General features: G+C 38.4%; 1 long non-coding RNA gene across 1 annotated transcript; it reads right to left on the reverse strand.

Annotated features, from left to right (window-relative positions):
* Window positions 1-46,611: 46,611 nt before the first annotated feature.
* On the reverse strand, window positions 46,612-58,818 carry LOC128635897 (uncharacterized). The gene is made up of 3 exons (XR_008398615.1): window positions 58,763-58,818; window positions 49,737-49,840; window positions 46,612-46,814 (listed from the first exon to the last, which is right to left on the reverse strand). It is a non-coding gene; the product is annotated as an uncharacterized LOC128635897 (long non-coding RNA).
* Window positions 58,819-72,089: the final 13,271 nt, after the last annotated feature.

The raw sequence follows: 72,089 nt of genomic DNA on the forward strand, positions 1-72,089 counted from the left end.
CTTTTGAACAATAGAGTACAGGTATGGCATCGATTTTAGAAATCCGGAGATAATTTTTAGGAACTGGGAAATTGAAAAAAAAAACATGATTGGAAACCCAGTACACTTCGTTCTCCTTCAACCTTTTTATAAGAGGGTCCAGGACCCTCAACAGAAACAACAGCAGGACACACCACATATGCCATCCTTTTGCACAATAGATTACAGATATGGCATTGATTTTAGGAACCCGGAGATAATTTTTAGGAACCGGGAATATTGAACAAAAAACATGCTTGGACACCCAGTACAGGGTGTTCTCCTTCAGCCTTTTTATACGATGGCCCGCGACCCTCAACAGGCACAACAGCATGAAACACCACATATGCCATCCTTTTGCACAATAGATTACAGGTATGGCATTGATTTTAGGAACCCGGAGACAATTTTTAGGAACCGGGAAATTGAACAACAAACGTGCTTGGACACCCAGTACAGGTCGTTCTCCTTCAGCCTTTTTATACGATGGCCCACGACCCTCAACGGGCACAACAGCATGAAACACCACATATGCCATCCTTTTGCACAATAGATTACAGATATGGCATTGATTTTAGCAACCCAGAGATAATTTTTAGGAACCGTGAATATAGAAAAAAAAATGTGCTTGGACACCCAGTACAGGTCGTTCTCCTTCAGCCTTTTTATACGATGGCCCACGACCCTCAACAGGCACAACAGCATGAAACACCACATATGCCATCCTTTTGCACAATAGATTACAGGTATGGCATTGATTTTATGAACCCGGAGATAATTTTTAGGAACCGGGAATATGGAACAAAAAAACGTGCTTGGACACCCAGTACAGGTAGTTCTCCTTCAGCCTTTTTATACGATGGCCCATGACCCTCAACAGGCACAACAGCATGAAACACCACATATGCCAATCTTTTGCACAATAGATTACAGATATGTCATTGATTTTAGGAACCCAGAGATAATTTTTAGGAACCGGGAATATTGAACAAAAAACGTGCTTGGACACCCAGTACAGGTCGTTCTCCTTCAGCCTTTTTATACGATGGCCCACGACCCTCAACAGGCACAACAGTATGAAACACCACATATGCCATCCTTTTGCACAATAGATTACAGGTATGGCATTGATTTTAGGAACCCGGATATAATTTTTAGGAACCGGGAAATTGAACAAAAAACCATGCTTGGACACCCAGTACAGGTCGTTCTCCTTCAGCCTTTTTATACGATGGTCCATGACCCTCAACAGGCACAGCAGCATGAAACACCACATATGACATCCTTTAGCACAATTGAGTACAGGTATGGCATCGTTTTTAGGAAACCATAGCTAATTTTTTTGAACCGTGAGATGGAAAAAGATGCTTGGTCGGTCCTCCTACTTCAAATTTGGGGCACTGCGCGTGCAATCTACTGTGCCACCAGATATGAGTGGTGTGTTAATGACTAAGTACTATTCTTAACAGTGTCATCGCTGTTATGTGCCGTTTTTTGGTTTGGGTTTTGTAGCCACAGTGCAGCACCAGAGGCCAGAAAAATTGATGTTTTTAAAACAGTTAGAAAGTGCCCTAAAACCTTGCGGCTTGAACACTAGTTGTTGGCGGATAAGTCACGCAAGTCATTCTGCATTCTAAGAAAAAATACGCCAGCGTGTGTACCATTTGTAACCCAAGGCAGCTCATCTCATCATCAGGCCTTTTTTACTCAAATGTATCGCCCAATGTCAGTCCCTTCGGGATCCATCCCTCATTCATTTTAATAAAGGTGAGATAATCAAGACTTTTTTGACCTAGGCGACTTCTCTTCTCAGTGACAAAACCTCCTGCTGCACTGAAGGTCCTTTCTGACAGGACACTTGAAGTTCGATTGCAAATTGGGATAGCTCAGGCCACAGGTCAAGCCTGCACACCCAGTAGTCAAGGGGTCCATCGCTCCTCAGAGTGTCGAGATCCGCAGTTAATGCTAGGTAGTCTGCTACCTGTCGGTTGAGTCTTTCTCTGAGGCTGGATCCCGAAAGGCTCTGGCGATGCATAGGAGTTAAAAAGGTCTGCATGTCCTCCATCAACAACACGTCAGGAAAGCGTCCTGTCCTTGCTGCCGTGGTCGTGGGAGGAGGAGGATTACTTTCATCTCTTCCCCTGTTAGATTCCCGTTGTGCTGTGACATCACCCTTATACGCTGTGTAAAGCATAGTTTTTAATTTATTTTTGAACTGCTCCATCCTTTCCGACTTGCGGGAATTTGGTAACATTTCAGTCACTTTATGTTTATACCGGGGTCTAGTAGCGTGGACACCCAGTACAGGTCGTTCTCCTTCAGCTTTTTTATACGAGGGTCCTTCAGCAGGCACGACAGCATGAAAGACCCCATTTGCACAAGGTTGGATGCCGAGCTAATCATGTCCCGTTCCTCATCCTCACTGATGTCACTGAAGGTATCTTCTTCCCCCCAGCCACGTACAACACCACGGGTACCAGATAGGTGACAACAACGAGCACCCTGGGATGCCTGTTGTGCTTGGTCTTCCTCCTCCTCCTCCTCAAAGCCACATTCCTCCTCTGACTCCTCTTGCTCACAATCCTCTTCCTGCGTTGCCGCAGGTCCAGCAAGCGATGCTGATAAGGCTGTTTCTGGTGGTGATGGACACTACAACTCTTCCTCTTCACGCTCCTCTACGGCCTGATCCAGCACTCTTCGCAGGGAACGCTCCAGGAAGAAAACAAATGGTATGATGTTGCTGATGGTGCCTTCGGTGCAACTGACAAGGTTTGTCACCTCCTCAAAAGGACGCATGAGCCTACAGGCATTGCGCATGAGCATCCAGTAATTTGGCAAAAAAATCCCCAGCTCCCCAGAGGCTGTCCTAGCACCCCGGTCAGATTCACAGTCAAAAAAGTTTTTATTTTAAAATATTTTCAAAACTGTTCTAACAAATATGATTGGTGGCACTAGTTGGCTTGGCAAGTGGGCCTGGCACACACGCTGGGAGGAAGGCAAATGCAATTAGATTACACTAGATGACTGATGTTTCACAGTCAAAAAAGTTTTTATTTTAAATATTTACAATACTGTTAGAACAAATATGATTGGTGGCACTAGTTGGCTTGGCAAGTGGGCCTGACACACGCTGGGAGGAAGGCAACTGCAATTAGATTACACTAGATGACTGATGTTTCACAGTCAAAAAAGTTTTTATTTTAAATATTTACAATACTGTTAGAACAAATATGATTGGTGGCAGTAGTTGGCAGCAAGTGGGCCTGGCACACACGCTGGCAGCCAGGCAACTGCAATTCAATGGCACTAGCAGACTGATGATTCACAGTCAAAAAAGTTTTTATTTAAAATATTTACAATACTTTTACAACAAATATGATTGGTGGCACTAGTTGGCTAGTGGGCCTGGCACACATGCTGGCAGGCAGGCAACTGCAATTCAATGGCACTAGCAGACTGATGATTCACAGTCAAAAAAGTTTTATTTAAAATATTTACAATACTGTTACAACAAATATGATTGGTGGCACTAGTTGGCAAGTGGGCCTGGCACACACGCTGGCAGGCAGGCAAATGCAATTCAATGGCACTAGCAGACTGATGATTCACAGTCAAAAAGTTTTTATTTAAAATATTTACAATACTGTTACAACAAATATGATTGGTGGCACTAGTTGGCAAGTGGGCCTGGCACACACGCTGGCAGGCAGGCAGGCAAATGCAATTCAATTGCACTAGCAGACTGATGATTCACAGTCAAAAAAGTTTTGATTTTAAATATTTTCAAAACTGTTATAACAAATATGATTGGTGGCAATAGTTGGCAGCAAGTGGGCCTGACACACATGCTGGCAGGCAACTTCAATAAGATTACACTAGCAGACTGATCTTTCACAGTCAAAAAATATTTTTTTTAAATATTTACACTACTGTTATAACAAATATGATTGGTGGCACTAGTTGGCAAGTGGGCCTGGCACACACGCTGGGAGGAAGGCAACTGCAATTAGATTACACTAGATGACTGATGTTTCTCAGTCAAAAAAGTTTTTATTTAAAATATTTACAATACTGTTATAACAAATATGAATGGTGGCACTAGTTGGCAAGTGGGCCTGTTACACACGCTGGCAGGCAGGCAACTGCAATTCAATTGCACTAGCAGACTGATGATTCACAGTCAAAAAAGTTTTTATTTTAAATATTTACTCTACTGTTATAACAAATATGATTCGTGGCACTAGTTGGAAAGTGGGCCTGGCACACACGCTGGCAGACAGGCAACTGCAATTAAATAACAATAGCAGACTGATGTAAAAGTTTGTTTTTAAAAAAGTTACACTAATGTTACAACAGATAGAAGTGATGGCACTCAGAATAGAAGTAGGCACAGTATGTGCTGGCAGCCTGACACACAGGCTGGCACTAGTGGCAGGCTGGCCTGGCAACTAAAATTAAATAACACTAGAAGACTGATGTAAAAGTTTTTTTTTAAAAAATTTAAACTAATGTTACACCAGATAGGAGTGGTGGACTGGCACTGAGGATGGAAGTAGGCAGAGTATATGCTGGCAGCCTGACACACAGGCTGGCACTAATGGCAGCCAGGCTGGCCTGGCAACTAATATTAAATAACACTAGAAGAGGACTGATGTAAAAAAAATTTTTTTTAAATTTACACTAATGTTACACCAGATATAAGTGGTGGAAAGAAGAGCTATTAATCACACTATATGATGTGGGCCTGACACACAGGCCTGATGGAAAATGAAATTAGATTACACTAGCAAAATGATTTAAAAGTTTTTTTTTTTTAATTTACAATAATGTTTATGAGTGGTGGCTGGCACAGCAATTAACCTCAGTATATGCTGTGTGAGCCTCAGACACAGGCCTGATAGAAAATGAAATTAGATTACACTAGCAAAATGATTTAAAAGTTTGGTTGTTTAAATTTACACTAATGTTAAGCAGATATGAGTGGTTGCTGCCTGGCTGGCAGAGAGCAATTAACCACAGTATATGCTGTGTGAGCCTGAGACACAGGCCTGATAGAAAATTAAATTAGATTACACTAGCAAAATGATTTAAAGTTTTTTTTTAAAATTTACAATAATGTTAAGCAGATATGAGTGGTGGCTGCTGGCACAGCAATTAACCACAGAAGCCTGACACACAGGCCTGATAGAAAATGAAATTAGATTACACTAGCAAAATGATTTAAAAGTTTGGTTGTTTAAATTTACACTTATGTTAAGCAGATATGAGTGGTGGCTGCCTGACTGGCAGAGAGCAATTAACCACAGTATATGCTGTGTGAGTCTGAGACACAGGCCTGATAGAAAATGAAATTAGATTACACTAGCAAAATGATTTAAAAGTTGTTGTTTTATAAATTTACATTAATGTTAAGCAGATATGAGTGGTGGCTGCTGGCACAGCAATTAACCACAGTATATGCTGTGTAAGCCTGAAACACAGGCCTGATAGAAAATGAAATTAGATTACACTAGCAAAATGATTTAAAAGTTTGGTTGTTTAAATTTACACTAATGTTAAGCAGATATGAGTGGTGGCTGCTGGCACAGAGCAATTGACCACAGTATATGCTGTGTGAGCCTGAGACACAGGCCTGATAGAAAATTAAATTAGATTACACTAGCAAAATGATTTAAAATATTTTTTTAAAAATTTACAATAATGTTAAGCAGATATGAGTGGTGGCTGCTGGCACAGCTATTAACCACAGAAGCCTGACAAACAGGCCTGATAGGAAATGAAATTAGATTACACCAGCAAAATGATTTAAAAGTTTTGTTGTTTAAATTTACACTAATGTTAAGCAGATATGAGTGGTGGCTGCTGGCACAGAGCAATTAACCACAGTATATGCTGTGTGAGCCTGAGACACAGGCCTGATAGAAAATTAAATTAGATTACACTAGCAAAATGATTTAAAAGTTTTTTTTTAAAATTTACAATAATGTTAAGCAGATATGAGTGGTGGCTGCTGGCACAGCAATTAACCACAGTGTATGCTGTGTAAGCCTGACACACAGGCCTGATAGAAAATGAAATTAGATTACACTAGCAAAATGATTTAAAAGTTTGGTTGTTTCAATTTACACTAATGTTAAGCAGATATGAGTGGTGGCTGCTGGCACAGAGCAATTAACCACAGTATATGCTGTGTGCGCCTGAGACACAGGCCTGATAGAAAATTAAATTAGATTACACTAGCAAAGTGATTTACATTTTTTTTTTTAAATTTACAATAATGTTAAGCAGATATGAGTGGTGGCTGCTGGCACAGCAATTAACCACAGAAGCCTGACAAACAGGCCTGATAGAAAATGAAATTAGATTACACCAGCAAAATACATAGTACATAGTAACATAGTAACATAGTAGATAAGGTTGAAAAAAGACTGAAGTCCATCGAGTTCAACCTATACAAATCTAAAATACTTACAAAAAGCTCCAGTTAAGTTTAAATAACCCCATTAAAATGTGACCCATTTAATACTAGCAATCATATCCATAAATTTTGTTTATATACAGAAATTTATCCAGACTATTTTTAAATGTATCTATGGTATTGGCATTCACTACCTCCTTTGGTAATGAGTTCCACAATTTTATTGCTCTTACAGTGAAAAAACGTTTCCGTTGCAGGAGATTAAATCTCCTTTCCTCCAACCTTAAATTATGACCTCTTGTCAGAACCAATTTTCTTGGAATAAAAAGAGCTTCTGCCATCTCTGTATATGGGCCTTGAATATATTTATATAAAGTAATCATGTCACCTCTCAAGCGCCTTTTTTCTAAAGAGAACAGACCCAGTTTGGCTAGCCTCTCCTCATAGGTTAATTTCTCCAATCCCCTTATTAGCTTTGTGGCCCTTCTCTGAACTTTTTCTAGTTCTGCAATATCTTTTTTAGCAATCGGTCCCCAGAACTGCACTCCAAACTCAAGGTGAGGTCTTACCAGGGCTTTATATAATGACAGAATTATGCTTTCCTCCCTTGAATCAATGCCTCTTTTAATACATGCTAGTATCTTATTAGCCTTTGAAGCCGCTGCCCTGCATTGTGCACTCATCTTTAGCTTGTTATCTATTACTACTCCCAAATCCCTTTCCTCCTGTGTTTGGCTAAGTCTTGTCCCATTTAAAAAATACGTAGCCTGCTTATTTTTACTTCCAAAATGTAGAACCTTACATTTTTCCGTATTAAATCTCATTTTCCATTCACTTGCCCATAGTTCTAATTTTAGCAAATCCCTTTGCAAAGAGAGTTCATCCTGCTCTGACCTAATGACCTTACTTAACTTAGTATCATCTGCAAAAATAGAGATGTCGCTTGCTCCAAGTCATTTATAAAAATATTAAAAAGAACAGGGCCCAGTACTGATCCCTGGGGTACGCCACTGATTACCTTTGTCCAATCTGAGTATGATCCATTTACTGCTACTCGTTGCTCCCTATCTTTTATCCAGTTATTTATCCATGAGCTAACATTTTCAGCTATTCCCAGTCCCTTAATTTTGTGCATTAATCTCTCATGTGGCACTGTATCAAATGCCTTTGCAAAATCTAAGTATAAAGTGAAAAAGTTATGGAGATTAGGCGCTTAATCTGCAAAAGGGATAAAGGTGTGTATGGAGGTCGTTAGCTAAATATGTAGAAAAAACTGGACCTTGGACAGAATAAGTGAAAAATTCTTCTACAATTTATTTTCAAAATAAAAACATGATAATACCAAGATAAAATAAATCACAATCCCTAAGTGTTGCAACACTATATCGATCAATTCATAAAATTTCTAAAATTCAGATATACATTTGTTTCATACACAAATAAAAGGATTTATCTGCTCTTTTGTATCCTTTGTTCAAAGATTTTAGATAGAATGTATTCTTTTATTTCAACACAATTAATAATATTTGTCTCTATTTGATATTTTATATCTATATTTCATCAACTTTAAAATTACAAATATGTAGCAAAAACTAACAATTAGTTAAAACAATTTAAATGCAAGATTATAAATGGTGTCCCCACAATGGCTGTTTACTTATATTGGTTGTAATTTTGTGTATCTAAAAAGTTCATCAAAGCATTTGTAAGTAATTGGAGATAAATTACTGAGGGCTGTGTTCTTTATCCTTATATTTATGTTGTGATATATTACGGTTTCACAGTTACCTCTTTGTATCCTCAGTGAGCTTAATTTATAGAAAAGGAATGTTCCAAACAGTGTTTAGGGGTGATTTTCTTACCCTCTCTTGTGAGCTGTTACTACTCACGGCTTCCCAGCGGTTCCTATGTGTCCTCAGTTTGACTCTCAGACAAGGGGTTCCGGTAGGTAATTTTCTTTGTGTTACCTTGTCACTGGTCTTTGTAGAAGTGCTCTGATTACAGCACCAAACTGTAGACAATCCTTTTGTTTCTGTAACTTGCGCAAGTTAGCTTTTGTGTTTGTAGTTCCTCAATCTCCTGCACTTAAGTACTTCTGTACGCAGGAAAAAAACAGGCTTTTTCTTTCTTGGTGTTCACACAGATATCAACATGTTTCGCCAGCAACCCTGGCTTTATCAAGATCTCTTAAGCACTAGTTTATTTAACCCCCTTTTTTTGCTACAAAATCTAAGTATATCACATCAACTGATTCCCCTTTATCTATATTTTTACTTACTTCCTCGTAGAATCTAATTAGATTAGTTTGACATGATCTATTTTTCCTAAAGCCATGCTGATTAGAACTCATAATCTTGTTTACACGAATATGCTCATCAATATAATCCCTTATAATCCCTTCAAATATCTTCCCCACTATTGATGTCAGACTAACTGGTCTATAGCTTCCTGGATCATCCCTGCTTCCCTTTTTGAAGAGTGGCACCACATCAGCTTTACGCCAATCCTGGGGTACCATGCCTGAGGATAATGAGTCTTGAAAAATTAAGAGTAAAGGTTTGTCTATAACAGTGCTAAGTTCACTTAACACCCTTGGGTGTATTCCATTTGGGCCTGGAGTTTTATTTACCTTAATATTTTTTAGTTTTTTCCTGATATCCTCTAAACAAAACCCAGTTAGTGGTATGGACTGGCATGTTCTATTCTGTTCCAAAGTATCATTCAATGGTTCCTCTCTTGTGTATACTGAAGAAAAAAACTGGTTTAGTACCTCAGCCTTCTCCCTGTCATTATTTATCATGCTACCCTCAACACATTTTAATGTACCTATATTATCCTTCTTAGATTTTTTGCTATTTATGTACTTAAAGAACCTTTTAGGGTTAGACTTAGAATCCTTGGCAATTAATTTTTCATTTTCAATTTTGGCTAATTTGATTGCTTTTTTGCATGCTTTGTTACATTCCTTATAAATATTGTATGCTGAATCTGTAATATTTTCTTTTAATAATTTAAATGCCCTACGTTTTTTCCTAATTTCTTTTAACACATTTTTATTTAGCCATAACGGCTTAGTTTTTTTATTTTTATTTTTATAACCATATGGTATGTATTGATATGTATATTTATTTAACAAATTTTTAAATATTATCCATTTATCCTCTGTATTTTTATTAGAAAATACATTGTCCCAATTTATATTATTTAATGATTTCCTTAAATCGTTGAATTTTGCTTTCTTGAAATTAAAAGTCTTAGTTAAGCCTTTAAAACACTGCATATGAAAAGAGATTTCAAATGTGACCATGTTATGATCACTGTTACCCAAATGTTCTTTAACTTCTATGTTTGATATTATATCTGTATTGTTTGAAAGCACTAAATCCAATATAGCTTTACTCCTACTTGGCTCCTCTATTAATTGTGACAAGAAGTTATCCCTGAGAACATTTAAAAATCTATCCCCCTTAGCTGAATTACTAGTTTCATTGGCCCAGTTTATATCAGGGTAGTTAAAATCTCCCATAATTAAAGCACTGTTATTAGCAGCCTTACCTATTTGGATAAGTAGTTGAGTTTCCTCCGGGTCACTAATGTTGGGAGGCTTGTAGCATGTTCCTAGTAATATTTTTTTAGGATTTTTCCCCCCACTCTTTATTTCAACCCACAGGGTCTCTACATTGTCACTTGTATCATAAATATCTTCCCTTATTTTGTTGTTTAAATTTACACTTATGTTAAGCAGATATGAGTGGTGGCTGCCTGACTGGCAGAGAGCAATTAACCACAGTATATGCTGTGTGAGTCTGAGACACAGGCCTGATAGAAAATTAAATTAGATTACACTAGCAAAATGATTTAAAAGTTTTTTTTAAAAAATGTACAATAATGTTAAGCAGATATGAGTGGTGGCTGCTGGCACAGCAATTAACCACAGTGTATGCTGTGTAAGCCTGACACACAGGCCTGATAGAAAATGAAATCAGATTACACTAGCAAAATGATTTAAAAGTTTGGTTGTTTCAATTTACACTAATGTTAAGCAGATATGAGTGGTGGCTGCTGGCACAGAGCAATTAACCACAGTATATGCTGTGTGCGCCTGAGACACAGGCCTGATAGAAAATTAAATTAGATTACACTAGCAAAATGATTTACATTTTTTTTTTTAAAATTTACAATAATGTTAAGCAGATATGAGTGGTGACTGCTGGCACAGCAATTAACCACAGAAGCCTGACAAACAGGCCTGATAGAAAATGAAATTAGATTACACTAGCAAAATGATTTAAAAGTTTTGTTGTTTAAATTTACATTAATATTAAGCAGATATGAGTTGTGGCTGCCTGGCTGGCACAGAGCAATTAACCACAGTATATGCTATGTGAGCCTGAGACACAGGCCTGATAGAAAATGAAATTAGATTACACTAGCAAAATGATTTAAAAGTTGTTGTTTTTTTAAATTTACAATAATGTTAAACAGATATGAGTGGTGGCTGCTGGCGCAGCAATTAACCAAAGAAGCCTGACACACAGGCCTGATAGAAAATGAAATTAGATTACACTAGCAAAATGATTTAAAAGTTTGGTTGTTTAAATTTACACTTATGTTAAGCAGATATGAGTGGTGGCTGCCTGACTGGCAGAGAGCAATTAACCACAGTATATGCTGTGTGAGTCTGAGACACAGGCCTGATAGAAAATGAAATTAGATTACACTAGCAAAATGATTTAAAAGTTGTTGTTTTTTAAATTTACAATAATGTTAAGCAGATATGAGTGGTGGCTGCTGGCACATCAATTAACCACAGTATATGCTGTGTAAGCCTGACACACAGGCCTGATAGAAAATGAAATTAGATTACACTAGCAAAATGATTTAAAAGTTTTGTTGTTTAAATTTACACTAATGTTAAGTAGATATGAGTGGTGGCTGCTGGCACAGAGCAATTAACCACAGTATATGCTGTGTAAGCCTGACACACAGGCCTGATAGAAAATGAAATTAGATTACACTAGCAAAATGATTTAAAAGTATGGTTGTTTAAATTTACACTAATGTTAAGCAGATATGAGTGGTGGCTGCTGGCACAGAGCAATTAACCACAGTATGTGCTGTGTGCGCCTGAGACACAGGCGTGATAGAAAATTAAATTAGATTACACTAGCAAAATGATTTTCATTTTTTTTTTTTAAATTTACAATAATGTTAAGCAGATATGAGTGGTGACTGCTGGCACAGCAATTAACCACAGAAGCCTGACAAACAGGCCTGATAGAAAATGAAATTAGATTACACTAGCAAAATGATTTAAAAGTTTTGTTGTTTAAATTTACATTAATATTAAGCAGATATGAGTTGTGGCTGCCTGGCTGGCACAGAGCAATTAACCACAGTATATGCTGTGTGAGCCTGAGACACAGGCCTGATAGAAAATTAAATTAGATTACACTAGCAAAATGATTTAAATTTTTTTTTTTTTAAATTTACAATAATGTTAAGCAGATATGAGTGGTGGCTGCTGGCAGATGAAATTAGATTACACTAGCAAAATGATTTAAAAGTTTTGTTGTTTAAATTTACACTAATGTTAAGCAGATATGAGTTGTGGCTGCCTGGCTGGCACAGAGCAATTAACCACAGTATATGCTGTGTGAGCCTGAGACACAGGCCTGATAGAAAATGAAATTAGATTACACTAGCAAAATGATTTAAAAGTTTGTTTTTTTTAATTTACAATAATGTTAAACAGATATGAGTGGTGGCTGCTGGCACAGCAATTAACCACAGAAGCCTGACACACAGGCCTGATAGAAAATGAAATTAGATTACACTAGCAAAATGATTTAAAAGTTTGGTTGTTTAAATTTACACTAATGTTAAGCAGATATGAGTGGTGGCTGCCTGACTGGCAGAGAGCAATTAACCACAGTATATGTTGTGTGAGTCTGAGACACAGGCCTGATAGAAAATGAAATTAGATTACACTAGCAAATGATTTAAAAGTTGTTGTTTTTTAAATTTACAATAATGTTAAGCAGATATGAGTGGTGGCTGCTGGCACATCAATTAACCACAGTATATGCTGTGTAAGCCTGACACACAGGCCTGATAGAAAATGAAATTAGATTACACTAGCAAAATGATTTAAAAGTTTTGTTGTTTAAATTTACACTAATGTTAAGTAGATATGAGTGGTGGCTGCTGGCACAGAGCAATTAACCACAGTATATGCTGTGTAAGCCTGACACACAGGCCTGATAGAAAATGAAATTAGATTACACTAGCAAAATGATTTAAAAGTTTGGTTGTTTAAATTTACACTAATGTTAAGCAGATATGAGTGGTGGCTGCTGGCACAGAGCAATTAACCACAGTATATGCTGTGTGAGCCTGAGACACAGGCCTGATAGAAAATTAAATTAGATTACACTAGCAAAATGATTTAAAATTTTTTTTTTAAATTTACAATAATGTTAAGCAGATATGAGTGGTGGCTGCTGGCAGATGAAATTAGATTACACTAGCAAAATGATTTAAAAGTTTTGTTGTTTAAATTTACACTAATGTTAAGCAGATATGAGTTGTGGCTGCCTGGCTGGCACAGAGCAATTAACCACAGTATATGCTGTGTGAGCCTGAGACACAGGCCTGATAGAAAATGAAATTAGATTACACTAGCAAAATGATTTAAAAGTTTTTTTTAAAAATTTACAATAATGTTAAGCAGATATGAGTGGTGACTGCTGGCACAGCAATTAACCACAGAAGCCTGACAAACAGGCCTGATAGAAAATGAAATTAGATTACACTAGCAAAATGATTTAAAAGTTTGGTTGTTTAAATTTCCACTAATGTTAAGCAGATATGAGTGGTGGCTGCTGGCACATAGCAATTAACCACAGTATATGCTGTGTGAGCCTGAGACACAGGCCTGCTAGAAAATTAAATTAGATTACACTAGCAAAATGATTTAAAATATTTTTTTTAAAATTTACAATAATGTTAAGCAGATATGAGTGGTGGCTGCTGGCACAGCAATTAACCACAGAAGCCTGACAAACAGGCCTGATAGACAATGAAATTAGATTACACTAGCAAAATTATTTAAAAGTTTTGTTGTTTAAATTTACACTAATGTTAAGCAGATATAAGTGGTGGCTGCTGGCACAGAGCAATTAACCACAGTATATGCTGTGTAAGCCTGACACACAGGCCTGATAGAAAATGAAATTAGATTACACTAGCAAAATGATTTAAAAGTTTGGTTGTTTAAATTTACACTAATGTTAAGCAGATATGAGTGGTGGCTGCTGGCACAGAGCAATTAACCACAGTATATGCTGTGTGAGCCTGAGACACAGGCCTGATAGAAAATTAAATTAGATTACACTAATGTTAAGCAGATATGAGTGGTGGCTGCTGGCACAGCAATTAACCACATAAGCCTGACAAACAGGCCTGATAGAAAATGAAATTAGATTACACTAGCAAAATGATTTAAAAGTTTTGTTGTTTAAATTTACACTAATGTTAAGCAGATATGAGTTGTTGCTGCCTGGCTGGCACAGAGCAATTATCCACAGTATATGCTGTGTGAGCCTGAGACACAGGCCTGATAGAAAATGAAATTAGATTACACTAGCAAAATGATTTAAAAGTTTTTTTTTAATTTACAATAATGTTAAGCAGATATGAGTGGTTGCTGCTGTCACAGCAATTAACCACAGTGTATTCTGTGTAAGCCTGACACACAGGCCTGATAGAAAATGAACTTAGATTACACTAGCAAAATGATTTAAAAGTTTTTTTTTTAATTTAAAATAATGTTAAGCAGATATGAGTGGTGGCTGCTGGCACAGCAATTAACCACAGTGTATGCTGTGTAAGCCTGACACACAGGCCTGATAGAAAATGAAATTAGATTACACTAGCAAAATGATTGAAAAGTTTGGTTGTTTAAATTTATACTAATGTTAAGCAGATAACACTGCCTGACACACAGGCCTGATAGAAAATGAACTTAGATTACACTAGCAAAATGATTTAAAATATTTTTTTAAAAATTTACAATAATGTTAAGCAGATATGAGTGGTGACTGCTGGCACAGCAATTAACCACAGAAGCCTGACAAACAGGCCTGATAGAAAATGAAATTAGATTACACTAGCAAAATGATTTAAAAGTATGAGTTGTGGCTGCCTGGCTGGCACAGAGCAATTAACCACAGTATATGCTGTGTGAGCCTGAGACACAGGCCTGATAGAAAATGAAATTAGATTACACTAGCAAAATGATCTAAAAGTTTTTTTTTTAAAATTTAAAATGATGTTAACAGATATGAGTGGTGGCTGCTGGCACAGCAATTAACCACAGTGTATGCTGTGTAAGCCTGACACACAGGCCTGATAGAAAATGAAATTAGATTACACTAGCAAAATGATTTAAAAGGTTTTGTTTTTAATTTAAAATAATGTTAAGCATATATGAGTGGTGGCTGCTGGCACAGCAATTAACCACAGTGTATGCTGTGTAAGCCTGACACACAGGCCTGATAGAAAATGAAATTAGATTACACTAGCAAAATGATTTAAAAGTTTTGCTGTTTAAATTTACACTAATGTTAAGCAGATATGAGTGGTGGCACTAATCACAGTATATGCTGTGAGCCTCACACACAAGCTGAAAGCCAGGCAAATGCAAATAAAATTACAAATAAAAAAATTAAAAAAAACGACTGAAGTTCTAGCCCTAAAAAGGGCTTTTTGGGGTGCTGTCCTTACAGCAGAGATTAGATGAGTCCTTCAGTACTGTAGTGGACACTAAATACACTAGCTATCTATTTCCCTATAATGTCAGCAGCAGCAACACTAAAGCTCCTCTCACTAAGAAAGCAAGATCGTAATGAATCTAAAATGGCTGAAGCCCAGGAGCTGGGAGTGTCTGTGAGGGAGTGTCTGCTGCTGATTGGCTCAAATGTGTCAGAAGGCTGTGAGATACAGAGTCAAAGTTTCCTCAATGATGACTAATAGGGGGCAGATCGAACATCGCATATGTTCGCCCACAGCGGCGAACGCGAACAAGCTATGTTCGCCGGGAACTGTTCTCCGGCAAACTGTTCGCGACATCACTACTCCTAACGCAGCCCCATTGTTTCCTATGGGGAAACACTTTCTAAGTCTACACCTAACACCCTAACATGAACCCCGAGTCTAAACACCTCTAACCTTACACTTATTAACTTCTAATCTGCTGCCCCCAACATCGTCGCCACCTGCATTATACTATTAACCCCTATTCTGCCGCTCCGGACACCGCCGCCACCTACATTATACCTATGAACTCCTAATCTGCTGCCCCTAACATCACCTATATTATATTAATTAACCCCTAATCTTCCGCCCCCAACGTCGCCGCCACCTACCTACACTTATTAACCCCTAATCTGCCAACCAGACATCGCCGCCACTATAATAAATGTATTAACCCCTAAACCTGCCGCACTCCCGCCTTGCAAACACTATAATAAATTGTATTAATCCCTAATCTGCAATCCATAACATCGCCGCCATCTACCTACAATTATTAACCCCTAATCTGCCACCCCCAATGTCGTCGCTACTATAATAAAGTTATAAAAAAAGCCCCCCAAAATAAAAAAGGGCCTTTTGCGGGGCATTGCCCCAAAGTAATTAGCTCTTTTACCTGTAAAAAAAAAGTACAAATACCCCCCCAACATTAAAACCCACCACCCACACAACCAACCCTACTCTAAAACTCACCCAATCCCCCCTTAAAAAAAAAACCTAACACCTAACACCTAAAACCCTTGAAGATCACCCTACCGTGAGATGTCTTTACCCAACCAGGCAGAAGTGGTCCTCCAGACGGGCAGAAGTCTTCATCCAAGCCGGGCAGAAGAGGTCCTCCAGACGGGCAGAAGTCTTCATCCAGACGGCATCTTCTATCTTCATCCATCCAGCGCGGAGCGGGTCCATCTTCAAGACATCCGACGCGGAGCATCCTCTTCTGACGATGTCTTCTTACTAATTGACGGTACATTTAAATGACGTCATCCAAGATGGCGTCCCTTCAATTCCGAGTGGCTAATAGAATTCTATCAGCCACTAGGAATTAAGGTAGAAAAAATCCTATTGGCTAATGCTCCGCGCCAGATGGATGAAGATAGAAGATGCTGTCTGGATGAAGACTTCTGCCTGTCTGGAGGACCTCTTCTGCCCGGCTTGGATGAAGACTTCTGCCCGTCTGGAGGACCACTTCACGATAGGGTGATCTTCAAGGCGTTAGTGTTAGGTTTTTTTAAGGGGGGATTGGGTGGGTTTTAGAGTAGGGTTGGTTGTGTAGGTGGTGGGTTTTAATGATGGGGGGGTATTTGTACGTTTTTTTACAGGAAAAAGAGCTGATTACTTTGGGGCAATAACCCGCAAAAGGCCCTTTTAAGGGCTATTTGTAATTTAGTGTAGGGTAGGACTTTTTTTTTAATTTGCAGGGCTTTTTTATTTTGTTAGGGGGATTAGAGTAGGTGTAATTAGTTTAAAAATCTTGTAATTATTTTATTATTTTCTGTAATTTAGTGGGGGGGGGTTTCGTACTTTAGATAATTTTATTTAATTGTAATTAATTGTATTTAATTTAGTTAATTTATTTAATTATAGTGTAGTGTTAGGTGTTTGTGTAACTTAGGTTAGGTTTTATGTTACAGGTAAATTTGTCTTTATTTTAACTAGGTAGTTATTAAACAGTTAATAACTATTTAATAACTATTGTACCTAGTTAAAATAAATACAAAGTAGATACAATCGCCTAGATTTAGAGTTCTGCGTTAGCCATCAAAAGCAGTGTTAAGGGGTCCTAACGCTGCTTTTGGCCGCCCGCTGGTATTTAGAGTCAGCAAGGAAAGGGTCTAACGCTCACTTTCAAGCCGCGACTTTTCCATACCGCAGATCCCCTTACGCCAATTGCGTATCCTATCTTTTCAATGGGATCTTCCTAACGCCGGTATTTAGTCTTGGCTGAAGTGAGCAGAAGACCCTCTACCGACAAGACTCCAGCCACAGAAAAAAGTCAGTAGTTAAGAGCTTTCTGGGCTAACGCCGGTTTATAAAGCTCTTAACTACTGTGCTATAAAGTACACTAACACCCATAAACTACCTATGTACCCCTAAACCGAGGTCCCCCCACATCGCTGCCACTATAATAAAAATTTTTAACCCCTAATCTGCCGACCCCACACCGCCGCCACCTACATTATCAATATGAACCCCTAATCTGCTGCCCTAACATCGCCAACACCTACATAATATTTATTAACCCCTAATCTGCCCCCCCAACATCGCCGCTACCTACCTACACTTATTAACCCCTAATCTGCCGACCGGACCTCGCCGCTACTCTAATAAAGTTATTAACCCCTAAACCGCCGCACTCCTGCCTCACAAACCTTATAATAAATAGTATTAACCCCTAATCTGCCCTCCCTAACATTGCCGCCATCTAATTTCAAGTATTAACCCTTAATCTGCTGACTGGACCTCACCGCTACTCTAATAAATGTATTAACCCCTAAAGCTAAGTCTAACCCTAACCCTAACACCCCCCTAAATTAAATATAATTTGAATCTAACGAAATAAATTAACTCTTATTAACTAAAGTATTCCTATTTAAAACTAAATACCTGTAAAATAAACCCTAATATAGCTACAATATAAAGAATAAGTATATTGTAGCTATTTTAGGATTTATATTTATTTTACAGGCAACTTGTATTTATTTTAACTAGGTACAATAGCTATTAAATAGTTATTTACTATTTAATAGCTACCTAGTTAAAATAATTACAAAATTACCTGTCAAATAAATCCTAACCTAAGTTACAATTAAACCTAACACTACACTATCATTAAATAAATTAAATAAATTACCTACAAAAATTACATGCAATTAAATAAACTAAACTACAAAAACAAACAAACAAACACTAAATTACAAAAATAAAAAAAGATTACAAGAATTTAAAGCTAATTACACCTACTCTAAGCCCCCTAATAAAATAACAAAGCCCCCCAAAATAAAAAAAATTCCCTACCCTAATCTAAATTACAAGCCCTTAAAACGGCTTTTTGCGTGGCATGCCCCAAAGTAATCAGCTGTTTTGCCTGTAAAAAAACACAATACTACCCCCCAACATTACAACCCACCACCCAAATACCCCTACTCTAACCCAAACCCCCCTTAAATAAACCTAACACTACCCCCCTGAAGATCTCCCTACCTTGAGCCGTGTTCACCCAGCCGGGTACCGATGGACCAAAAGAGGACATCCGGAGCGGCAGAAGTCTTCATCCTATCCGGGCAGAAGAGGACATCCGGACCGGCAGACATCTTCATCCAAGCGGCATCTTCTATCTTCATCCATCCGACGAGGAGCGGCTCCATCTTCAAGACCTCCGGCATGGAACATCCTCCTTCCCCGATGACTAGACGACAAATGACGGTTCCTTTAAGTGACGTCATCCAAGATGGCGTCCCTCGAATTCCGATTGGCTGATAGGATTCTATCAGCCAATCGGAATTAAGGTAGGAAAAATCTGATTGGCTAATTGAATCAGACAATCAGATTCAAGTTCAATCCGATTGGCTGATCCAATCAGCCAATCAGATTGAGCTCGCATTCTACTGGCTGTTCCGATCAGCCAATAGAATGCGAGCTCAATCTGATTGGCTGATTGGATCAGCCAATCGGATTGAACTTGAATCTGATTTTTCCTACCTTAATTCCGATTGGCTGATAGAATCCTATCAGCCAATCGGAATTCGAGGGATGCCATCTTGGATGACGTCACTTAAAGGAACCGCCATTCGTCGTCTAGTCGTCAGGGAAGGAGGATGTTCCATGCCAGAGGTCTTGAAGATGGAGCCGCTCCTCGTCGGATGGATGAAGATAGAAGATGCTGCTTAGATGAAGATGTCTGCCGGTCCAGATGTCCTCTTCTGCCCGGATAGGATGAAGACTTCTGCCGCTCCAGATGTCCTCTTTTGGTCCATCTTGCCCGGCTGGGTGAATACGGCTCAAGGTAGGGAGATCTTCAGGGGGGTAGTGTTAGGTTTATTTAAGGGGGTTTGGGTTAGAGTAGGGGTATGTGGGTGGTGGGTTGTATGTTGGGGGGTGGTGTTGTGTTTTTTTACAGGCAAAAGAGCTGATTACTTTGGGGCATGCCCCGCAAAAAGCCCTTTTAAGGGCTGGTAATAGAGCTGTTAACTTTTGTAATTTAGATTAGGGTAGGGAAATTTTTTTATTTTGGGGGGCTTTGTTATTTTATTAGGGGGCTTAGAGTAGGTGTAATTAGCTTTAAATTAATAATTTAGTGTTTGTGTTTTTAATTTAGTTTAGTTTATTTAATTGTATGTAATTGTAGGTAATTTATTTATTTAATGATAGTGTAGTGTTAGGTTTAATTGTAACTTAGGTTAGGATTTATTTGACAGGTAATTTTGTAATTATTTTAACTTGGTAGCTATTAAATAGTAAATAACTATTTAATAGTTATTGTACCTATTTAAAATAAATACAAAGTTGCCTGTAAAATAAATATAAATCCTAAAATAGCTACAATATAATTATTCGTTATATTGTAGCTATATTAAGGTTTATTTTACAGGTAAGTATTTAGTTTTAAATAGGAATACTTTAGTTAATAAGATTTAATTTATTTAGTTAGATTAAAATTATATTTAATTTAGGGGGGTGTTAGGGTTAGGGTTAGACTTAGCTTTAGGGGTTAATACATTTATTAGAGTAGCGGCGAGGTCCGGTCAGCAGATTAGGGGTTAATACTTGAAGTTAGGTGGCGGCGATGTTAGGGAGGGCAGATTAGGGGTTAATACTATTTATTATAGGGTTTGCGAGGCGGGAGTGTGTCGGTTTAGGGGTTAATAACTTTATTAGAGTAGCGGCGATGTCCAGTCGGCAGATTAGGGGTTAATAAGTGTAGGTAAGGTAGCAGCGATATTGGGGGGGCAGTTAGGGGTTAATAAATATAATATAGGTGTCGGCGATGTTAGGGGCAGCAGATTAGGGGTCCATAGGTATAATGTAGGTTGCGGCGGTGTCTGGAGCGGCAGATTAGGGGTTAATAATATAATGCAGGTGTCAGCGATAGCGGGGGCAGCAGATTAGGGGTTATTAAGTGTAAGGTTAGGGGTGTTTAGACTCGGGGTTCATGTTAGGGTGTTAGGTGCAGACTTAGAAACTGTTTCTCCATAGGAAACAATGGGGCTGCGTTAGGAGCTTAACGCTGCTTTTTTGCAGGTATTAGGTTTTTTTCAGCCCAAACTGCCCCATTGTTTCCTATGGGGGAATCGTGCAAAAGCACGTTTTTCAAGCTAGCCGCTACCGTAAGCAACGATGGTATTCAGGGTTGAAGTGGCGGTAAATATGCCTTTACGCTCCCTTTTTGGAGCCTAACGCAGCCCTTCAGAGAACTCTAAATACCAGCGTTGTTTAGAAGCAGCGCTAGAAAAAAAACGCATAGCTAACGCACCCCTTCGGCCGCAAAACTCTAAATCTAGGTGAATGTAACTATTAGTTATATTGTAGCTATCTTAGGGTTTATTTTATAGGTAAGTATTTAGTTTTAAATAGGAATTATTTAGGTAATTGTAGTAATTTTATTTAGATTTATTTAAATTATATTTAAGTTAGGGGGTTAGGGTTAATAACTTTATTATAGTGGTGGCGAAGTTGTTGGCGGCAGATTAGGGGTTAATAAATGTAGTTAGGTTGCAGCGACATTGTGGACGGCAGATTAGGGGTTAATAAATATAATGTAGGGTTCGGCGATGTTGGGGGCAACAGATTAGGGGTTCATAAGTAGGTGGTGGCGGTGTCCGGAGCGACAGATTAGGGGTTAATAATATAATGTAGGTGTCAGCGATGTCGGGGGCGGCAGATTAGGGGTTAATAAGTGGGTGTTTAGACTCGGGTTCATGTTAGGGTGTTTATTTCCCCATAGGATTCAATGGGGCTGCGTTAGTAGTTTTATGCTGCTTTTTTGCAGGTGTTAGGTTTTTTTCAGCCGGCTCTTCCCCATTGATTCCTATGGGGAAATCGTGCACGAGCACGTTTTAGCAGCTCACCGCTAACGTAAGCAGTGCTGGTATTGAGGTGAGATGTGGAGCTAAATTTTGCTCTTCGCTCACTTTTTGCGGTTAACGCCGGGTTTGTAAAAACCCGTAATACCAGCGTTGTCTGCAAGTGAGCGGTGAGCTTAAACTGCTCGTTAGCACCGCACCCCTCCTAACGCAAAACTCGTAATCTAGGTGTAAATTAATTAAAATATATATAACCAAGTTTTTTTTTCTTTTCTTTTACTTCATATAATTAAACATTGTGTAATGCAATTTTAAATATTATTTAGAGGTAAAAAATGTTTAACAATATTGAGCAATTTGTTAACTTTATTTTGGCCCAGATCACAAGGGGTGCGTCAATGATAACGTTGGACGCGGTAAGCAATATCGCTGGACCATAGTAAATCCCATCAGAGAAGGGTTAGCAAGTCTGACGTCGCTCTAGCGTAACCTTCACATTCAATGGATATTGTGACTGCACTAAATAGTGCTAATATTACAAGTTGAAAGCTATAGTTTGTGCTTGAGCAAAAGCCTAAACTGTACTAGAATATTTAGTGTGACTTGAGACCTAGGTGCCGATTTATCAAATGTCTGTCTGACATGATCCGCTCAGAAGATCATGTCCGATAGACATTGCTGAATTCCGACAGCATACACTGTCTGCATTTAACATTGCACAAACAGTTCTGGTGAACTGCTTGTGCAGATTCAGGGGGTGTCAATCAACCCGATCGTATGCGATTTGGCGGATTGATGTTCACAGACTCAGATGCAGTGGACCAGTTAAGGAGCAGCGGTCTTAAGCAGCTCCTTAACTGCTGTTTCTGGTGAGCCTGAAGTCTCGTGCGGAAACAGGGGCATCAGGGGCCATTCGGCCCTTGATAAATCAGCCCCCTGAAGTAAAGTGTAAGAGCTAAAAAAACACATAAAAAAACATATTAAAATAAAGTATTACGGGGGGCGGAGCTAACCTAGCAAGGGAACAAGACGTGCTGTGTCTGAGCTCCTGCTAAAGTTTACAGTTTTTGCAAGATTAAAGTGGTCTACAGCACATAAATTCAGCAGCTCTATACATCTCTGAGCTGGGATCGATTTGGAGCATCAGCCGCACAAAAAATTGGCAACCCACCCGATATCGGGCAAAAGACCGCAGAACGGACCCAGCAGATCTCCAGGAGCCGGACCGGAGTCGGGAGATCCGGCGCTCCAGCCTGCCCTCACCTGCAACAGTTAGAACAGCTGAATAAAGGAAGATCGGTGAGTGGCATACATAGTGTGGGGCACATTAGGGAGAACTTATAATTACTGGCGGTGTAAAACTGAAAAAGGCGCGAAATATCGCCATTAGCCATAGACGTCACAGTCAAATACCGGAAGAGAAGGTGGGGGCGAACACCGTAGCGGAAAATCAGATAAGAAGTTGTGGGCTGCATAGGGGTACAAGGGAAGCCGGAACATTTCCATCACTAAACCGAAGGCAAATATAAGCCGACAGAATAGACTTAAAGGTGGAAGGCTACTATCACTGTTAGCGTGAATACTTGACTCAAGTGAAGCCTCATAAACTGACTCCAGTGCGGCCTAACCACTATATACCCCAATAGGAACCAAAGGTGTATGAATCAGCCCCTACAATCACAGTCCCACTACATACTCTAACTTATTAAGTAAAAGGAGAAGAGATAAAACCGCATACAGCCCCATCTTTAAATGAACTTGTGAACAGTGTGGAAGTTCCCTAACACAACTTCACTACAGCACTGACCCCTGCTGGTCTCACCTGGAACCACACAGAGTAATTTGTTAACGGCAAGACACATCCAAATTAAAGTTGTATAAAAGAAGCTCTCCTTCACCACCCTCTCCCCCCCCCTTTCCTGTCAGACAGCAGTGCTGACAGGTCATATCCCATATACCCTTTGCCGTGATCATCCTGTGAGGATAAATCCCCTGGGGAGAGGGGTGCTGATAACCTGCAACGCTGTACCGCCAAGCTGCTGCCTCCACTGAAGATTAAACACTATCTAGACAGAATCAAATCAAAACAAAACAAAAAATAGCGATCTAGAAGGAGGATGAATATGGATTAAAATGTAAACAACATCCTACCCTTTGCTGGGGGACCTAAACAATTAGCTACCTTTAAGAACAACATCAATGTAAATTGTTACATAAGATGGAAATTAAGAGCAATTCTCTCATCTATCTAAATAAATTGCCTGCCTAAAATAGAAAATTGACAAGCAAATCTGTATTACAGTCATCCATTATTCTGGATCACATCATTTATAACTCTATATCCCACAAGGGGAAGCCTCTCCAACTGATTAGGGGGTAGTCACAATTTCTGCCCTTTAGTGCTCTATAGCCTTCATTCAGCCACTACTAGGATGACCTCTAAAAGATCCGCTAAGGGGGATAAAACACCAAAATCTACAAGTATGTCCACGTTCTTTAAATCCTCACAAACAAACAAACAACTAATAGATGCAGAAGGGGAGGAAGAATCTGAAACAGACTCTCAACCATCTCTACAAGACAAAAGCCCGCTCACAAAGGCTGACCTCAGAAATCTAGTGTCCAAAAAGGACATAGCGGACAATTTCGGAAAATTATGGGAGAAAATAGATTCCATCCATACATCAGTAACCAGCAGTCTCTCTGAAATTAAATCAGATCTAATGGAGATGGGAAATAGGATTGAGACGTTAGAGGACCAAAAAGATTCTATGGTGGATCAAATGGACGAAATGTCCCAAACCATGTCTACACAACAACAACTCCTGGAAGAATTTCAAGATAAAATAGAAGACTTGGAGAACAGGAGCAGAAGGAACAATATCCGCCTTAAAGGAGTTCCAGAGGACATAGGTACCGCAGAAATCCCAGCTTATCTCTCCCAACTCTTCACTCAAATCACAAGCTCCCCAGCAGATTACACTTTCCACATTGAAAGAGCACACAGAGCGCTGAAAGCTAAACCCAAACCAGGCCTCCCCCCAAGAGACATTATACTCAAACTTACCTTCTTCCCCGACAAAGAAAAAATTCTGCAAGCTGCAAGAAAACACCCAACATACAAGTTCCAGGGCAATGTAGTCCAGTTTTATCAGGATCTCAGCATCAGGACACTACAAAGAAGAGGAGCCCTCCGTCCTCTAACCACCCTACTTAGAAAACAGCAGATACCATATAGATGGGGATTCCCATTTGCATTGCATATCTTGAAAGACTCGAAAACAGTCACTCTCAAGGATCCTGAAGACATACCAGAAATATGCAAAATTCTATCTCTAGAAACACCTAACACTTTAATACCCACAATCAACACAGGGAAGAACAAAGATCCAGAAAGACCTCCAGAACCCAACAAATGGCAGACAATCAACCATAAGAGACAGAATTTAAGAGAACTTAGAGCAAAAATTCCTTAGACGACTCCTAAGTCATCTTGAATCAAGGACTATATGTTAGACATCTCTCAAGGAGTCTGCTCAATACCCGAGGGGGACTTTTGGACTTGGAGTAGAAATCTACCCCAATTGACTCTTAACATCCCTGATGGTAAAAAAGGGGGTGATTCCCCTAACCCATAGTAAGACCTATCTAAAGGGGATATACTTTCCATACCTCCCACTAATCTAAAAGATGTTACGGGAATTTAGGTTCCCCCAGTGTTACTTACCACTTATTTCTATGATGTTTATTTGTTCATTTATACAGGGCCCTCATGTTGAGGGCTCCAAACTGTTATTTATTAAGTGTTTATTACTAATGTTTTTTCTTCTTGATTCCCTTCCCACTCCCCTCCCCTGTGACGACACGACTATAACCAACACAGTCAATGCAGAAACCAACTCATGTGATCCTGATCTCCTGATCTCCACCCAGCAAGGTATCCAACCCAGGGCTCTACAGGTAAAACACTTCCTACTATTACATCCACATATAGACACAACACTATGATCCCTAAAATTAAGATATTATCCCACAATGTCAGGGGATTGAACACTAACGTTAAAAGAAAGATAGCGATGACACAATACAACTCTTTACAAGCTAACATACTGTTCCTCCAAGAAACGCATCTACTTAAAGATAACATCCCAAAATATTGGGCAAAACATTTTGATAAGCACTACCACTCCACTGCAACGTCCAAAAAAAGTGGCACATCCATTTTGATACATTCATCTCTCAAATTTACCACAGAATCTATAATAACAGATACTGAGGGGAGATACCTAATCGTTAGAGGTAAGATACTAGAATCAGAAATCACATTATGTAATATATACGCACCAAATGAGAACCAACATAAATTTTTTCACCATATATCACATTTACTCACCCAATGGTCACATACTAAAATATTTTTGGCAGGAGACTTCAATATCACTATGCTACCTATTAAACCCACAGACACCAAACCTCTGACCAATAAACAGACGAGACATAATCGCATAGTCAAATCAATCAAAGATACCTTACTTCCTCACTCCCTGATTGAGACTTGGAGCACCATGTACGGTCAAACAGATGACACAACTTTCTACTCAGCAGCGCACAAAACTTATGTCAGACTTGACTATATATATACCAGCCAAATCTTACAACCCTTACTGAACAACTCACAAATACACACTTGTGTATGGTCCGACCACTCTATAATCACCCTAACGATTAATGGCATTACAGACCCACTCAGAAGCAGAACGTGGACTTTTGATCCATCTTACGTTAAAAATACCCAAACATTCGATAACATACTACAACAATTAACAGAATACTGGCACATAAATACAGAAGCTACAAGTAACCCAGGGATTGTATGGGCAGCTCATAAAGCAGTCCTCAGAGGGATACTAATTAAAGAAAAAACAAGACAGATTCAAAAACATAGACAACAACTACAACAACTTTACACAGAGATCGAGGAACTAGAAAGGCGACATAAATACAACAAAACTAAGACTAACCTCAAACTACTCCAAACTAAAAGATCCACATTAACCTCACTACTTCATGCACAAGCTACCAGAGCCATTCATAAAATCCAGGCACAATACTTTATATTTGCGAACAAACCCGACAAATACATGGCACATAAAATCAGAGAAAGGTGCAAGGCCTCGGTGATCCCACTAATTGAGACACATGACAACACCACTACCTCACACCCACAAGAAATTGTAGACACTTTCGCAAGATACTATGGAGAACTATATAATGGGGAAAAAGTTACACGTAATCAGGAAACAGAAACAAAGTCTTCAGAATTTTTCTCACAAACTCAGTTACCTAACATAACTTTAGAACAGAGGGAAGCAATCAACGCCCCAGTCTCCACTGTAGAAATACTGGGAGCCATCAAAGACCTTAAATCGGGAAAAGCAGCAGGACCAGATGGCTTCCCAGCTGAATATTATAAATTATTCAAAAACTCACTCACCCCACACTTGGTTAAGTTCTGCAATCACGTTATGGAAGGAGGAGATATTCCCCCAGATCTATTAGCGGCCAAGATAGTTGTGATACCCAAGCCGAATAGAGACCACAAAAAATGCCAAAATTACCGCCCAATATCTCTCATAAATCAGGATCTTAAGATCTTCACAAAAATACTTGCAAATCGGCTCAAACACATCATCCCCCACTTGGTTCATCCGGACCAAGTGGGATTTATTAAAGATAGGGAAGCCCCAGACAACATCCGAAAGGTTACCAATCTAATACAATTCTTGGGAGAGACAAGAACGCCTTCTCTGCTCCTATCTTTGGATGCAGAGAAGGCGTTCGACAGAATAGACTGGGACTATATGTTCTTAACACTACACCATATGGGCTTTGAGGGAGGATTCATAAAAGCTCTAAAAGTAATATACTCATGCCCAGAGGCCCAAGTTTCCTCAACAGGATACAAATCAAAACCCTTTCCAATACGAAACGGTACCAGACAGGGGTGCCCTCTGTCCCCACTACTATTCGCGCTCTGTATAGAACCACTAGCAATCGCGATCCGTTCACACCCAGACATATCAGGAGTTAAAATAAATCCATTAGAATACAAACTTTCTCTATTTGCGGATGATGTCCTGTTGACCTTGACGAACCCATTAATATCTCTACCGAACCTCTACCAGACAATAAAGACATTTTCAACCATCTCAGGATTTAAAATCAACCCAGACAAGTGTGAAGCCCTACCCATTGCAATACCCCAACAAACTAAAATAATTTTAGAAAAACAATTTCACTTTAAATGGATGAAACACACACTAAAATACTTAGGTATCCAGATTCCAACTTGCTCCACTCAGCTATACAAAGTAAATTATACCCCACTATTTAAACAAATTAGACGAGATATGGCAAAATGGAAGAGCTTTAATTTCTCCTGGCTAGGTAGAATAGCGGCGGTTAAAATGAACGCCATGCCTCGAATACTGTATTTATTCAGAACCCTCCCGATAAAAATAATAAAACCAGAACTGGAAACACTGCAAAAAGACATCTCAGCATTTATTAGGGGAGATAAGACGAGCAGGATAGCAAAATCCACCTTAAACAGACATAAGTCACTTGGGGGCATAGGTGCACCAAACATAATAGAATATTACAATGCAGCCAGACTAGCGCAAGATACACTACTCCTGAAAAGGTCAAAGGGAATAATATGGCCCAAGTTAGAAGCGAACATAGGGGGGTGGGAAGAAGCAGACTCAATTGTTTGGGACCCAGAGAGGGCTCAGAAAGATAGAAAGACATCTACACCCTACACCACAAACCTCACTGTAAAGATCTGGAAAACAGCGAAAACGAAATATAAACTACTACAGCAACATTCTATATCAATACCACTTAGATATCTAATATCAGAAGACCTTTGGACCCAAATCAAAAAATGGGAAAACAAAGGTTTATACAGAGTGGCGGACTACTTAACAGGACATAACATACTGACGTTTAACCAACTACAGACAAAGATTGACCCCCTGAAGCTACACTGGTACTTATACCTACAGATACACTCCGCTCTACAATCATATTTAAAACACCCTAGAGAACAGACCTCCACACCTATCGAAACCTTCTGTAAATCAGAAGAACGCAACAAACATACCATATCTCTACTATATGTATCTATGCAGACCACCCACAACACCACCAAGACCACGACTATGCTGGCCTGGGAACAGGAACTACTTATCTGCAAAGACAAAAAGACATGGGAATCACTGTTTCAAAACGCAGAAAGAGGGTTGATAAGTGTAGACCTTAAAGAAAATATCACCAAAACAATTCACAGATGGTACTTAACTCCTACACGAACGGCTCATATGCACCCCCAAGGCAGCAGATTATGTTACAGAGGCTGTGGAGACATAGGGACATACAGACACATGTGGTGGGACTGCAAAGATGTTAGGGGTATATGGAGCAGACTATCCGCATTTCTCAGTCAGATGCTAGAAGAAAATATTAGTCTAACGATCCAACAAGCTTTATTACATGAACATCTCAGTAAATTCCACAAACATATCAATACATTTATTAAGATCTTATGCACAATCTCGAGGATATGCATAGCTAAATATTGGAAATCTGGAACTCCAACCTGGACTGAGATATATAATAGAATCCAACACACATACACCATGTACGAGACAGCTTCATATACATTAGATAACAGGGAAACCTTCCAAGCAGTGTGGTACTATTGGATAAGCAAAGGGTCCATAACCTCACAAGATAACCGGAGATCAGGGATCTAAAGGACCATCAAACTATAGTCGTGTCAAACACTTTGACGCACACATACTATGATCTGTGACATAAGATGACATCACCCACCCCTATCCCCCCCCCCTTACAACCCCCTTTCTTTTTTTTTCTTTTATAGTTTCCCCTTTCTTCCTTATTTATTTATTTCTTTTTTGTTCTTGATCTATCTGTTCTCAGTTGTTATACCGTAAGGTTTCAAATTCATATACATGATTACTCTAAGATAATAATGATTCAGCCAAAAACATCCAGTTAGTGAAATACAGAGTTAAGAAACAATCTGTACCAAAGATTAGAATGTCATAACACAAGGAAGAAATGCTAGATAGAATATATACTCTAATAACCTATTGTTAAATGGCTGATAATGCTTGATGAATCAAAGACAGTTCTAAGATAGAATCAATTTGCAGTGAATAATGATGTAGGGATGAGATAATTGTGTAACTATGTAACAATGCGGTTTGGCTAGGATTTTTCACTCTTATATCATTGAATACTTGTAATGCAATATCCCCCAAAATCAATAGACAACGGAAGAATAGATATTGTATGCTATGTTAATTCATTTTATGCATTCTTGTTCTCTGAAAAATATAAAACAATAAAAAACTATTTAAACATAAAATAAAGTATTACGCTCTTATATAGGTTATAAATTGAGCACAAAATATTTCTTCTGCGAAAGTGATATTTGCGCTTCACTTAGTAATACCAGCGCATGCAAATGTGCGCTGGTATTACAAGATAGGTGCAATGCAAATTGCATTGGTATTGCATGGAATCTTTGCTCTCACACTTCCATAGACTCCAATGAGAACCTTATTCTGATGACGTCAGACATGGCATGAGAACTAGCACAACAAAGAGCGATGGGCATCAGATTAAATACATACAGTACATATATATTTATAGTGAACACACAGTCCCCATAGACCGCAATGTAAAGGCATTTTTCAGTACCCTTGTTTTTCTAACACCCCACACCTGCTCCATTTAACCCCTAAAACTGCTTAGTGCAGTTTAAAAAAAAAAAAAAAAAATGCAAATATTTTTTATTTATAAAAAGCCACTACACACATTTTTGGGGGCAATTGGGGCACATTTAAAAAATTAACCGCGAGCTCATGGTAGCAATAACCAGCCACGATATATAAGCCCTCCACTTGTAATCTAGCCCATAGTTTTTAATAAAAATATATTTTAATATTGTTAAAAAGCTTTGAAAAGGGTTAAAAAGGATATGATATATGGCAACAGTGGCATCACTAGGGGGGTGCAGACCACACCCCGATGACACCTTTTTTTTTAAATTTTATTGAAATTCATAGAAACACAATGTAGAGATGCATAGCTTTTTTATTAGAGGGGCTAGCAGTTGTGAACATTAGTGGGGACTGGGGAAGTTGTAGACACACATTTTTTTGCCCCTTGAGCCAGCGGTGCAATTTTCCCAAATAGTTTTCCTGGCTGCTTTTGCTTGTTTGTACTTTGCTCCTCCCCTGCCCAATTTCACTATGAATGTTGTGGGCGTGCCGTGGGGCTTGCGAAGTTTCGCTGCTAGCCTAAACCTGCTTGCCTATCTGTGCTCACTGCTCAGTGACATGTGGAGCAGTGGAGTCACTCACTGCTGTGCTGTCTCTCTAAATGGGAACTGGGAAATTGTGAGGGGGATGCCTGGCACCTGACTGCATTACTGTCTGACACTGTCTCTAAATTGAAGGAGCCACGTATGATGCCCACCAGACCGGTACGGTTACGGTACACTAAGTGCACACTGAAGAGGTAGGAGGGGAGGGCGGGCGGGGGTCTGGGTGTGGGCAGAGTGCAGAGGTGATTGGCCATATAAGAAGTGGTAGGCACCGTCAGACTTGGTCAGAGCAGAATTTTCATAATTTGCGCGCCTAAACCTTAGTGATTTATTTTTATAGTGCACTGTTTATCTTTCATTTGATGCTCTGCTGAGCCAGAGAGCAGCTCTAGGCATGAGCTTTATAATTAATGCAGTGCAGTTTACATATTTTGCATGTGTGTGTGCCTGAGTGTTTTTGTGTGTGTGTGTGCCTGAGTGTTTTTGTGTGTGCGTGTGCCTGAGTGTTTTTGTGTGTGTGTCTAAGTGTTTGTGTGTGTCCGAGTGTTTTTGTGTGAGTGTGTGTGCCTGTGTTTTTGTGTTTGTGTGTGTCTGCTTTCTGTCCATTGGAGAAGTTTGTCTTTTCTATGAAATCCTCTTCTTGCAACCACCCAATTTAAACTATATTAACCCCTAAACCTAACACTCCCTAACTTTAACATAATTCAAATATAACTAAATTAAAGTTACAATTAACTAATAATACCTATTTAAATCTAAATACAAAGTAACTTACCTATATTAACCCCTAAACCTAACAGCCACTAACCCTAAACCTAAGACACCCTAACCCTAACAACCCATAACTTTAACATAATTAAAATATAACTAAATTAAAGTTACATTTCTTAAAGGGACAGTATACTATAAAATTGTGTTTCCCTTAATGTGTTTCCAATTACTTTTTTTTACCAGCTGCAGAGTATAAAATGTCTGAGATTTGCTTTTTAAGGCTTATTTGTGTATATGAATTAGCTGATTTTGTGTTTTGAAGCCACAACCTAATAAAATTGGTTGAGCTTGTAGGAATAATCAGATCTCATTACTTTATAATATTGTGTAAATATACCTGCTTTTTAATCTTTTATCTGTCCAGAAACCAATTACCAATACTTTTAGAGAACAATGGAACATTTACATTTTATTACCTTATCTCTTCTATAACCCACTGGGAGTGTAATTTCTTCTAATGGCTGTGTTAATACAGCTTGGCCTCGTGGCCAAAAACTTTCAGGATGGGTTGGGATACCACAGGCTAAATAAACTAATTCAAATGCCAATATAAGGTTAATGGAAATACTTGTAAACAATTTAATACACTTCAGCAGGTAAAGTGGATCATTGGGAACAAATTAAAGAGAAGAACATTTTTGAGTAAACTGTCCCTTTAATTAATAATACCTATTTAAATCTAAATACAAAGTATCTTACCTATATTAACCCCTAAACCTAACACCCCCTAACCCTTACCCCCCTAATCCTAACCCTATACCCAACACCCCCTAACCCTAACACCCCTAGCTTTAACATAATAAAAATATAACTAGAGGGTGGCGGCCATGATCGGTCGCAATACTAGAAGCTGAGCATTGGAATAATACAATCCACCGAGTATTAAGAGGAATATTTGGCATCCAGTATCTATGATATCTTGCCTAGAAACTACCAGAACTACTGCATCTTTTGACACCTCTACTCCTATATTGCCTGCAGTCTAGTCCAGACCGTTGAGGTTTTGGCGGCCCAACTAGGGAAGGCCTCAACACCTCCCCGTTCACACGGGTACAGAGTGAGCTATTCTCACTCACTTACATTTTCTCCTCACAGCTATATAGAAACATGGCACTGATCACACAAGATTTAGTGGAAGAAATGTTTGAGGAGCATTTCACAAATCTAAGACGGCTGATTGAGCAGTGCTTTAAGGCGCGTGGGGTTACGCAGATAGTCAGAGAAGATGACCTGCACAAATTTGTACCGCAAAAAGTCCCTTATATTGCCATGGGGGTTACACACTCTGCTGCACCACCTGTGAGTAGTATGCCTAACACTATAGAATTCTGGGATAGGGAAATGGGAGCCCAAAACGACTCAGAGGAACTGAAAGTCACGGACTGTGTACTACACTATTTTAACTCTCAGCCACTTATTCAACCTGATATGGAAACTGACAAAGCGAAGGCTGATCAAGACACAATACCTGATGGAGCCCCAGATAAGGAGATGCCGCCTTATAGGGACCTAAACCCTGTACTCATGGAGATATTAGATGAAGCTCTTAACCAGAATGTAGGAGTTGTGCAGCTACTACTATCAACTTCATTGGAACCTGAGGTGACACAGGCTGTACATCACTCCGTCACCGACAGGCTACCGGTCTCATTACTTTCTACATGGAATACTCACTCGCATACTCTGAAGGTATACATCTGTTCTCATTCTACTACAGAGGGAGATGGAACTTTTCTGTGTTCTGCATACTTGAATAGGATCACTATTTTAAAATCCGGAGTTGGTTAACTGTCACAAGTCATGGTGAAATCCGGAGTTGGGTAAAAGGAACACTACCTCTTAACTGACTTCAAACCCTCACCTTACTTAGTTGCGGTGGAAATTTATTTTGTATTATTCCAAGGAATAGGATGTTGAGTATTTGTTTGTTCCCAAGTTAAGCTTTCTAGTTTAAATACGATCCAAGTTAGTTTAATGGTTTTTTTTTTCTATGACCACTAGATGGCGCCGTTGCCATTGTATTTAAAGGACCAGTCAACACATTAGATTTGCATAATCAACAAATGCAAGATAACAAGACAATGCAACAGCACTTAGTCTGAACTTCAAATGAGTAGTAGATTTTTTTATAACAAATTTCAAAGTTATGTATATTTCCACTCCCCTTGTACCATGTGATGGCAATCAGCCAATCACAAATGCATATACGTATAGTCTGTGAATTCTTGCACATGCTCAGTAGGATCTGGTGACTCAAAAATTGTAAATATAAAAGACTGTGCACATTTTTATTAATGGAAGTAAATTGGAAAGTTGTTTAAAATTACATGCTGTATCTGAATCATGAAAATTTAATTTAACCTGAGTGTCCCTTTAACATTCTTTCAGAAACTGGTCAAATTTCTCCTCTCATGCTGGCTGAACTAGGTGAATTACGCTCAAGTCCTCCTCTCATGTTCAGGTTGTGCATAAAAGTAATGTCCATAATCCTCAGAGTTTTGCTTGCATGGGGTCCATTTGTAAGTATCACTATAAGAAGTCTTTAAACTGGTCATTTGCTATGTCATGGGTATCTTGTCTGAGATATGTCCAACTATATATTTCTACATTTATTAAGCAATTCCATTATTGCTGTAGCTTATTCAGCTAATCCTATATTTATTGTAACAAAGACCTTTTAAGGATGCTTACTTTTTATGTTTTTATCACGTCTTTACATATATATAACAAAGGGTCATAAATCCCAGCATTTAGGTGTGGGTCAAGTGTACAAAGAAGGGGCATTTGGTGTTTTCTCTAAGAGTTTACTCAGAGATGGTGGTTATTGTGTGTGTCAGCCGCTCTGGAATCAATCCGGGATGTAACCCAACTGCTAGCGTGAATTGAAAGCACACGCTAGCACACTGAGAAATATCCAGGACGTGACCCACTCAGGAAGCAGATTAGAAGATAACAAAAATGAATATTGTTCCAGAATGCAGGAAAGCCACAAAGGATAAAACGTCCCTTTAAGTAGTACAAAGAACAAAAAGGAAATGCTCTTACTTGAAGCTTCTGAAAAAGGTCCTCTTTAGCAGGCTTGTAAAACAAAGGAAAAGTTCTCTTTTGCAGCTTGTAAAAGTAAAAGTTCCTTTTAAGCAGGTGTATAACAAACAGAAAGGTAAAGTTCTCTTTTGCAGCTTGTAAAAGTAAATGTCCCTTTTAAGCAGGTGTATAACAAACAGAAAGGCAAAGTTCTCTTTTGCAGCTTGTAAAAGTAAATGTCCCCTTTTTAACAGGTTTAGAACAAACAGAATAGCACAGTTTCTTGTACAGCTTGTAAAAGTATAATGTCCCTTTAAGCAGGTTTATAACAAACAGAAAGGCAAAGTTCTCTTTTGCAGCTTGTAAAAGTAAATGTCCCTTTTAAGCAGGTGTATAACAAACAGAAAGGCAAAGTTCTCTTTTGCAGCTTGTAAAAGTAAAATGTCCCTTTAAGCAGGTTTTGTTTATCAAAGAAAAGGTTTAAAGGTAAAGGCAAAAGCAAGGTCAGGCAGGCAGAAGTCGGCATCCAAATATCAGCAAAAGGTATAGGCAAAAGACAAGGTCAGGCAAGCAGAAGTCGGCATCCAAGTATCAGCAAAAGGGTAAAAGCTACAGGCAAGGTCAGGCAGGCAGAAGTCAATATCCAAATATCAGCAAGTAGGGATTAGGCAAGAGGCTTGGTCAGGCAGGCAGAAGTCGGTACACAAAAGAACAAAATTGATATGGTACTCATAATCCAGGGAAACAAACAAACGGGCCCAGATTCAAATCTCCCGCCGTGATTTAAAGGGCAGGAGCGTAACCGTCATCAGAGGGGTGTGAGAGAAAGCGTCATGTTGCTAAGCAACATGACGTCAGACACACAGAGAAGTTCCGGGAGCCGCGGCGACACGGCGATGAACGGAAGCAATCATGCCAGCACCCCCTCCTCAAGGACCCCTCCGGGGGACAGGACCAGGTCTATCAGGATGAGTCTTGTGGAAGGTCTTGACCAAAATAGGAGCATTTACTTGATGAGCAGGTTCCCAAGAACGTTCCGTGACTGGATAACCCTTCCAATGAATGAGATAATACAATTTCTTGCCCCGCCACTTGGAATCTAGAATATGGCTGATCTCAAACTCAGGATGTCCATGCACCAATAACGGTGGAGGTTTAGAAAAAGGCTTAGAATACCTGTTAATCATCACAGGTTTTAAAAGAGAAACATGGAATACCGGATGGACTTTGAGAGACTTGGGTAAAGCTACCCGATAAGCAGTGGAACATACCTGACCCAGTATTCGGAAAGGACCCACATATCGTGGTCCCAATTTGTTAGAAGGTTGTTTCAGGCGAAGAAATCGAGAGGAAATCCAAACTTTATCACCAGGGCGATATTTGGGAGCCTTCTTCCGTCGAAGATCCGAAAAGAACTTGTAACGTCTAGAAGTTACAGAAAGAATACGATGTATCTTCTGCCAATGTCGAGTTAATCTTCGGGCTGTAAGATCAGAAGCAGGATTCACTGTGGAGGAAGTATGCAAAGGGAATGTCCTAGGCTGATATCCGTAAGCTGCATGAAAAGGAGAAGTCTGAAGGGAGGAATTGTACCGGGCATTATGAGCCAATTCAGCCAAAGGAAGGTAAGAAGTCCAGTTAGAGTGATAATGATCCACATAATGTCTAAGATATGTTTCAAGACACTGGTTTACTCTTTCAGTCTGACCATTCGATTGTGGGTGGTGAGAAGTAGAGAGAGATATAGTAGTACCAAAATGTTTACAAAGTGACCTCCAAAATCGAGAAACGAATTGTACCCCTCTATCTGAAACAATATCTAGAGGAAATCCATGGATTCTTACAATATGTAGAATAAAAAGTTCAGAGAGTCTTTTGGCAGATGGTAATCCTGGCAAGGGTACAAAATGAGCCGTCTTAGTGAACCTGTCGACCACCACCCAGATAGTATTGTTCCCAGTGGACAAGGGAAGATCGGTAATAAAGTCCATGGATACATGAGTCCAAGGCTGGTGAGGTATAGGCAATGGTTGGAGTAATCCTGAAGGAAGTTGGCGTGGAGTTTTGTTCATGGCACATTGTGTGCATACTGAGACGTAATCCTTCACATCTTGAGAGAGTGTAGGCCACCAGACATGTTGTTTGAGGTTTCGAGTGGTAATACTGATGCCAGGATGTCCAGAAAGGGGACTATCATGAGCCCAAAATAAAATCTTGGAACGAAGGCGTTCAGGAACAAAGAGTAAACCATCGGGAGGTTTACAGGACAAAGGAAGATGCTCTTGAGCGGACTGTAATTCTTGTAACCAAGAAGTTGTTAACTGGGCAATGACTTCATGAGGTTGGAGAATGGTACCAGACTCAGGAACTGGGGTATCTTGAAATTGTCTGGAAAGTGCGTCTGCTTTAATATTTTTTGAACCAGGTATGTAAGACAAATTATAGTGAAACCGAGAGAAGAATAATGACCAGCGTGCTTGCCTGGAATTTAATCGTTTGGCTGTTTGAAGATACAGAAGGTTCTTATGATCAGTAAGTATAGTAAATGGCAAAGAAGTACCTTCCAGCCAATGTCTCCATTCATCCAATGCCATTTTGATGGCAAGCAACTCTTTATTCCCTACGTCATAGTTAAATTCGGAAGGAGTGAATTTTTTAGAGAAAAAAGCAACAGGATGAATCCTTCCAGTCTCTGGTATTCGTTGAGACAGAACAGCTCCAGCAGCAACAGAGGAAGCATCCACCTCCAGAATAAATTGAAACTCAGGATTTGGATGACGAAGGATAGGAGCTGAGGAAAAAGCTTCTTTGAGAGATTCAAAAGCTTCTATAGCCTCAGACGGCCATACCTTACAGTTTTGCCCTTTTCTTGTGAGAGAAGTAAGAGGAGAAGTAATAGTAGCAAAATTCTTGATGAACTTTCTGTAATAATTGGCGAAGCCTAGGAAACGTTGTAAAGCCTTCAAAGAATCAGGTCTAGGCCAATCCAAAATGGCAGAAAGTTTAGTAGGGTCCATTTCGAATCCAGATGCCGATATTACATAACCCAGAAAGGGTATGGATCTTTGATGGAAAGAACATTTCTCCAGTTTAGCAAACAGATGGAATTCTCTTAGACGTTGAAGTACTTTCTTGACGTGGTGCACATGATCTTGGTGGTTCTGAGAAAAAATTAAGATGTCGTCCAGGTATATGATAACAAAAATATTCAAAAAATCACGAAAGATCTCGTTTACAAAATGCTGGAAAACCGCCGGAGCATTGCATAGCCCGAAGGGCATGACCAAATATTCATAATGCCCAAATCGAGTGTTAAAGGCAGTCTTCCACTCATCTCCTTTGCGTATACGGATCAAGTTGTATGCACCACGTAGGTCGAGTTTGGTGAAAATGGTGGCTCCCTGAAGATAAGTAAAAAGTTCAGGAATAAGGGGCAGAGGATAACTGTTCTTGATGGTAATCTGATTCAATCCACGATAATCAATACAGGGTCTTAATCCGCCATCCTTTTTTCCCACAAAAAAGAAACCAGCCCCTACAGGGGAAGAGGAGGGTCGAATAAATCCTCTAGCCAGATTGTCTTTTATATATTCTTCCAGAGCCATGTTTTCTGGTTTAGAAAGTGGATATGTCTTGCCTCGAGGATAGGCAGCCCCAGGAAGGAGATCAATGGGACAATCAAAAGGGCGATGAGGAGGAAGACGTTCAGCTTCTTTTTTGGAGAAGACATCCACAAAGTCATGGTAATGCATAGGTAAGGATTCCGGAGTTTCAACTGTGAGAGCAATAGTGAGTGGTAACTTAGTAATCTTTTGAAGACATTTAGTCTGGCATGTAGATCCCCAGGAAGTGAGTTCACCGAAAGTCCAAGAAAAAATGGGATTGTGAATCTGGAGCCAGGGTAATCCCAAGATAATGGGAAATTGCGGAGTGGGAATGACATCGAAACAAATTGTCTCAGAATGAAGTATTCCTACGGTGAGGAGTAAGGGTTGAGTAGAAAACTGAATGTATCCAGAACCCAAAGGATCTCCACTGACCGTAGAGACTGAAATGGAATACTCCTTCTTTAGTAAGGGTATAGAATGAGTAGAAACAAATGTAGAGTCAATGAACACACCTCCAGCACCAGAATCAATTAGAGCTTGGGTATAGATCTTCTTATGTCCAATTAGAAGAGTTACTGGAACAAAGAGTTTCTTGTATAGGGAATGACCACTATTTTGGCTTAACTCAGTTCCCTGGACTAGAGTTAAGCCCTGGCTTTTACTGGCCTAGTAGGACAATCCCTTAATAAATGCCCTTTAAGGCCACAGTACAGACATAAGCCAAGAGTCCGTCTTCTCAAGCGTTCAGTCTCAGTTAATTTTATACTTCCTACTTCCATGGGTTCAGCCTGATCAGTAGTAGGAGAGGCTGGAGTGACTGGATTAGAAAAACGAGGAGCTAAACGAAAAGGAGTTCGAGTTGAAGTCCTCTGTGTTCTATCCTTTTCTTGTTGGCGTTCACGAAACCTGGCGTCGAGACTGATACAGAGATTTATTAAGGCTTCTAAGGACTCTGGAAGTTCACGATACACCAATTCATCCTTGAGACGCTCAGAAAGTCCTTTACGGAAGGCGGCTCTGAGTGCTCCCTGATTCCAAGTGGTTTCAGAGGCAAGGGTGCGGAACTCAATTGCATATTGAGAGACTGGTTGATTTCCTTGACGTAAATCCAGGAGAGTAGCTTCAGCAGCGGATGACCTTCCAGGTTTATCGAATACGTTTGAGAATGTAGATAGAAATGTATCAACATCCAACAGTATAGGATCATTCTTTTCTAGCAAAGGTGACACCCAAGCCAAGGCTTTTCCTTTCATTAAGGAAATAAGAAACGTGATTCTAGAAGAGGCAGTAGCAAAGAGAGTAGGGCTTTTTCGGAAATGAAGACGGCATTGATTCAGAAAGCCTCTACATTCTTCAGGATTCCCATCATATTTATCCGGAAGAGGTATCCTGGGACTTAGTTGTACCTGAGACTGATTGTTAGGAATCGGAGGAGGTAATGCCTCAATCGGATTTGGATTGGGATTAGGATTGGGAGGTGCGGTAGCAACCAAATTTTGTAATAGAGCAGTAATTTGATCAAGTTTAGTGTCCAGAGACTGCAAGTGAGTGGCATGAGAACCCAAGAGCTGTCCCTGGTGAGCCACGGCCATAGATAATTCAGTGGGGTCCATTTTTATGGCCCGTTTGTAATGTCAGCCGCTCTGGAATCAATCCGGGATGTAACCCAACTGCTAGCGTGAATTGAAAGCACACGCTAGCACACTGAGAAATATCCAGGACGTGACCCACTCAGGAAGCAGATTAGAAGATAACAAAAATGAATATTGTTCCAGAATGCAGGAAAGCCACAAAGGATAAAACGTCCCTTTAAGTAGTACAAAGAACAAAAAGGAAATGCTCTTACTTGAAGCTTCTGAAAAAGGTCCTCTTTAGCAGGCTTGTAAAACAAAGGAAAAGTTCTCTTTTGCAGCTTGTAAAAGTAAATGTCCCTTTTAAGCAGGTGTATAACAAACAGAAAGGCAAAGTTCTCTTTTGCAGCTTGTAAAAGTAAATGTCCCCTTTTTAACAGGTTTAGAACAAACAGAATAGCACAGTTTCTTGTACAGCTTGTAAAAGTATAATGTCCCTTTAAGCAGGTTTATAACAAACAGAAAGGCAAAGTTCTCTTTTGCAGCTTGTAAAAGTAAATGTCCCTTTTAAGCAGGTGTATAACAAACAGAAAGGCAAAGTTCTCTTTTGCAGCTTGTAAAAGTAAAATGTCCCTTTAAGCAGGTTTTGTTTATCAAAGAAAAGGTTTAAAGGTAAAGGCAAAAGCAAGGTCAGGCAGGCAGAAGTCGGCATCCAAATATCAGCAAAAGGTATAGGCAAAAGACAAGGTCAGGCAAGCAGAAGTCGGCATCCAAGTATCAGCAAAAGGGTAAAAGCTACAGGCAAGGTCAGGCAGGCAGAAGTCAATATCCAAATATCAGCAAGTAGGGATTAGGCAAGAGGCTTGGTCAGGCAGGCAGAAGTCGGTACACAAAAGAACAAAATTGATATGGTACTCACAATCCAGGGAAACAAACAAACGGGCCCAGATTCAAATCTCCCGCCGTGATTTAAAGGGCAGGAGCGTAACCGTCATCAGAGGGGTGTGAGAGAAAGCGTCATGTTGCTAAGCAACATGACGTCAGACACACAGAGAAGTTCCGGGAGCCGCGGCGACACGGCGATGAACGGAAGCAATCATGACAGTGTGAGGCTGCAATTCTCTGTATGATAATTGTATACAACAACTGTGTAAAAAGGCCCCTGAGTTTAATTGTAAAGGAATAGGTTGACTTTACTAATATAAATAACCGAGTGGATGCGTCCATAGTTAACCTCTCTACTCATATATTTTATGCCTATGTCCTTTGGAAAAAGAATGTCTCCCATATTGTGCAAAGCTATAGATTGTCACCTATGACATAAGACTCTTTTATATGTTAGCTCTCTGATATGTATAATTTCCTCCATCTATATACATTTGGCCGCTGTCTAGCTGTCTGCGGCTGAGGTGGCGGGGACATGGCTAGATAGTTAGATATTGTAACTGCCTCAAAGCTCCGTTAATGGTAAAGACTTAATGGTAAAGACATTAGATTACACTATAAGCCCAGATGTCTCATCATCTAGATCACAATTGACCCCCTTTTCACACTGATTGTGCATTTCTTGCCTTTCGGTCCAGAGGGGTATCCCTGACTACCTATTTACTCAAGAGAACCTGTTAAAGTATAGTTTGATCTATTCCACACATTAGTTATGCATAATCTGGGGTGCCAAGGTGCAAGTTCTAAAGGCATTACGAGTTATAAATTGTGCCTTCTGGTTCTATAATCCCCTTAGTATATAGACTCAAGAGTAGCCATTACATGTGACTTAATAGGCTCCATTACTGTCGCTTAAGATCTTTGTATGGGTCCAAAAGTATCCCTTCCTGTTTTTATCCCCAAATTTTCCCATTGCTATCTGATGTCTTTTATTGGTGGTCCAAGAGAGGCCACTATTAATCATTAAGGGAAACGGTTTGTTTATTATTATATGTTTATAGGGAATATTTAACTATACTGCATTTAGAAAATGTGAGGTTTGTTATTATTTGTATTATGTCACACACAGCTTTTACTGGACAATACATTTGGCAATAGTACATTATTAAGTTTTGTATAACATCAATCCTGTTAGTGGATGTAACTTCATTATGATTCCTGTCATCATATTTCTGGACAGTTAACACTTAATGTATGATAATTCTGTATCACACTATGTTTTCAACCTCAATGAAAAAAAAACCCCCTAAATTAAAGTTACAATTATTAACTAATAATACCTATTTAAATCTAAATACAAAGTAACTTACCTGTGAAATAAAACCTAAGCTAGCTACAATATAACTAATAGTTATAGTTTCTTATAGATTAGGGTTCTTTTATTTTGGGGTGTTGTTTTTTTTGTTTTTTTTTTAAAGGGTATTCGAATAGGAATAATTTTTATTGTTTTGGATAATTTTGTTTGTTATTTTTTGTAATGGTAGGTTTTTTGTTTTGTAATGGAATTATTTAGTGTAAGGCAGCTTAGGGTTTATTTTTATTTCACAGGTAAGTTTGTATTTATTTTAACTAGGTAGACTAGTTAGTAAATAGTTCTTAACTATTTACTAGCTACCTAGTTAAAATAAATACAAACTTACCTGTGAAATAAAAATAAAACCTAAGCTGCCTTACACTAAATCATATAAATAAAAATTATTCCTATTCTAATACCCTTTAAAAAAAAAAAAAAAAAAAAAACACCGCAAAATAAAAAAACCCTAATCTATAAGAAACTGCCAAGGGCCCTTAAAGGGCCTTTTTGTAGGGCAGTGCCCTAAAATTAACAGCTCTCTTGCTACAAATCAAAACAAACACCCCCCAAAACCACAAAATAAAACTAAAAGTAAAACCTAATCTACCCATTGCCCTGAAAAGGGCATTTGTATGGACATTGCCTTTAAAAGGGCATTTAGCTCTTTTGCTGCCCAAGCCCTAATCTAAAATTAAAACCCACCCCAAAATGAAAAAGGGCCTTTTGCCCTAAAGATATCAGCTCTTTTTCTGACAAAAAATGACAAAAACCCACTAACTTTACAAAACCCCTCCAAACCCACAAAGTAAAAAAAAATCAAACAAAAAATCTACCCATTGCCCAGAAAAGGGCATTTAGCTCTTTTACTGCCCAAACCCTAATCTAAAAAAATCCACCCAAAAAAACCTTAAATAAACCTAACACTAACCCCCGACGATCCACTTACAGTTTTGAAGTCCCGCTTGAATGATCTTCATCCCGGCGGCGAGAAGTCTTCATCCAGGTGGCATCTTCTATCTTAATCCTGGCAGCACGGAGCGAGTCCATCCTGAAGACATCCGGCCTTGCATTTCAATCCTCAATGTGCGGCGGACGATCGCATGAATAGGACCTCCACATCGAATCGATGGACATTCGCCTGGACCTCCGCCTGGATCTCTGCCTTGGACCTTCGCCTGGTTTTCCGCCTCCGCACATCACCGCTCCACCTCCGCAGGGATGAAGAAGATGCCAGTCCTGCGATGGATGAAGATGAAGCCACCTGGAAGAAGATGGAGCCGCCGGTATGAAGAACGTTCAAGTGGGACTTCAACAACTGTGAGTACCTAAACCACAGTTTAGGTACTCACTTTTTTATTTTTTTTAAGATTTTTTGGGGTGTTTTTTTTTTTAGATTAGGGTTTGGGCAGTAAAAGAGCTAAATGCCCTTTTCAGTGCAATGCCCCTCCAAATGCCCTTTTCAGGACAATGGGTAGATTAGTTTTTTAGATTGTTTTTTTTATTTTGTGGGTTGGGGGGGTGGGTTTTTGTAATGTTAGTGGGTCTTTGTAATTTTATTTTCAGAAAAAGAGCCAATATCTTTAGGGCAATGCCCTTCAAAAGTCCCTTTTAGTTTAAATAATTTTTATTAACCACACTCCTCCACCTTTAACATCAGCAAATTCACATATAGGTTACAATGAGAATATATCATACATCAAAATTCAGAGTCCTATTTGCATAGACATAACTCTAGTTAATATATTTCTCAACCTGGATAAGTCCTTTTTTGTTAAGTCTCTTATGGGTCTCTATATAATGTTTCCCATATGTTTTCGACTATATCTCTTTCTTGAACCCTTTCATATGATGTTATTTCCGTCTACCTTATAACGTGTGGAGGAGTGTCCCATTTTCCATAATTTCCCCCTTATCATTCCCTCTATTCCTCAAATAATATGTCACTCTCTACAGGGAATACATTAATATGGGGGGCAATAACTCAATATAACTTAAACATTAACAACAACATAACTAGAATAAACATAATAAAAAAACATTGAATCATGTTTTATCACTGTAGATTTTTAAATGTTCTCAGGGATAACTTCTTGTCACAATTAATAGAGGAGCCAACTAGGAGTAAAGCTATATTGGATTTAGTGCTATCAAACAATACAGATATAATATCAAACATAGAAGTTAAAGAACATTTGGGTAACAGTGATCATAACATGGTCACATTTGAAATCTCTTTTCATATGCAGTGTTTTAAAGGCTTAACTAAGACTTTTAATTTCAAGAAAGCAAAATTCAACGATTTAAGGAAATCATTAAATAATATAAATTGGGACAATGTATTTTCTAATAAAAATACAGAGGATAAATGGATAATATTTAAAAATTTGTTAAATAAATATACATATCAACACATACCATATGGTTATAAAAATAAAAATAAAAAAACAAAGCCGTTATGGCTAAATAAAAATGTGTTAAGAGAAATTAGGAAAAAACGTAGGGCATTTAAATTATTAAAAGAAAATAGTACAGACTCAGCATACAATATTTATAAGGAATGTAACAAAGCATGCAAAAAAGCAATCAAATTAGCCAAAATTGAAAATGAAAAATTAATTGCCAAGGATTCTAAGTCTAACCCTAAAAGGTTCTTTAAGTACATAAATAGCAAAAAATCTAAGAAGGATAATATAGGTACATTAAAATGCGTGGAGGGTAGCATGATAAATAATGACAGGGAGAAGGCTGAGGTACTAAACCAGTTTTTTTCTTCAGTATACACAAGAGAGGAACCATTGAATGATACTTCCAAGATAGCAAGGATAACTTGCCACAAACTTGTAGCTAACTTTTGCTGTAAGTCGGTATAACTTGCTGCAAGTTTTCACTGGCAAGTGTGTTTACTTGCATCATAATTGCAGCAAAAGTTCTAGTTGACACTTTTTCAACTTGCAGCAAGTTTACCTGGCAAGTCTCTAGGAAGAGCATTTCTGGCAAGTCAACTGCAAGAGCTCTGCAAGTTTGTAGCCAATTTTTGGCAAGTGAACTACAAGAGCTTTGCAAGTCTATTGTCAATTTCTGGCAAGTCAACTGCAAGAGCTCTGTAAGTTTGTTGTCAATTTCTGGCAAGTCAACTGCAAGAGGTCTGCAAGTGTCTAGTCAATTTCTGGCAAGTCAATAGCAAGAGCTCTGCAAGTCTGCTGCAAATTTCTGACAAGTCAACAGCAATAGCCCTTCAAATATGCAGCAAATTTCTCACAAATTAACAGCAAGAGCCCTTCAAGTCTACTGCAAAAGCTCTGCAAGTCTGTTACAAATCTCTAACAAGTCAACTGCAAATCTTTAGCATATCTCTGGCACATATATCACAATTAAGAGCAGTGTCTGCCACAAGAGCACTACAAATTTACTATTATTTACGTCAATCATATTTACAAATTAATAATAAAATGTTTTTTTCCTGCAAAAGTTTATCTATGTAAGTTGTTTGTATGAATTTAATTGATCTTAAAGTTGTATCCATGCATTATCTGAGGTAATATATATTCATATATAAAACTAATATTATGACAGGTAATATATTAAAGGGACACTAAACCCACATTTTTTCTTTCATGATTCAGACAAAGCATGCAATTTTAAAGCTTACTCCTATTATCAATTTTTTTTCCGTTTTCTTCCTATTTTTATTCGAAAAAGCAGGAAAGTAAGTTCAAGAGACCATTTTTGGTTCAGCACAAGGGTATCGCTTGCTGATTGGTGGCTAAATGTAGCTACCAATATGTAAGCGCTACCCAGGTGCTAAAACAAAAATGGGCCAGCTCCTAATCTTACATTTCTGCTTTTTCAAATAAAGATAGCAAGAGAACGAAGAAAAAAGATAATAGGAGTACATTAGAAAATAGCATGCTCTATCTGAATCATAAAAGCAAAACAATGGGTTTAGTATCCCTTTAAGTTGAATACTTGATGTATTCTTATATTAGAGTTATATTATAACACTAATATCATTATCTCAGGTACAGTATGGCCCCTTTTTACAGCACACCCCTTTAAGGCATTCCACTTATAAATCAGTCTTCAGTTCTGCCCATGGTTATTATGTTTCATGTTTTTACCTCCCTTTCAGTCTTTTTTGGCAGTCATTTTAATTGATTATTTTCTTTATGAATATTTGTTTTACAGATCTCTCCATATCTGTGCAGATATAAAAAATAATTATTGTATATAACTAACTGCAATTGTTACCAGAAGTTAAACTAGGAAAATCATATTTATTTTTTATATTTTACTGATTTTAATAAAATTAGCATTTGCCTGTCTGGTAAATATGATCTGTTAACCTCAATACTGTATGAAGATAAAAATATTCACCAAAAAATCCTTTAGAAATGACTCCATAAAAACAACAGCATTGACTCTTACAAAAATAATTTAAAGTTTTATTAGGCTTCAAATTTTCCAGGTATTAAAACATTTTAAATATGACATTGTAATAAACCAGAGAATAACTTATAGTATAGGCCTAGGGTACAAGTTTAATGCAGATGCACAATAATGTTGACAGAACAACAAAAATATAATATGATGTCCATCTGTATCTGTTCTATGATCTTGAATTTGGCACCGGCCTGTAAAAATAAAAACAAATATTACATAAACATGGGCATTCTGTGCTAATTGCTTAGTCTACAGCAGCACTTTAATTTGTAGAACTAAAAAAGTAAATCTGACAAAAAAAATAACACGCCTTTATTTCAACTTCAAGGTTGTGATGAATACTAAAAAAGAATTGTATTTTTAACTTCCATAAATTCTCATGTCAATGCAATTTCCATCTAGATATTAACATATTTGGCCACGTTCCTTCCTAATCAAACAGATCACTACCTGCCAATGGGATGCTTAGAACCTATACTTTAAGCCCTTAAAGACTAGCAAAGTACCCTGTACATCACTCGGCTTTGAATAGGGAAGTGCTATTAAATGCGTGGTCTCGCCGCCAGTGTTGAGGCCACACTATTTACGATGACAAGAAGGGAGGGTATAATAGCGCAGTACCGCCACTTGTGGCGGGACACGTGCTATTTAAAAAAATATAACCCTTAATGAGAGGCAACATACATGGTACATCTCAGTCGTTAAAGGGTTACTATATTGAGACTTTTTTTCCTTAAGATATTTATATTTTACTTCTCTAGAAATCAATGTGCACTATTTGATACCCTATGTTGTAATTTAAATTTTTGGTTGTGTTCCTAGACTTTTGGAGATACAAGTGGTAAAGTCACAATGTGCAGTTTATTTCCTTTTCAATTGTGTTTTTTTCCTTTTACAAAATATAAAGTAATGTGCTATCTAGATGTGTCATGTTCTAAATCTTCATATCCCCACTTCCCTTCCCAAAGGAAAATTATCTAGCAGAGTAGCATTTAGTAAGACAGTATTCTATTTACTTCTGTGATACTCCCATGCTATGTGAGGTGCTGCACTGCTTGCTTATTTAAAGGGACACTAATAGCCAGATTACAAGTGAAGTGCTAAATATTGCTTGCGTGCAAGCAATATTAGTGCTCCATTGAGTAATACCAGTGCCCGCTAATATTAGCTGGTATTACAACTCAAGTGTAAAATTACGCAAGCTCAGAATCTAAGTGCAGTGAAGGGGGTAAGTAGCTCAGCGATGCAGCAAATATAACACCCAACTCCGACCAACTTTACCCCCAAAATACTACCTAGTGCAAATATTTTATTAAAACATAAAAATAATACAATTTGTATTTTTTTTATAAATTACACTACACTGTATTTTGGGGGCATTTGGGGCATATTTATAAAATTGACCAGAGATCTGATCTCTGGTTAATTTTATAAGCGCTAGTTGCTACCACAAGCATATAGTAGCAATAACCAGATACTTCTAATGGCTGGTTATTTATTGCGTGCCTGCAAAAGGGCACATTTGTCTACTTGCGGGCGCGCAATAAATTAGCGCTCCACTTATAATCTAGCCCTAAATAAATGCTAGATAGAATGAAGCATTGAAAGAAAAGGTTAGTCTGTGAATAACATGTAGATGTATTTTTTAAAGTTATATTTGGTGTTTAAACATTAACAAACTAAGTGTAAAGTTTTAGTGTCTATAAAACAATGGGATCTTACTTAGGTTACATTATCTGCTGTGGCCAATTAGGGACAGTTATAAATTTATCACTAGAGTGTGCAGCCAATGGCTGTGTGGAATATAACAGTGTTCTGCACTTCCATTTCTAACAGGAACTGAAAAGCTCACAACTTCAGAATAGAATTACAGGAAAAGGGGACAAAATAAATAATGAAAGTATATTATATATATATATATATATATATATATATATATATATATATATATATATATATATATATACACATACATACATACATACACACACACACAGTTTATCATTTTATATTATCATCTGAAGGTGTTTATTGTCCCTTTAAAAGGGCCTTAATAGTAAAAAAAAAAATGACATCCTTTAATGTAAATTTAAGACTATTGACCCTGCACTACTGTGAGATTAACCCACACAAAGGCTTTAAACACACAATGGAAGTACTGATTGGTACCTGCAGAGCACTGCTGGTCCAGAGCAAAAACTGCCAACTGCTGCTTATCTAATCAGAAATACTAGTTAAATGACTAGCGCTCATGATTGGATCAGCAGCACTTCCGCTCAGGATCAGCAGTGCTCTGTGGTTCCAAGCGGTACTTCTACTGTGTGTTTAACCCCTTTGTGGGTTAGTGCAGGGTTGATGGTCTTAAAATTAATTAAAACAAATTAGACCATGCATTTTTTTACTAATATGCTCTTTTAAAGAAATATATATTGTTTTATCTTAAGTTGCATGATGCTGAAGCACTGAAAATTGTAAAGGGAGTTTAATTTATTGTTCCTGTGATAGGAGCATTCCTTTGTTTGAAGAATGCTTCTTTTTAGACAAGATTTATAATTCATTAACATTTTAATTGATATTAGTTGATAGTGCAATAAAAATCCTGTCACAAAGAAGCACCACTATCAAAATGGAACATTCCTTTCAAAGGGTCAGCTCAATCCAAGCACAGAGAAAACTCCAACATGGCTGCTCTATTTATGATCATGGGAGGATCAGGGAAGTGAGTAAAACACCCCCCTGCTGTATCACATCCATATAAGCATGTTGTATAAACAGAAATAAAACACTCCCCTGCTGTATCACATCCATATAAGCATGTTGTATAAACAGAAATAAAACACTCCCCTGCTGTATCACATCCATATAAGCATGTTGTATAAACAGAAATAAAACACTCTCCTGCTGTATCACATCCATATAAGCATGTTGTATAAACAGAAATAAAACACTCCCCTGCTGTATCACATCCATATAAGCATGTTGTATAGACAGAAACAAACACTCCCCTGCTGTATCACATCCATATAAGCATGTTGCATAAAAAAAAACAAAAACAAAAAACAATTATAAAAGAAATGACTCAGTGGGGTGATTTAAACAAGAAAACACATAACTGCTTATCTGTGACCACAAAGAATTCTTGTGTGGGATTGGCAATCCCCTATGCATCTTCTCATTTCATGGTCAGTAATGTCTTTATAGACCCTTTGACATGTTTCTGTAATAGAAAACAACATCAAATAAATGAGTATAAAGTTATATATGCAAAATAATTAGATAAAGTCTGTTCAGCAATAGTCTGTCCCGTTACATGGGCATAATACACTTTGTGATTATAACATGAATTATTTAATTATAAATAATAAAACAACTTTGCATTATACTTTCATTATTTTGCCCGCTTTGCCTGTAATGTAATGGTCTATGCAAAAGTTTTCCAGTGGCCAAATTTCACCACCATTTTCCTTATTTGGAGGAGCTAATCCTGATGTACTTCATGTGACAGTCACTCTAGTCACATCCTACTGTCAGTAGGCTTTTCCTCGTTTTATGCATGTTATCACAAAGTCACATCATACTGTCAGTATGCCTTTCCTTGTTTTGTTAGCACAAAGTCCATGCTAAAGCCAATTAGAAAGATATACAGACTATTGTTAATCATTTGAGGTCTGAAGCCTGCATTACCAATTTTCAGCATAGAAAAAGCCCATATTATTCAGAGTTAAAGGGACATGAAACCCATTTTTTTTTCTTTCGTTATTTAGAAAGAGCATGTAATTTTAAACCACTTTCGAATTTACTTATTTTACCTAATTTGCTTCATTTTCTTGATATCACTTGCTTAAAAGCATATCTAGATATGCTCAGTAGCTGCTGATTGGTTGCTGCACATAGAGGCCTTGTGTGATTAGCTCACACATGTGCATTGCTATTTCTTCAACAAAGGCTATCTAAAGAATTGAGCAAATTAGATAATAGAAGTAAATTGGAAAGTTGTTTAAAATTGCATGCCCTATCTGAATCATGAAAGTTTAATTTCGAATAGATTGTCCCTTTAAAGGGACATGAAACCCATCATTTTTCTTTCATAATTAAAATAGAGCAGGATTCTTCAAACCATGGGTCGGGACCCATTACCGGGTCACAACACCATGTGTACTGGGTCCCGACTTGTGTGTGTGTTGTAGGAGTGTGTGTGGTGTATTGTATGAGATTGTGTGTGTGCTGTGCATGTGTTGTGTATGAGACTGTGTGTGTGTTGTATTAGTGTGTGTGTTATATGAGAGAGTGTGTGGTATGTGTGTTGTATGAGTGTGTGTGGTATGCGTGTGTTATGAAAGTGTGTGTGTATGTGTGTGTTGTAAGAGTGTATGGGGTGAGTGTAAGTTATATGAAAGTGTGTGTGTTGTATGAGAGTGTGTGTGGTATGTGTGTTATATGAAAGTGTGTGTTGTATGAGAGTGTGTGTGGTATGTGTGTTACATGAGAGTGTGTGGTGTGTGTGTTGTATGAGAGTTTGTGTGTGGTATGCGTGTGTTATGAAAGTGTGTGTGTATGTGTGTGTTGTAAGAGTGTATGGGGTGAGTGTGTATTATATGAAAGTGTGTGTGTTGTATGATAGTGTATGTGGTATGTGTGTTATATGAAAGTGTGTGTTGTATGAGAGTGAGTGTGGTATGTGTGTTACATGAAAATGTGTGTTGTATGAGAGTGTGTGGTGTGTGTGTTGTATGAGAGTTTGTGTGTGGTATGCGTGTGTTATGAAAGTGTGTGTATGTGTGTGTTGTAAGAGTGTATGGGGTGAGTGTGTGTGGTATGTGTGTTATATGAAAGTGTGTGTGTTGTATAAGAGTGTGTGGTATGTGTGTTACATGGAAATGTGTGTTGTATGAGAGTGTGTGGTGTGTGTGTTGTATGAGAGTGTGTGTGTTATTACGTTTTACAACGCTTTCATATTTGACTATAATCAGGAATAAAGCATGCACATATTTTAGTTTCTTTGCCAAAAATTGCAGCTATCATGTTATTTATTTCTTACAAAATTATTTCAAGACCAAGTAGAAAAATTGGGTCCTAAAGGTATGTGGTATCATGGCACTGGGTCTTGGGGGGAAAAGTTTGAAGAACCCTGAAACAGAGCATACAATTTTAAACAACTTTCCACTTTACATCTATTATTTAATTTGCTTAATTCTCTTGATATCCTTTTTCGAAGAAGCAGCAATGCACTACTGGGAGCTATTAAATTCATTGGGTGAGCAAATAACGTGAAGTATACATGTGCAGCCACCAATCAGCAGCTATTGAACATACTTAGGTATCCTTTTCTATAAAGAATACCAAGAGAACAAAACAAATTAGATAATAGAAGTAAATTGTAAAGAAAATTTATGCTTACCTGATAAATGTATTTCTTTTTTGACACAATGAGTCCACGGATCATCTTAATTACTAATGGGAAATTCACCTCCTGGTCAGCAGGAGGCGGCAAAGAGCACCACAGCAGAGCTGTTAAATAGCTCCTCCTTTCCCTCCCACTCCAGTCATTCAACCGAAGTTAAGGATAGAAAGGAAAAACCAACCATGAATAGCCCTTGGATTCACACCAATAGAGATATTTACGCCAAATCTTATGGTAAATCTTTCTAGTTACAGGCTTACGAGTCTGAATCATGGTCTCTATGACCGAGTCAGAAAACCCCCGCTTGGATAAAATTTAGCGTTCAATCTATAAGCAGTCAGCTTCAGAGAAACTAGATTTGGGTGAAGAAAGGGCCCCTGAATTAGAAGGTCCTTCCTCAACAGAAGTCTCCAAGGTGGCAGAGATGCCTACTCCACCAGATCTGCATACCAAATCCTGCGAGGCCAAGCTGGAGCTATGAGGATCACTGATGGCCTCTCCTGTTTGATTAGAGCAATGACCCGAGGAAGAAGAGCAAACGGAGGGAATAGGTATGCTAGACTGAAGGTCCAAGGGACCACCAGAGCATCTATCAGCTCCGCCTGGGGGTCCCTGGACCTCGACCCGTATCTCGGGAGCTTGGCATTTAAGAGCCTTTATTCTATCCTGGATCTCATCCAAAGAAGTTTCTGTCCTGAGAGCCTCAGACAGTGCATCAAACCAATACACTGCCGCACTAGTGACGGTAGCAATACACACAGCTGGTTGTCATTGCAGGCCCTGGTGTACAGTGTGAGTAAACCCTCTAACTTTTTGTCCATAGGATCTTTGAAGGTACAACTATCCTCTATGGGAATAGTAGTTCGCTTAGCTAAGGTAGAAATGGCTCCTTCCACCTTAGGCACTGTTTGCCAAGCCTCTTTGTTAGAGTCGGCTATGGGAAACATCTTCTTAAAAATAGGAGAGGGAGAAAAAGGTATGACCGGTCTCTCCCATTACTTAGCAATTATTTCATAAGCTCGGTCAGGGACCGGAAACACGCCTGTCGAGGAAGCAACCTCGAAATATTTGTTCAGCTTACTAGACTTCTTAGGAACAACCACTACCGTGGAGTCACTGTCGTCCAAAGTAACTAAAACCTCCCTAAGTAACAGACGGAGGTGTTCTAGCTTAAACCTAAAAGATACAACCTCAGAATCAGCCAGAGGAATTACACTTTCTGAATCTGAAATTTCTCCTTCAGATGCTACAGCGGTATCCTCCTCTTCGGTATTCTGGGAGGGCACCTCCGAAATTGCAACAATTGCATCAGAAACCTTGCTTACTAAATGTCTGATTTTCCTTTTTACGCTTTCCCTGCCACATTGGAAAAGCAGACAACGCATCATGAGAGAAGCTATGTCTTTTAAGGTAACTCCAGCGGGAGCTAGAGCAGAAGTGCAGGGCACTGCTTGTGAGGGAGGTAACATTCGGGACGCTTGGGGAGAAAGCTGCAGCATATTTTGAACCTCGTCATAAGACTCTTGGACAGTATCGGCTTTAGAAAAATTTTGCTCAGAAAAAATATTTTCCCTATAATTTAAAGTCCTCTCAATACATGAGGGACAGAAAGGGATAGGTGGTTCCACATTTGCATCAAAACACAAGGAGCAAGTGACATCTTGCAAGTCTCCTTGGTCCATACTGTTCACAATGAGTAAATTAATAAATAAAAAACCTCAAAAATGAATTAAAATTTTTGTAATGAAAATATGTTACTGTGTCTTTAAATTTAAACAGGTAACTTTTTTACCCAACTATGTCAATTATGAAAATATCACAATTTGAACACTACAGACACCTTTACACCTCAGTAACCCTGCTGAGGTGCCTACCTGACTGCTAAACAGGAGTCAATGTCCCTTTTCTTGTGGTGCAGGAACGATCCGGACCTCAGCAATAAGAATAGTGCCAACGGATAATGCTAGAAACGCCTGCTTTACTGGAAACCATGCGTTTCTAGTGACACGCTACTGAACTGAAGCCCATCGTGGGCGTTACTATATGCACCTCATCTCCCGATCGGCCTGTTTGCTAAGTAAAGCCGTCGGGAGACACAAACCACCAGAGCAAATGAAAAAGCTTTACTCCCAGCCCCAGTGCCTGCAGATATGGCTGTCTAAAATCCTCTCCAGTCTAGGAGAGTCTGTAGTCCCCAAACATAAAGCGCCCCTTCCTGTATGAGCCTTATATGTTAATTTTTCCAATAAATGTTCACACCTTTATCTCTGAGATGCTTTGTTTCATGTGCCCCAGAATAAAAAAGCAGCACTTACCTTGTATCTGCCTGACAGCAAGGCAGCTCACAGGCTTGAGAGGTCCTATCCCTCACATCAACCTGTGGAGAAATAAAAGTCTGAGTAAATTACATGGGAGGCGCAGTGAGAATTATGTCCCACAAGTTCCCATTGCTCTAAAGCCACCACTGCTCTACTGAAGAGACTGATATGGACTACGGCTACACTCTAGGAAAAAGCAGCACAATCTTGCACTACTATAAAAATAATAAACTCTTGATTGAAGAATTTTATCTAACAACTCACTTTACCACTTCCTAGCACTAACGTAGGCAAAGAGAATGACTGGAGTGGGAGGGAAGGGAGGAGCTTTTTAACAGCTTTGCTGTGGTGCTCTTTGCCGCCTCCTGCTGACCAGGAGGTGAATATCCTATTAGTAATTAAGATGATCCGTGGACTCATCGTGTCATGAAAAAGAGAAATCGTTTAACCCCTTGAGTGCTAACAACGACTCTGAGCTGTCACAGGGTTTCCCACTCTGGTGCTAACAACGACTCAGAGCCGTCGCTAGCACTCTCCCACCTTGAGGGAGATCTGGGGGCTCCCACCCGCTCCTACCCCGGCGATTGGGCCTGCATAGTGACAGGCATCACCGGGGCTTCACGTTATGCATCGTGATGTCACACGCAATGACTTGATGACGTCACCGTGCAACTTTATTTAACATTAACAATGTTAAATATCGAAGCAGGGGGCATGCTGCTTAGAAGCCTGTATCTCAGGCATCTAAGCAGCTATAGACCCCAAGACCCACTGTTAGAAATGTAATTGTCTAACCTTTCCAACAGTGTAAGTCTTGGGGATCTGAAAAAAAAAAAAGGAAAAAAATAAATATATATTTTAAAAAATATAAAACAAAACAAAAAAACAACTAAAAAAGCTTAACACCAAGGTGGGAAAGTGCTTAGCACTGAAGGGTTAAAATCTCATGCTCTATACTGAATCATGAAAGACAGAAAAACCTTGGGTTTCATGCCCCTTTAAATTATAGTAAATGGTGCAAAATAAAAAGTATATTGCAAAGTTGCATAACTAAACATTTTATATTGTGATCTCAATGTGTGTTATGCCCCTTTAAAGCATATATGTCTATGTGTGTGTACATATGTATTAAAGTGATGGTAAATCCTAGCGTTTGTGAAACGCTAGGATTTACCATTGGAACAAATAAAGTGGACTTTCATTCATGACGTATAAAATACTTCATGCTGAAAGCTCCTTTTTTTGTTTGCAGCGTTTGCCGCACTGAGCTGCTAAGGCAACCTACGGCAGAACGGTATTTGACTGAGGTGACGTTTCCACCTCTTAGCCAATAGCCTTGCAGGAAATTCGAGGCCTGTCACTTTAATGTTTTTATATGTGTATATATGACTGTAAATACATATATACACATATAAATACAATAATATATATGTATACATATTTTTATATATATATATATATATATATATATATATACATACATACATACAAAAACATCTTTAGCAATGTATGTGTCTCAATGTCAAAGCCATTTGCCTGCCTTTTTTTTTTCTAGCACCCGAGATCTCATATCTTTTGAACCCTTAAAAGGTTTTTTGTGCAATATTTTTTTTAAATATTTTTTTATTAGACTTTCGGCTAGATTGCGAGTTTTGCGTTATGAGTATAACGCTGCTTTTACGAGTCTTGTAAGTACAGTTGTACCGCACACTTTTTTGGCCGTGACGCAACGTAACTACAACACCTTTCAAAAAGTCATTTTTCAATGGGACTTCCATAGAAGTTGTTTGTATTTAATTTTTTTATTACAGGCAAAAGAGCTGATTTATTTGGGGCAATGTCCTGCAAAAGGCCCTTTTAAGGGCTATTGGCAGTTTAGTTTAGGCTAGGGGTTTTTTTATTTGGGAGGGGGGCTTTTTTTATTTTGATAGGGCTATTAGATTAGGTGTAATTAGTTTAAATATTTGATCATTTATTTTTTTATTTTGTGTAATTTAGTGTTTATTTTTTTGTAATTTAGTTAATTGTATTTAATTAATGTAATTTATTTAATTTTAGTGTAATGTTAGGTGTTAGTGTGAGGCAGGTTAAGTTTTATTTTACAGGTAAATTATTTTTTTATTTATTTTAACTAGATAGTTAGTAAATAGTTAATAACTATTTACTAACTAGTCTACCTAGTTAAAATAAATACAAACTTAGCTGTTAAATAAAAATAAAACCTAAGCTAGCTACAATGTAACTATTAGTTATATTGCAGCAAGCTTAGGGTTTATTTTATAGGTAAGTATTTAGTTTTAAATAGGTATTATTTAGTTAATGATAGTAATTTTTATTTAGATTTATTTTAATTATATGAAAGTTAGGGGTGTTAGGGTTAGACTTATTTAGTATTAGTGATGTGGGAGGCCAGAGGTTTAGGGGTTAATAACTTTAGTATAGTGGCGGTGACGTTGGGGGTGGCAGATTAGGGGTTAATACATTTATGTAGGTGGCGGTGACGTTGGGGGCGGCAGATTAGGGGTTATTAAATTTATGTAGGTGGCGGTGACATTGGGGGCAGCAGATTAGGGGTTAATAAGTGTAGGTAGGTGGCAGCAACATTGGGGGCAGCAGATTAGGGGTTAAAAATTGTAATGTAGGTGTCGGCGATGTCGGGGGCAAAAGATTAGTGGTGTTTAGACTCGGGGTTTATGTTAGGGTGTTAGGAGTAAACATAAATTTTCTTTCCCCATAGGAATCAATGGGGCTGCGTTACGGAGTTATTGTAAGTGTTAGACTTTTTTTTAAGCCGGCTCTCCCCATTGATGTCTCTGGGGAAATCGTGCACGAACACGTAAAACCAGCGCTGGTATTTGTGTGCAGTATGGAGCTCAACGCTGCCATATTGCCTGCTAACGGCCGGGTTTTTGCAAACCTGTAATAGCAGCGCTATTAAAGGTGAGCGGTGGAAATAACTTGCAAGTTAGTAGCGAGCCGCTCATAACACAAAACTCGTAATCTGGCTGATGGTTATTTACCTGCTCTCATCCAAGGTAATCCAGAAAATCTGGCCTGCTGGGGAGGCCTGGGGACAGGTTTGAAAACCACTGCCCTAGATCAAAATAATTGGCAACTGATATTAAAGGGACTGTTAACAAGGATTATTTTTTAGGGAATAGGGATTTAATCTCAGTTTCTTGCTGCAAGTCTTTTAATTTACGTTAAAGATTTTGATTACAGTAGAATCATTTCAAAAAGTAAATTAAAACATTTGCAGCAAGAAAATTAGATTAAAATCACTAATTACCTTAAAATATTTACTGTATTTTGTAATGCATGTTAAATAAAACACCCTAACAGCTCACTTGCATATGAATAATACTTTTTAATGTAGGGCCAAATTAAACAAGCAAGGGTTACATTATTAACCCTTCAGCATCTACATAGCAGGACATAGTTATTTTAAACTGCACAAATACTGTAACCCACACCAAAAACAATACCAAATATTAACCCCTGCCAGGCTTCTGAACAGCATCAAAGCAATTCATAAAATACAGCTTGCACCCTTCTAGTACTGCTATATATCAGAAAGTCACAAGCAGATGCAGTTTGTTTGCTGTCTGTATATTTCATACACTTAACAGTAACATCTCTCATATAAAAGAATAAAACAGTGATAGATTTTACTAAAAAAGTTTTCTTATTACAAAAATGCTCATTTTCAAACAGAAAAATAAAGATGCACATTTCAATTGTATTTGGATTATCCCTTTAACATTTAAATCTAGTTGTGTTTGTATGTTCTGTGCAATGCAGTAGCAGGTGGCTTACTAATGCTGCTAAACAAATCATTAGTGTATAATTATATGTTACACATGTGTGCAGAGCTAGTGAGATAGTTGTGTTTGTATGTTCTGTGTAATACAGTAGCAGGTGGTTTACTAATGCTGCTAAACAAATCATTAGTGTATAATTATATGTTACACATGTGTGCAGAGCTAGTGAGATAGTTGTGTTTGTATGTTCTGTGTAACACAGTAGCAGGTGGCTTACTAATGCTGCTAAACAAATCATTAGTGTATAATTATATGTTACACATGTGTGCAGAGCTAGTGAGATAGTTGTGTTTGTATGTTCTGTGTAACACAGTAGCAGGTGGCTTACTAATGCTGCTAAACAAATCATTAGTGTATAATTATATGTTACACATGTGTGCAGAGCTAGTGAGATAGTTGTGTTTGTATGTTCTGTGTAATACAGTAGCAGGTGGCTTACTAATGCTGCTAAACAAATCATACACAACATGTGTGTGTGCAGCTAGTGAGATAACTCTTTATTTATATATATATATATATATATATATATATATATATATATATATATATATATATATATATATATATATATATATAAATAATCTAATGGTTGATCTTACCTGATTGCAGTTGCACATGGCTTGTCTTGTCTGCAGCACACACAGAAAGTTCATGGTAGTGAGACAGTGAGTGCAGTCAAATGCCGCAGCGCCCTCTGTGGTGGTAAGACCACACTGCACACAATATTATATGCTAAATACAGTCTAATGTAAACTGTAGCTAATAGTATGGGTGACAAATGAACGTTAATTTAATTTATTTCAGAACACAACAAATATACAATGCCTCGCTATAAAACTATGTATTATTTAGCTTTAGAGTCAGAATTTAAAATACAAGTTAGCCATCTTAAAGGGACATTCCAGCAAAATGTGCATCATTGCATTTCTATTTTGAATAGAATCATTTTTCCAATACACACGCATTAGCAAAAATGCTCTAGAAAAATGTATCACTGTTTAAATTTACCTTTCCTAATAGGAGCATATAAACACTAATTTTAAAAAGTGTATCTGCAAAGAGAGCCAGTGGTGGTGTACATGACACATGCTGAGTCATTTCCCATGCAATACATGCAATACCAGCTCTAAGCACATGCAGTGTACTTAAGTATGCTTCACATGTACACTGTTTTTTGTGTACTTAAAGGGACAAACTACTCCAGAATTTGTATTGTTTTAAAAGATAAATAATCCCTTTATTACCTATTCCTCAGTTTTGCACAATCAACACAGTTATATTAATATACTTTTTACCTCTGTGATTACCTTGTATCTAAGCCTCTGCAGACTGCCCCTTATCTCAGTTATATTAATATACCTTTTACCTCTGTGATTACCTTGTATCTAAGCCTCTGCAGACTGCTTCTTATCTCAGTTATATTAATATACTTTTTACCTCTGTGATTACCTTGTATCTAAGCCTCTGCAGACTGCCCCTTATCTCAGTTACATTAATATACTTTTTACCTCTGTGATTACCTTGTATCTAAGCCTCTGCAGACTGCCCCTTATCTCAGTTATCTTAATATACTTTTTACCTCTGTGATTACCTTGTATCTAAGCCTCTGTAGACTGCCCCCTTATTTCAGTTCTTTTGACAGACTTGTATTTTAGCCAATCAGCAATGACTCATAAATAACTACACAGGAGTTAGCACAATGCTATCTATATGACACACATGAACTAGCAGTGTCTAACTGTAAAAACTGGTCAAAATGCACTGAGATAATAGGCGGTTCAATGGTTTAGAAATTAGCATATGAGCCTACCTAGGTTTAGCTTTCAACAGAGAATACCAATTGAACAAAGCAAATTTGATGATAAAAGTAAATGGGAAAGTTGTTTAAAAGTGCATTTTTTATTATCTAGTTTTGACTAGACTGTACCTTTAAGTATGCTTTGCATGCATGCTCACAGTAAAAGTTCTCACAAAAGGCACAGTGAATGATAATTTTAGTAATAGGTTTACCTACCTTTGTTTAGTAGATGTCATTCTTTGTTTATTAATCTCATTTTCTTGCTGCATCTTTAACTCTCCCATTTCAGCTGTCTCTTCAGATGTGTGCACATAGGAACTTTTGGCTGAAAATAGAAGCCTTAGTATGTTGCTCCAGGGCATTAAGATAACAGCAGCTGTCCCTTTAATAACCAAGTTTTCAATATTTAAAGGGGCAGATAGCAAAATAAAATGTTGGTGGAAAGGATTATTTCATTAATATTAAAAAGATATGTTTCCGTCATGAATCCTCACCTTTTTAATATATTTCACGAGAATTTGAATTGAAAGCTGACTCCTGTATTATCCCTCTGTGAGGACCTTTATGCAAAGCCTGTCACTGAAAGCTATTTACATACCCCTTAAGTGTGTGCCCTGCTCTTTTGCTATCTGTTTATGAGTATTATGACTGCACATACACAGCGCTCATCACTTTACGCAGAACAGCAAATAATGGTAGCGATTATGCAGATCCGGATTTCTTTTTCAACAACAAGTAACTCACATGCGTTGCCCGTTACAAGAGACTGAGCATTTTGAATGGGAGATTTCTGAACCACGAGAGTCCACAGCCTATACATATTGATTCAGTCCAAATTATATGGGGTGGTGAGGAGAAGCATTGAACATTAGGCAGATACTAAAGTTGATTACCAGTGTAGTATTTGATTTGGACTTTGCAGTATTGATTTTTCCCCACAAAAAAAAAAGTTTTTTTTGTTTAATTTTTTAAATATACTAATTGGCTTTTACCCACTTTAACTCAGTATTTATTATAATGTATTACTGTGTGTCCCATTTAAAGGGACATGAAACCCAATTTTTTTCTTTCATGATTCAGATATAGCATGCAATTTAAAAATAACTTTTCAATTTATTTATTTTATCTAATTTGTTTTGTTCTTTTGGTATCCCTTGTTGAAAAGCACACCTAGGTAGGCTCAGAAGCTGCTGATTGGTGGGTGCACAAATATGCCTCATGTAATTGGCTCACCCAATGTGTTAACTAGCTCCCAGTAATGATTGTTTTTCTTCAACAAAGGATACCAAGATAATAAAGCAAAATAGATCATAGAAGAAAATTTGGATTTTTTTTAAAATTGTATTCTCTTTCTCAATCATGAAAACATTTTTTTAGGTTTCATGTTTTATTGCTTTAATGCTTTTGTAAGATATAGGCAAACAGAATAAATGGGTGCAGGTGAAATGATAAAGGTATATTGTACAGCTAGTGGATGGTGGGCTAAGACAGCAAGATTACTACTTTTTCTATTTATTATTGTAAGGATGGTGATTACAGACAATTTACCTTGCTACCACATATTGGGCCAGATTACAAGTGGTGCGTTAAATATTTATTTTGTTCGCTCGCAAACACAGCTGAAAGTAAACTTTTAACATGGGCAGGTTAGCGCTTGTATTACATGTTGAAAGTAAATCATTTGAACATGAGTAAAACCTGATGCATGCTAACTTCAGGACTTTGAATATTATGATCCCCTTAACTTCTTCTCCATATAGTTTTCAATAGAGCGCGCTTTTAAAAAAATACTTATTGTTTGCGCACTAACCCAACACTGTGTAAGACCTACAGCGTTATAGCTGAAGTAAGTTAAAGCACCTTTTCATATACCATACCTTTTAACCCTTATAAAATATATATATGGGTGTAACACTTTATTTTAATGTACTTATGTTGTATTTGGTGCACATTTTTTTTAAAAACCCTAACAGTTTGCTCTAGGGGGGCGATTGACTAATGTGCGGGCGGACATGATCCGCTGTAGCAGATCATGTCCGCCGCACATCAATAAATGCTGACAACATACGCTGTCAGCATTTATCATTGCACAAGCATTTATAGTGAAATGCTTGTGCAATGCCACCCCCTGCACATTCGCGGCCGCTAGCAGGGGTTGTCAATCATCCCGATCGTATCCGATTGGGCTGATTGCTGTCTGCCACCTCAGAGGTGGCAGATGAGTTAAGGAGCAGCGGTCATAAGACCATTGCTTCTTAACTCCTGTTTCCAGCGAGCCCAAAGGCTTGCGCGGAAACAGATGCATACGGGTGTTGATAAATCGACCCCTAGAGCTTCACTCGCACAAACTTGACAAATTCAGTGCATTTGCATGCATAGGTGTCTGCTCCCCACCCTGATCCCTGACTATAATAGTCCAGACTGGACTGGAGTCAGATGATTCAAAAAGAGAAGTGACCTTTTATTATGATTTGTTTTATTAAAGTGAAAGCAATATTGTTAAACAGAGTTGTCTTATCGGATGATAAAAAAAACCTGCCAGCATAGAGATAGAAGAAATTCAGATAAAAATATTGACATTCCCTTGAATATATTTTAGTTTCTAATTCAGAATGAGGATTATGGCCCTTTGTTACATAATAAATATTTAGTTTGCAGCTTTTCAAAAGGTAAATAGTAAAATTCAGTTTCATTATATATTATCTTATATAATATATTTTAATATATGTTGAAATAATTCCTAAAGGTGCTAAAAGTGACATAGCTAGTATAAAAAGATGAGTCAAAGAAATTATTACTTCCACGGTATGACTTCAATGTAAGTATAATCAATGCAAAGTATCTTCAAGTCAATAAATATGTAAAATCAAGGAATAGTGAATTTTTAGATACCAAAATTAAAATTATGTAGGGGAAACATAAAGGGCAAGAATAAGGGACATATTTATCAATGTGCGAGTGGACATAATATGAAGTAGCGTATCATGTCCGCCACACATCAATAAATGCCGACAACATATGCTGTCGGCATTTATCATTGCTTCAGCAGTTCTTGTGAACTGCTGGTGCAATGCCGCCCCCTGCAAATTGGCCGCTAGCAGGGGGTGTCAATCAACCCGATCATATTCGGGCAAGTTATGGAGCAGACGGACAAGTTATGGAGCAACGGAGCTTGATATATATGCTCCTAATTTTGCACTCCTGCAAGCGTGTTATCTGCACTCAATTTTTTACTATTGTGCACCCAGTTGTGCACTTATTACAGGTTGGAAGTAATAATTTTGCTCTCTCGTTGTCGCATCCTTGTGCAGAAAAAAAGGCTATGCGAATTTGAGAGCATAGGATCGTATTCCTCCTAGGCTTTAATGGAGCCTTATTTTGAACAAGAACAAAAAAATAACAGCTGTCATGTGTGTTTTCATATTTTTGCACTCTTTTAACTTTGCAATGCAATATTTTTATGCAATAGTTTCTATCAGACAGTGTCAATATGAATGTAACTGTACTGTTACATATGTTTTTGATGTGTATTGGGCAACTATTTAGTCGAGTGTAACAGTTAACCAGAGCTCTGAAGTCACATTAATCCAAAAAACCTAAATCGTGATTGCACTCTTGCGTTCGCATTTACTTTCAATTTGCAAAATTAATGGTCTTATCTGTATGCCCAAAAGGGAGCAAACTTGCACATTAATTCATACGCAAAAAATAGTGTGCCACTTGTAATCTGGCAGAAAATGTGCAGCTAATTTGTAAAGCAAATCTATTCTAAAGACTTTTTATGCAGACTTGCAACAAATGTGCTGCAAACTTTTGAAGCTTGGCAAGTCTAGCAAGAGTTTAGCAATTCCTTTGCAATTTTAACAGAAAAAAAAAACACAAGCTATACACAATTGTGGCAAACTTGCAGCAAATTTACAAAGCAAGTCTATTCTGAAGACTTTCTACACAGACTTGCAACAAATGTGCAGCAAACTTTTGAAGCTTGGCAAGTCTAGCAAGAGTTTAGCAATTCCTTTGCAATTTTAACAGAAAAAAAAACAAGCTATACACAATTGTGGCAAACTTGCAGCAAATTTACAAAGCAAGTCTATTCTGAAGACTTTCTACGCAGACTTGCAACAAATGTGCTGCAAACTTTTGAAGCTTGGCAAGTCTAGCAAGAGTTTAGCAATTTCTTTGCAATTTTAACAGAAAAAAACCCCACATACTATAAACAATTGTGGCAAACTTTCAGCAAATTTACAACGCAAGTCTATTCTGAAGACTTTCTACACAGACTTGCAACAAATGTGCAGCAAACTTTTGAATCTTGGCAAGTCTAGCAAGAGTTTAGCAATATATTTGCAATTTTTACAGACAAAAAAACAAATGCTATACACAATTGTGGCATACTTGCTGCAAATTTAAAAAGCAAGTCAATTCCAGAGACTTTCAATAAAGACTTGCAACAATTGTACAGCAAACTTTTGAAGCTTGGCAAGTCTAGCAAGAGTTTAACAATTCATTTTCAAACTTGCAGCAAAAATACATGCTATCTGGGTTTGGAACAGAATAGAACATGCCAGTCCATACCACTAACTGGGTTTTGTTTAGAGGATATCAGGAAAAAACTGGAAAATATTAAGGTAAATAAAACTCCAGGCCCAGATGGAATACACCCAAAGGTGTTAAGGGAACTTAGCACTGTTATAGACAAACCTTTACTCTTAATTTTTCAAGACTCATTATCCTCAGGCATGGTACCCCAGGATTGGCGTAAAGCTGATGTGGTGCCACTCTTCAAAAAGGGAAGCAGGGATGATCCAGGAAGCTATAGACCAGTTAGTCTGACATCAATAGTGGGGAAGATATTTGAAGGGATTATAAGGGATTATATTGATGAGCATATTTGTGTAAACAAGATTATGAGTTCTAATCAGCATGGCTTTAGGACAAATAGATCATGTCAAACTAATCTAATTAGATTCTACGAGGAAGTAAGTAAAAATATAGATAAAGGGGAATCAGTTGATGTGATATACTTAGATTTTGCAAAGGCATTTTATACAGTGCCACATGATAGATTAATGCACAAAATTAAGGGACTAGCACAAAATTAAGGGACTAGGGAATAGCTGAAAATGTTAGCTCATGGATAAATAACTGGATAAAAGATAGGGAGCAACGAGTAGTAGTAAATGGATCATACTCAGATTGGACAAAGGTAATCAGTGGCGTCCCTCAGGGATCAGTACTGGGCCCTGTACTTTTTAATATTTTTATAAATGACTTGGAGCAAGGATTAAATTAGCGACATCTCTATTTTTGCAGATGATACTAAGTTAAGTAAGGTCATAAGGTCAGAGCAGGACGAACTCTCTTTACAAAGGGATTTGCTAAAATTAGAACTATGGGCAAGTGAATGGAAAATGAGATTTAATATGGAAAAATGCAAGGTTCTACATTTTGGAAGTAAAAATAAGCAGGCTACGTATTTTTTAAATGGGACAAGACTTAGCCAAACACAGGAGGAAAGGGATTTGGGAGTAGTAATAGATAACAAGCTAAAGATGAGTGCACAATGCAGGGCAGCAGCTTCAAAGGCTAATAAGATACTAGCATGTATTAAAAGAGGCATTGATTCAAGGGAGGAAAGCATAATTCTGTCATTATATAAAGCCCTGGTAAGACCTCACCTTGAGTTTGGAGTGCAGTTCTGGGGACCGATTGCTAAAAAAGATATTGCAGAACTAGAAAAAGTTCAGAGAAGGGCCACAAAGCTAATAAGGGGATTGGAGAAATTAACCTATGAGGAGAGGCTAGCCAAACTGGGTCTGTTCTCTTTAGAAAAAAGGCGCTTGAGAGGTGACATGATTACTTTATATAAATATATTCAAGGCCCATATACAGAGATGGCAGAAGCTCTGTTTATTCCAAGAAAATTGTTTCTGACAAGAGGTCATAATTTAAGGTTGGAGGAAAGGAGATTTAATCTCCTGCAACGGAAACATTTTTTCACTGTAAGAGCAATAAAATTGTGGAACTCATTACCAAAGGAGGTAGTGAATGCCAATACCATAGATACATTTAAAAATAGTCTGGATAAATTTCTGTATATAAACAAAATTCATGGAAATGATTGCTAGTATTAAATGGGTCACATTTTAATGGGGTTATTTAAGCTTAACTGGAGCTATTTTAGATTTGTATAGGTTGAACTCAATGGACTTCAGTCTTTTTTCAACCTTATCTACTATGTTACTATGTTACTATGTTACTATTTATCACTGTAGTATCTAATAGTTGTGTCACGATTTCCGTTCATCGCTGCCTCGCTGCGGCTCCCGGAGCTCTCCTGTTGTGTTTACGTCACGTTGTCTAGCAACGTGACGTATTTTCTGACACTCCCTCTTATGTCACGGACCTCTCTCTCAGCCTTTAAATCACGGCGGGAGATATTGCTTGGGGCCCGTTTGTAAATCCTGTCTTCGGATCAGTGAGTAATCAGTTGTTTTTGCAAATTCCTCTACCTTCCTTCTGAGATTTTCCTGTGCCTGAATTCCTTTCTAATCCTAAAAACCTCAATCTCTGGATTTAATCTGCCTTGTTTATCTGACATTGCTTTTCTCAATTGTTGCAAACCTGCAAAGAAGGAGCATTAATAATTTGTTTGCTAATAACCTGCTTAAAGGGACATTATCTTTATTTGTTGCAAACCTGCAAAGAAGGAACATTAATCATTTGTTTGCTAATATCCTGCTTAAAGGGACATTATCTTTATTTGTTGCAAACCTGCAAAGAAGGAGCATTAATCATTTGTTTGCTAATAACCTGCTTAAAGGGACATTATCTTTATTTGTTGCAAACCTGCAAAGAAGGAGCATTAATCATTTGTTTGCTAATAACCTGCTTAAAGGGAAATTATCTTTATTTGTTGTAAACCTGCAAATAAGGAGCTTTAGTAATTTGTTTGCTAATAACCTGCTTAAAGGGACATTATCTTTATTTGTTGCAAACCTGCAAAGAAGGAGCATTAATCATTTGTTTGCTAATAACCTGCTTAAAGGGACATTATCTTTATTTGTTGTAAACCTGCAAAGAAGGAGCTTTAGTCATTTGTTTGCTAATAACCTGCTTAAAGGGACATTATCTTTATTTGTTGCAAACCTGCAAAGAAGGAGCATTTATCTATTGTTTGCTGATAACCTGCTTAAAGGGACATTATTTCCAATTATTATTTGTTTGCCAGTAACCTGCTTAAAGAGACATTATTTTGGTATTTCCTGCAATCAAGAAGATATACAGAGTTACTATTTCTTTTGGGAGAACCTTGTATCCTGCTTATTTTGTTTCCTGAGTGGGTCACGTCCTGGATATTCCTCAGTGTGCTAGCGTGTGTTCTATCTTTCACGCTAGCAATTGGGTTAGATCCTGGGCTGACTATATACGGCTGACATTACAAACGGGCCTAAAATGGACCCCACTGAATTATTCATGGCCGTGGCTCACCAGGGACAATTACTGGGATCTCATGCTACCCACTTGCAATCCTTGGACTCTAAGCTAGATCAAATAACTACATTATTACAGAGCTTGGTTGCTCCTATCCCTCCCAATCCTAATCCTATTGAGGCTTCTCCTCCTCCAAATCCCAACAACCAATTACAAGGACAATTGAGTCCGAGGATACCTCTTCCAGACAAATATGATGGGAATCCTGAAGATTGTAGGGGTTTTTTGAATCAATGCCGACTTCACTTTCGTAACAGTCCTAACCTCTTTGCTACTCCCTCTTCTAAGATTACATTCCTCATTTCTTTAATGAAAGGAAGAGCTTTGGCCTGAGTATCACCTTTGTTAGAAAAGAATGATCCTTTACTTCAGGATGTGGATACCTTTCTTTCAGTATTCTCTAACGTGTTCGACAAACCTGGAAGGTCTTCCGCTGCGGAAGCCTCTCTTTTAGACCTACGACAGGGTGGTCAACCTGTGTCCCAGAATGCTATTGAGTTCCGCAATCTTGCATCTGAAACTACTTGGACTCAAGGAGCTCTTAGAGCAGCTTTTCGTAAAGGACTTTCAGAACGTCTCAAAGATGAATTGGTGTATCGGGAACTTCCAGAATCCCTTGAAGCCTTGATAAATCTTTGTATCTGTCTCGATTCTAGATACCGGGAACGCCAACAAGAAAGAGAAAGAAATCAGAAGTCTTTAACTCGAACCCCTTTTCGTCTGGCTCCTCATTTTTCTAACCCAGTAACGCCTACTTCTTCCTCTCCTGATCAAGCTGAACCTATGGAAGTTGGAACCATAAAATTAACAGAAACTGAGCGTTTAAGAAGACGTTCTCTTGGCCTGTGTTTATACTGTGGCCTTAAAGGGCATTTATTAAGAGATTGTCCTACCAGGCCAGTAAAAGCCAGGGCTTAACTTCTGTCCAGGGAACTGAGTTAAGCCATAAAGAAGTTCATTCCCTCTATAATAAACTTTTTGTTCCAGTGACTCTTCAAATTGGTGGTAGCAAGATACATACCCAAGCTCTTATCGATTCTGGCACAGGAGGAGTGTTCATTGACTCTACTTTTGTGACTACTCACACAATTCCCTTGATAAGAAAAAAGTTTTCAGTCTCTGTCTCTACCGTGAGTGGAGATCCTTTGGGTTCCGGATTCATCCAGTTTACTACTAAACCCATACTTTTTTCCGTCGGAGTCCTTCATTGTGAGAAGATATGTTTTGATGTTATTTCTACTCCTCAATTTCCTATAATTTTGGGTCTCCCTTGGCTTCAATTGCATAACCCCACCTTTTCTTGGACCCATGGGGAACTCACCTCTTGGGGGTCTTCATGCCATACTAATTGTCTTCAAGAACCTACCAAGGCATCACTCACTATTGCTCTCACTTCCGACAGTACTGGTTCTTTACCTATGCCTTACCAAGATTTTGTCGATGTGTTTTCTAAGAAAGAAGCAGAACGTCTTCCTCCTCACCGTCCATTTGATTGCCCCATTGATCTCCTCCCTGGAGCTCCTTATCCTCGAGGCAAGACTTACCCACTTTCAAGGCCTGAAAATGTAGCTCTGGAAGAATACATCAAAGATAATCTGGCCAGAGGATTTATTCGACCCTCCTCATCTCCTGTAGGGGCTGGATTCTTTTTTGTGGGTAAGAAGGATGGCGGCTTGCAACCTTGTATCGATTACAGAGGGCTAAATCAAATTACCATCAAGAACAGGTATCCTTTACCCCTTATTCCTGAATTATTCACGTATCTTCAAGGTTCCACCATATTTACCAAGCTAGATCTTCGTGGTGCATACAACCTCATCCGTATGCGCGAAGGTGATGAGTGGAAGACAGCCTTTAACACTCGATTTGGGCACTATGAATATCTGGTCATGCCTTTTGGGCTGTGTAATGCCCCTGCTGTTTTTCAACACTTTGTGAATGAGATTTTTCGGGATGTTTTGAATATTTTTGTCATCATTTATCTTGACGACATTTTAATTTTTTTCTCAAAACTACCAAGATCATATACATCATGTCAGGAAGGTACTTCAACGCTTAAGAACCAATCATCTTTTTGCCAAATTGGAAAAATGTTCTTTTCATCAAAGATCCATACCCTTCTTGGGATATGTAATCTCCGAATCAGGTTTTGAGATGGATCCAACTAAACTTTCTGCCATTTTGGATTCGCCTAGACCTGACTCTCTTAAAGCTCTTCAACATTTTCTGGGTTTCGCCAGTTATTATAGAAAATTCATCAAAGGATTTGCTACAATTACGTCACCTCTTACGTCTCTCACCAGGAAAGGGCAAAATTGTAAAGTATGGCCTCCTGAGGCTGTTAACGCTTTCGATTCTCTCAAAGAAGCCTTCTCTTCTGCACCTGTCCTCCGTCATCCAAATCCGGATTTTCAATTCATCCTAGAAGTGGATGCTTCTTCTGTTGCTGCTGGGGCTGTTCTTTCTCAACGAATACCTGACACAGGAAAGATTCATCCTGTTGGATTCTTCTCCAAGAAATTCACCCCTTCTGAATTAAATTATGATGTAGGCAATAAGGAGTTGCTTGCCATTAAAATGGCCTTGGACGAATGGAGGCATTGGTTAGAGGGTACTTCCTTACCATTTACTATACTCACTGACCATAAGAACCTACTATATCTTCAAACAGCCAAATGACTGAATTCCAGACAGGCACGTTGGTCTTTATTCTTCTCACGTTTTCATTACAATCTGTCTTATATACCCGGTTCTAAGAACATCAAAGCTGACGCCCTTTCCAGACAATTTCAAGATACCTCAACTCCTGAATCTGGTAACATTCTTCAACCTCATAAAGTCTTAGCTCAGTTATCAACTACTTGGTTACAAGATTTACAATCTGCCCAGAAGAATCTTCCTTTGTCTTGTAAACCCCCTGATGGTCTTCTCTTTGTTCCTGAACGTCTTCGTTCCAAGATACTATTTTGGGCTCATGACAGCCCTTTCTCTGGACATCCTGGCATCAGTAACACTGCTCGGAATCTCAAGCAACATGTCTGGTGGCCTACTCTCTCTCAGGATGTTAAAGATTATGTCTCAGTGTGCACACAGTGTGCCGCCAATAAGACTCCTCGTCAACTTCCTTCTGGTTTGCTCCAACCGTTACCCATTCCTCATCAGCCTTGGACCCATTTATCCATGGATTTTATTACAGACCTTCCTCTTTTAGTTGGAAACAACACTATTTGGGTAGTTGTTGATAGGTTTACTAAAACAGCACACTTCATTCCTTTACCTGGTTTACCATCTGCCAAAAGACTTTCTGAACTATTTCTTTCACACATTGTGAGATTACATGGCTTCCCTCTGGATATCGTCTCAGATAGAGGGGTACAATTTGTTTCCCGGTTTTGGAGATCACTCTGCAAGCACTTTGGAACAACGATCTCTTTGCCTACCTCACATCATCCAGAATCTAATGGCCAAACCGAAAGGGTAAACCAGTGCCTGGAAACTTATCTTAGACACTATGTGGATCATCATCATTCTAATTGGAGTGGCTATCTCCCATTAGCAGAATTGGCTCATAACGCCCGATACAATTCCTCTCTTCAGACCTCTCCTTTTCATGCAGCCTATGGATTTCAACCCAGAACATTTCCTCTTCATACTTCTTCCACGGAAAATCCTGCTTCTGATCTAACTGCCCGGAGATTAACTCGTCATTGGAGGAGGATATGTCTTCTTCTTTCCAAGGCTTCCAAACGTTATAAGTTCTTTTCTGATCTTTGACGAAAGAAAGCTCCCAAATATCGGCCTGGCGATAGGGTTTGGGTTTCTTCACGTCATCTTTGTCTCAAGCAGCCTTCCACCAAATTGGGCCCACGGTATGTGGGTCCTTTCCGAATACTGGGTCAAGTATGTTCTACTGCCTACCGAATTGCTCTGCCCAAGACTCTCAAGGCTCATTCTGTATTCCATGTGTCTCTTCTAAAACCTATGTTGTCTAATAGGTATTCTAAACCTATGTTAAAGCCTCCACCTCTTTTGATTCATGGACAACCTGAATTTGAGGTTAGTCACATTCTGGATTCCAAACTTCGTGGCAAGCATTTGTACTATCTCATTCATTGGAAGGGTTATCCAGTTATGGAGCGATCCTGGGAACCCGCTCGGCAGGTGAACGCCCCTGCCTTGGTTAAGGCATTTCACAAGCTTCATCCTTCCAAGCCTGCTCCTGTCCCCCGGAGGGGTCCTTGAGGGGGGGGTGCTGTCACAATTTCCATCGATCACCGCCTTGCTGCGGCTCCCGGAGCTCTCCTGTTGTGTTTACGTCACGTTGCCTAGCAACGTGACGTATTTTCTGACACTCCCTCTGATGTCACGGACCTCTCTCTCAGCCTTTAAATCACGGCGGGAGATATTGCTTGGGGCCCGTTTGTAAATCCTGTCTTCGGATCAGTGAGTAATCAGTTGTTTTTGAAAATTCCTCTACCTTCCTTCTGAGATTTTCCTGTGCCTGAATTCCTTTCTAATCCTAAAAACCTCAATCTCTGGATTTAATCTGCCTTGTTTATCTGACATTGCTTTTCTCAATTGTTGCAAACCTGCAAAGAAGGAGCATTAATCATTTGTTTGCTAATAACCTGCTT

Source organism: Bombina bombina, chromosome 7, assembly GCF_027579735.1.
Source record: "Bombina bombina isolate aBomBom1 chromosome 7, aBomBom1.pri, whole genome shotgun sequence".
NCBI lineage: Eukaryota > Metazoa > Chordata > Amphibia > Anura > Bombinatoridae > Bombina > Bombina bombina.